Source organism: Entelurus aequoreus, linkage group LG15, assembly GCF_033978785.1.
Source record: "Entelurus aequoreus isolate RoL-2023_Sb linkage group LG15, RoL_Eaeq_v1.1, whole genome shotgun sequence".
In the NCBI taxonomy this organism is placed as follows: Eukaryota; Metazoa; Chordata; class Actinopteri; order Syngnathiformes; family Syngnathidae; genus Entelurus; species Entelurus aequoreus.
In genome coordinates, this window is record NC_084745.1 from 51,259,219 (window position 1) to 51,330,974 (window position 71,756).

Sequence of the window (71,756 nt, forward strand, 5' to 3'; positions counted from 1 at the left end):
GAGGTGACGGCCGAGGTGGAGGGCAAGTACGAATGTGTGTTCCAGCTGTCTGGCGTCAAGGAGGACCTGGTCACCAAGCTGGAGAGAAGAAGCATCCTGAGCAACGCAAGCCATGAAGGTGAGAAAGACACATTTAGTTGGAGATGTTTCCCATCACAAGTCCACCTGTCACCATTATTGATCCATGTCACCATGACAACGCTTGACGTCTGCATGCAAAGTAGTCATGAAGGTTTCCTCTTCATGCTTTGTCACTCCACTTGTGCTTTTTTGCTCTCCACAGACAACTTGAGCGTCGCCCTCGCTGCCACGGCGGCGGTCGTCGCTGTGGCGGCCGTCCTGGCGGCCATCATCATGGTCATGGTCAGGCGTCACAGAAACAGACAAGGTGAGGGACACCAATGTCCTCCGTCTTCTTCTTCTTCTTCTTCTCGGTCCAGGCCGTGAGTTGATGCTTTCATCCGGGCTGCATGTTTTAGTTGCCTTCCAGCCAAACACTCAAAGATCCACAGAGACAGAGCGCACACTCTCACATAGAAACACGTGAGGAAAAAGTCCATTTCACCTTGTTTCCCTTTCATTTCAGCCCAGTACGATCCAGCTCGTAAGTAAAACATCTTTTCTTTGAGCCGCAAGAAACAAAGCCGTGGTGAAGCGTCACTCACATGGAGGTCTGATGTGGACCTTTGTTACAAGTTTAGCCTGAAAATCCCAACTTGGGCTGACTCCTTCACAATAAAAGAGCCTCCTGTGAGCACACGCAATACAAAGTGTGGCATATCTCACGTTTGACATGAGTCCTCATGATGAGGATCAGCCAAATGAGACCTCAAGTGTGCTGACTCATCAAGAAGGTATCCTAGTCAGGAAGTAGAAGAGCAGCACTCTGCTTCTTCATGTTTCCAAGTCACACCTCAAAGATCTGATGTGAGTGACGAGGCACCTTCTGGATGTTCTTCCTTCACCGTTTGCGTTTGTCCCGCAGCTCGCCACGGCGGCGTGGAGCTCTCCGAGAGGGTGGCGGCTGAAGGCTGAGTAAGTCTGCACCTCCAAATGTTCTTGTGTGAAGATGATGTTCAACTTGGTTCTGTTGGGAATGTGCTGAGTCATCTTCTTCCTCCAGGATGCTTTGTGCACTGGAACACAGAGAGATGTCTCCATCGCTGAGGGACGTCATGGAGATGTGCTTTGTTCTTCATCCCACTGCTCCTCACGCTATTCCATCTATTCTTCTTTGGCCGTTAAAATACTTTCAACATCAAACGTTGGTGGCTATAAAATCATTCGGGGCTCACGTTTCATGGCCTTGACATCATGACGAGGATTTCTTCTTTCTTTGAATGGCCGCTGCTTATGATCAATATCACATTGTGTCACATCTCTGTCAATAAATCCGTTTGTTCTCCACTCGCCTCGCACTGCTTTCTTGGGGACCAGGAAGGGTCTCGCTCATAACAATGGTAGAAATAGCTCATTTTTATTTATCTTGTATTTTTTCATTCAACACTTAAATCCCTAGATCAATTTCAGGTTTATCTGTCCATATCATATTCTTTTTTTAATATTTTATGCCCTTTTTGTCAAAACCCTGTTTTGTTATGGCAGGGGTCGGCAACCCGCGGCTCTAGAGCCGCATGCGGCTCTTTAGCGCCGCCCTAGTGGCTCTCTGAAGCTTTTTAAAAAATGTATGAAAAATGGAAATAGATGAGGGGAAAAAAAAATTTTTTTTTGTTTTAATATGGTTTTTGTAGGAGGACAAACATGACACAAACCTCCCTAATTGTTTGTTATAAAGCACACTGTATATTAAACATGCTTCACTGATTCGAGTATTTGGCCAGCGCCGTTTTGTCCTACTAATTTTGGCGGTCCTTGAACTCACCTTAGTTTGTTTACATATATAACTTTCTCCGACTTTCTAGGACGTCTTCTTTTTCTGTCTCATTTTCTCCACCAAACTTTTAACGTTGTGCGCGAATGCACAAAGGTGAGTTTTGTTGATGTTATTGACTTGTGTGGAGTGCTAATCAGACATATTTGGTCACTGCATGACTGCAAGCTAATCGATGCTAACATGCTATTTAGGCTAGCTATATGTACATATTGCACCATTATGCATCATTTGTAGCTATATTTGAGCTCATTTAGTTTCCTGTAAGTCATCTCAATTCAATGTATATCTCAAGACACACTATCTGTATGTAATAGGGCTTTTATTTTGTTGCGGCTCCAGACAAATTTGTTTTTGTATTTTTGCTCCAATATGGCTCTTTCAACATTTTGGGTTGCCGACCCCTGTGTTACGGCAAAACCACTAAATAATAATTTTTACTAAACGTAATTGCAATCTTAAATAGGTCAATAATTCATAATATCATTGATTTTAATTCATTATTTTTTGAGCAATGACTATTAAAAAATGTCATAAAAATGTATTTATTTTTTTACTTTCAACACTTAAGTCTCTGGATAAACTTCAGATCCATCCCTCATTTCTGTGACGACCTGTCAGGTGTCACATGGTCTGTTTGCGTTTGTGTTTATCTCCTAGTCAGCGCTCTTATTTTGGTGCCACTTCCTGTTTGTCTCCCTGAGCGCTTTTCCCACCTCACCTGTCGCTGATTGGCAGACTGGCCACACCTGGTCATGGGGTGAGGGTGATGGGTCAAATGCAGAGGATAATCTCACCACACCTAGTGTGTGTGTGACAATCAATTCCGCCAAAGAATGTTTTCATTGGGTTATCTCCCAAAATGAAAGAGAAAATCTTGATATTGCTTTTACTTCTGCTATCAGGCAATGTGCAACCAAATCCAGGACCCAGCTTCAATAACATCAGTACTGCTGATGAATTTAGAGCCGGGTCAGGCCTCCATTTAAATAATAGGAGTCTCCTGCCAAAATGAAACTTAGTCAAAATCTGGATTCCAGCAAGAAAATGCAGACTTCCTTATCTTATCTTAAGGTGGCTAAGTAAAGCAGTCTCTGACAAGGACGTTGCTATTAATGCATATAATGTCTTCCCATGCCATCGTCCTGGAAAAGGTGGAGGAGTGGCCATATATTGAAATAAGAAATTTCTTGTTATCTTATTGTCAATCACTAAACAATTTGAACTTGACGTGTATTTCTGGTCTTGTCATCCTGGTCCGGACAGAAGGGCAACACGGCAGTGCGGCTGGATCAAAAATGAGGTCAGAGACGCTTGACTGAACAAAAAGTTGCTTTATTACAAGCAAGCGTGGTCATATTCTAATTTCCCTGAAATGGCTTTGCTATCAAGCACATCATCAAACTGTGTGATCACGCATGTCAAATCTATATTTGCTAGACATGGTATACCGCATACTGTGGTGAGTGACAATGGACCATGTTTCAACAGCAAAGAGTGGCAGCAATTTGCAAAACACTATGATTTCAGACACGTGATGTCAAGCCCTCTGTACGCACAGTCAAATGGAAAGGCTGAGAAAGGAGTAAATATTCTTAAACAACTTTTGAAGAAAGCAGTGGATAGTAACTCTGATCCATACCTAGCACTACTTAGCTACAGAGCAACACCTCTTGAGTGTGGCTTGTCACCCTCTGAACTACTGATGAACAGAAAGCTTCGTACGACACTACCAAGTATGTCTACACCAACGCAGAGTCAAAAAGTACAACGGAAGCTAAAGCAACAAAAGCTAAAGCAGAAGTCGTTTTATGACAAAGCAGCCAAATCGCTCCCACCACTATCACTAAGTGACACAGTGAGAATTGAAAGTCCTGATGGTTGGAAAACCAAAGCTACTGTTCTCCAAGAAACATCACCACGATCATATACTGTGAGGAGTGAAGAAGGACAGATACTACGTCGCAATCGTGGCAGTTTGCTGAAGGTTCCAGAGACTGTTTCAAACCAAGCAACAGCTGAGTCCGAGGTTTCATCTACACCGACTGACTTTGAAACAATGCCAAAGCAGCACAGGAATGAAGATGTGACTGACGATCCTGAACCTGTGCTGAGAAGATCCACAAGGCAGGTCAAGAAACCTGTGGATGATGACTATGTGTATTATTGAACTCTTATAATATCAAACTGATTGACAAGCTAAAGAGTTAATGTTTTCTAAAATATTTTAAATGTTTTCTAATACTGTGGTGCATGGATAGTTTTTGAAAAGATTGCATATTCATGTGGTCAAGAAAGAAAAACAAGTTATTTGTTTAATACAGACATTGTATTAGCAATGGGTGCTTAGTTTAGAAAGGGGGATGTAATGATAGTGTTTGACCACATGGTGGTAGTAAGAGTCTACAAATGACTAGGAACCAATATATAGTATGTGTCAGGTAGGACTCTTTAGAGAGGAACACACCTTGTGTGCACGAGTGTTGAAGTGGCGTTGGTAATATGTGATCGTGATTAAAAGACAGTTCTACAAGTCATCCAACGATGTGTTATTTAAAACAAGAACATAACACGGGGGGCCAACATTAAATTGCAGTAGCTCGTCGCATTGGCGGTGGAGATTGAGAATCGCCTCATTGACTGGGAGAGAGAGAGATTCCGACGGCAAGGACTTCGCACCTCCACGTATAGTGGGCGTGGCCATGGAGCTCGTCAAACAACGTCCGCACCGATACCCGTTGTCGATGCCTCGCCGATATCACGGGAGGAGGAAGCCATGCAGCTTGGAGGGAATCGTCTCTCTCAAGCAGAGAGAGATCGTCGCCTTCGTCTTCTGCTTTGTCTATATTGCGGAAAAGCTGAGCATCGCATCTACCACTGTCCTCATCGTCCTGCACGCCGTCGCACTCAAGCGTCACCTCCTATAAATGTACTTCCATTTTGTTTGATATCAATGTTTTCTAGCTAGCAACGTTAGCTATGGTTATGGTGTTAGTTTATTTCCAGGATTTGTTGCCACTATCTTAATAATTCCAGCAGGGGTCACTGTAGGCCCTCTTTTACTTCCTGTTGTGTTTGTTTCTTCAACTGCCTTCTGGACATTGGATTTATGGCTCTTTTTTAACCCTTTTTCTTTTTTTTCAGCAACAAAATAATTGCTTGTAGCTGTCATTAGATGAGGATCAGAATCATTTCAATGTACACAAACAAATAGTGTATTGGTAAGAATGACTCTAAAATATTGGAAATAATTGTATAAGTATGTTTTTACTGTAAATCCTCCTTAAGGTGGTCACATATCCCCATGCTGTAACTGTGAAATCTATATTTATTATTTGTTCCCTAATTTAAAGAATTTAGCCGAATTGTAATAATATAGATACCAATACACTGAACAAGTAAGAATAAAATGTGTTTATATGTGCATGAACGTGTGAATAAAAGTTAGGACAGAATAAAAAGAAGGCAGAGATTAATTCATTGATTAATATACTAAGTCATTAATGTCTCACATAGAATGGTTTTACAATGTCTATAACTTTATTTTTGTATCGAAAAATACGTTTTCTCTCTGTTTTTGAAGGGCTGAATAAAGTCTTGTCAACATCAGAATCACAATTTTTTTTAGATGACATTTTTTAGTTAGATTATATTTATCTTCATTTTTGTGAAGAATTGTTGTACATTTTTGCTTAGTTTTCTTTGTACATCATTTTGACTGTTTGAAAAAGCACCAAATCATTGAATTGCAATATTCTATATTCAAATGGATTGTTTGGATGTTCTCTATATCCAATATTATGTAAAAAAAAAAAAAAAAAAAGGGCCAAATTAAGAACCTGGAAAAAAACAGATTTTAATCTGAAAAAGATGCGAAATTTGGAAAAAATAAATGAAACTGTAAAAAATACAAATTTAATCTGAAAAAGCTTTAATATTAAAATATATATAAATATATATAAATGAAAATAAATAATTAATAAAAACATATTTTTGTGTGAAAATTATATTCAACCTGAAAAATATTTTTTATTTTGAATACACTGAGGTATTTTTCAACATCAAAATCTGAACTTTTAGTTTCAGAGTACATTTTTTCCCCCCAAGTACAAAACTGTTGTCCCTAATTGACCTCCATATAAATGAATGATGCATCCAAACAAGCAAGTAAACAACAATTTACTCATATAGAGTCTGACGTTCTTAGATCCAATGTTTTCCTTTCTCTAGTATCAATAAAATAGGGATGGATCCCCTATTTGTTCCCACTATAAGTTGGAGTCCTTCATCTCGTTATATGCAAATATAATGACAATAAAGTCCATTCTATTCTATTCTTTTCTTTGATTCAATGAATAAGTTGGTGAGAAGTAGAAAAACAGCTGATGAGGAAGTTTGGCGGCAAACTTGTCACACCTGTTGTGCTTGTCAGGTCAGGTGATTTCCCAGAAAAGCCACGCAGGCATTTACCTGACGTGGCCACAAGGGGCGCTTGTAGAAGACTTCTTGTCAGTTGACTGCTGCCACTTTTCAGCAATAGCGCCACCAGGGGGTGCACTGCAAAAACTGAAATCTAAGTAAGATTAAATATCTCAAATAAGGGTGATATTTGCTTATTTGCTGTCTGATAAGATCATTCTTCTCACTAAGCAGATTTGATGTTAGAGTGTTTTACTTGTTTTAAGTGTTTTGGTCCTAAATGATCTCAGTAAGATATTACAGTTTGTTGCTGAGATTTGATGAGCTATATTGAGTAAAACATGCTTGAAACTAGAATATCAACTGTTGCAAAGCTGTGTCATCAACACTCACAAGTATAAAACTACTTTTTTAAAGTAATCATTTCTTATTTCAAGCATGAAATAAAAAATCACGACTTTGACACAATTGTGTCTCATAATTAAAACAGATGACAGCCAAATGGACTTTGCTGTTTTATTTTAAATGAAACAATAGAAAACACGTACTCATATAGTAGTACAGTTGGCACAGTACAGTAAACTGACAGTTAATATTTAAACATGTGACATTTCTAACAATTTTGAGCATGCACATTCAGATAAATTCTTCAAAATGACAATTAAAAACATTTTGGCCGGGGGCCGGGCTGTATATATGCGCACTAATTGACTGAAAGAGCACGCACTTGGCGCGATGATGTCATGTTGTCGATGGAAAAATGCATTTTTAGACCATATGATTTGCCTGAGCGGCTAGGAGACCCCGAGAGTAACAAGCGCTTGCCTTGTTGCCTTTCCATTAAGAACAATAAACTAGTTTTTAGTATAAGTTTGCTGGTTTCAAGAAATGTAATGCTGAGCGCATATCATTATGTCAAGATAATGGCACTAGCATTTACTTCATTTAAGAATATTTTTCAACATATTGAGCAAAAAGGTCTCATATTTGTTTTTTCTACCAAGAAAAGTGCACTTGTTATTAGTGAGAATATACTTATTTTAAGCTATTTTTGGGTTCATTGAGGTTAGCTAATTTTACTTGTTTTGGAATGTCTTGACAAGCCACATTTTATTGCTCTATTGGCAGATAAGTTTGCTTAGTTCAAATAAAATACCCAAAATGTTTGTATTTTAAAAAAAAGACAAGCTGCAAAAAAAGATGACTATGTCTAGAGTGTAGGCAGTGCTGTTAAGTTTCTCTGTGTGTGAATAAGTGGAGAATGCGGAAACTTTGAGGCATGATGCAGCTGACTTGTTGATAAACTAGTTTGAGAAGAATGTTTTTGTTTTGTTCATAAGTGGACTGTACTTTTCACTTTTGTAAATATTGACTATTGTGTGTGAAGTCCTACTAAAGGTGAACATTCAGTTGAAGAATTAAGCCATCAAGTTAAGATAAATGGCTTGAAAAATGTGGATCAAGGATACTTTATTGAATTGATTTCACTTTTATATTTGAGATCGTCACCTTATTGTGGTTAAGAGCTACCAGCAGGAGGTTAGTCTTCAGGTGGCACACCCAAGTTGCACAGGTGTGACAAAGTACAATCCTCTTCTCCAGGATGCCAGCACTATTTAGCTTTTATTTAGTAAGTGTGCACACTGACACTTCCACACACGGCTGCAGGATCAGTGCTTGTGCTCCACACACACACATTTTACACATATCCTCTTTTCAGCAACATCATTTTATAGCTGCTAAACCGCTTAAGGGGCTAATTAAAACACATTTGATTGATGCATTTTTGTGGACTTTATTATTTTTTAATGTTCTGTTTTTTCAATACACAAACCCCAAAAGCAGTGAAGTTGTCTCGTTGTGTGAATGGTAAATAAAAAGAGAATACAACAAATCCTTTTCAACTTATATTCAATTGAATAGACTGCAAAGACAAGATACTTAACGTTCAAACTGGAAAACTTTGTTATTTTTTTGCAAATATTAGCTCATTTGGAATTTGATGCCTGCAACATGTTTCAAAAAAGCTGGCACAAGTGGCAAAAAAGACTGAGAAAGTTGAGGAATGCTCATCAAAGACTTATTTGGAACATCCCACAGGTGAACAGGCTAATTGGGAACAGGTGGGTGCCATGATTGGGTACAAAAGCAGCTTCCATGAAATGTTCAGTCATTCACAAACAAGGACGGGGCGAGGGTCACCACTTTGTCAACAAATGTGTGATTAAAATGTTTAAGAACAACATTTGTCAACCAGCTATTGCAAGGAATTTAGGGATTTCACCATCTACGGTCTGTAATATCATCAAAAGGTTCAGAGAATCTGGGGAAATCACTGCACGTAAGCAGCAAGGCTGAAAACCAACATTGAATCCCCGTGACCTTCGATCCCTCAGGTGGTACTGCATCAAAAAGCCACATCAGTGTGTAAAAGATATCACCACATGGGCTCAGGAACACTTCAGAAAACCACTGTCAGTAACTACAGTTGGTCGCTACATCTGTAAGTGCAAGTTAAAACTCTCCTATGCAAGGCGAAAACCGTTTATCAACAACACCCAGAAACGCCGTCGACTTCGCTGGGCCTGAGCTCATCTAAGATGGACTGATGCAAAGTGGAAAAGTGTTCTTTGGTCTGACGAGTCCACATTTCAAATTGTTTTTGGAAACTGTGGATGTCGTGTCCTCCGGACCAAAGAGGAAAAGAACCATCCGGATTGTTCTAGGCGCAAAGTGTAAAAGCCAGCATGTGTGATGGTATGGGGGTGTATTAGTGCCCAAGGCATGGGTAACTTACACATCTGTGAAAGCACCATTAATGCTGAAAGGTACATACAGGTTTTGGAGCAACACATGTTGCCATCCAAGCAACGTTATAATGGACGCCCCTGCTTATTTCAGCAAGACAATGCCAAGCCACGTGTTACAACAGCGTGGTTTCATAGTAAAAGAGTGCGGGTACTAGACTGGCCTGCCTGTAGTCCAGACCTGTCTCCCATTGAAAATGTGTGGTGCATTATGAAGCCTAAAATAGCACAACGGAGACCCCCGGACTGTTGAACAACTTAAGCTGTACATCAAGCAAGAATGGGAAAGAATTCCACTTCAAAAATGTGTCTCCTCAGTTCCCAAACGTTTACTGAGTGTTGTTAAAAGGAAAGGCCATGTAACACAGTGGTAAAAATGCCCCTGTGACAACTGTTTTGCAATGTGTTGCTGCCATTAAATTCTAAGTTTATAAATATTTGGTGGAAAAAAAATAGCTTCTCAGTGTGAACAGGAAATATCTTGTCTTTGCAGTCTATTCAATTGAATATAAGTTGAACAGGATTTGCAAATTATTGTATTCTCTTTTTATTTAGGAATTACACAACGTGACAACTTCCCTGGTTTGGGGTTTTGGATATTAATTATGAAATGCTGTTCCTAGATGACATACATGCTAATAAAAAAAAAACTCAGCAATGGTGTATTTTACAGACAAAAAGTGACACACTTTATCCCATGCTTGTGCAACAACACACATCTCATTGTGAAAAATGTGAATGTTTGAAGGGGAACAAAATGTGATCTCTGAAAGGGTTACATGTCTCACATTCTACACCAGGGGTCTCAAACATGCGGCCCGCGAGCCAATTGCGGCCCGCGAGACGTTATTGTTTGAACGAACGAATCTTTTGAGTGAACGTACTGAACCGAATAACTTCATGAACTGATTTGTTCCTTTCTCAATTCAGTTGAGCTCCGCCGCGACCATGCCAGTATGAGTGGAACTGGCGCATTTTGTGACTCACTGAACCCTCGACGTCGGCGAACGACGCAGCCAGCTACTCATCATGGTGGCGGGGGGAGGGACTGAGCGAACGATTCGTTCACCGCGGATTAACGACATGAATCACTCAGTGAACGACAACGCTCTCGCTCTCTGCTCTGCTTGCCCCAATGCCGCGAGTGATTCTCCTCCCGTCGCGGGGATATGTTTCATGCCATTGGCATCCGTTCTCCATTCATTCTCCAAGCTAACGGCTAACGTTGACTCAAGCCACATGAAAACAAACACACACACGCGCCCCGTCCCCATTATCTCAACACATAAAGTTATGAGAGTAGAGGACACAGAAAGAAACTCAGTGCAGGCAAGGCAAGGCTGAGCAGCAGCGACGCGAGGGGGAGGGGCGGTAGTGTTGTGTCGTTCGTGAACGTGATTCAGGTTCGCGAACGTGATTCAGGTTCGCGAACGTGATTCAATCAATCAATCAATCAATGTTTATTTATATAGCCCTAAATCACAAGTGTCTCAAAGGGCTGTACAAGCCACAACGACATCCTCGGTACAGAGCCCTCATACGGGCAAGGAAAAACTCACCCCAGTGGGACGTCGGTGAATGACTATGAGAAACCTTGGAGAGGACTGCATATGTGGGTAACCCCCCCCCCCCCCCCCCTCTAGGGGAGACCGAAAGCAATGGATGTCGAGTGGGTCTGACATAACATTGTGAAAGTCCAGTCCACAGTGGATCCGACACATCAGCGGGAGTCCAGTCCACAGCGGGGCCAACAGGAAACCATCCCGAGCGGAGACGGGTCAGCAGCGCAGAGATGTCCCCAACCGATGCACAGGCTAGTGGTCCACCCGGGGTCCCGACTCTGGACAGCCAGCACTTCATCCATGGCCACCGGACCTATGCAACTCCCCCTCGCAAGGGACAGGGGAGAAGAGGAGAGAAGAAAAAAAACGGCAGATCAACTGGTCTAAAAAAAGGGGGGTCTATTTAAAGGCTAGATTATACAAATGAGTTTTAAGATGGGACTTAAATGCTTCTACTGAGGTAGCATCTCTAACTGTTACCGGGAGGGCATTCCAGAGTACTGGAGCCCGAATCGAAAACGCTCTATAGCCCGCAGACTTTTTTTGGGCTCTGGGAATCACTAATAAGCCGGAGTTCTTTGAACGCAGATTTCTTGTCGGGACATATGGTACAATACAATCGGCGAGATAGGCTGGAGCTAAACCGTGTAGTATTTTATACGTAAGTAGTAAAACCTTAAAGTCGCATCTTAAGATTCAGGTTCGTGCTGCACTCAGTCACTCATTCAGAATCAGGACTCGCTTTTTTGGGGGGGGGGGGTTCGGTGAACAAAATTTTTGAACGACTCAATTTAAGGAACTGATTCTAGTGATTCAGTACAGTCAAAAGAACTGCCGATTCCATCACTAGTGCAACCCACGAGTTTTAAATGAATGGCGCTTGACAGCGCTGTGTGCAGAGCTGAAGTATTCTTGCCAACTCTCCCGATTTTCACCCTTCAGCAATACTGAGGACAACAATATTGAGTCAACAATACTGAGGACAATAATGTTGAGGGCACGAGGTTTAGTGTCCACTTTTTCTACATACTAACAATGTGCCTGCACAGTCACATGTTATATGAGGCTGCAACAGACACACGTAAGCGACTGCAACGCATACTTAGTCAACAGCCATACATGTCACACTGAGGGTGGCCGTATAAAAAAAACTTGATCAATGTTACAAATATGCGCCACAATGTGAACCCACACCAAACAAGAATGACAAACACATTTTGGGAGAACATCCACACGTAACACAACATAAACACAACAGAACAACTACCCAGAATTCATTGTAGCCCTAACTCTTCCGGGCTACAAGGAATCTACCAATCATGGTGTGGTATATGACTCTCGAGAGCCGAACATTGACGTCACTTGCGTGATGCAAGCAGAGAAACGTTTTGCTGCTTTTCCACGAGACCCACACGCGCTCTCCCTCCCTCCCTCTCTCGCTCTCTCTCGCTCTCTGTCACTGGAACGACACACATTGCGGAAATAACATTATCCTTTGTGCGTCGGTTAAATACAAATATATTCCACAACCCCAAACATGTCTTTTTCAAAGCGTGCAGTGAAGAGAAAGGTTAGTGATGAGCAAAGACAATTCCAGGAAAAGTGGGAGATGCAATATTTCATTGTTGAGCACAGGGGCACCCCGACGTGTCTTATTTGCACAGAGAAAGTTGCGGTGCACAAGAAATACAATTTAAAACGTCATTATATAACTAGACATGCTGAGGAGTATGCAAATCACCAGGGAGATGAGAGAGTGAACCGGGTTGCACATTATGTGTATGTGTATACATTGTTGCTGACTGGAGAAATCAAATTATTATTGTTAGTATAGAATAGAATAGAATAGAATAGAAAGTACTTTACTGATCCCTGGGGGAAATTCAGCACCACAGTTCGCTCACAATAGACAAGAATAACAATAAATAATATAATATATATATTATTTATATAATATATAAATAATATAAATATATTCTACATATACTACATATACTCTACATTTAAGTGCAGTCAAGGAACATATGCATTATAGAGTCTGATGGCTGTCGGTATGAAGGACCTCCTGTGTCGTTCCGTGTTGCATTTTGGGAGTCTGAGCCTTCCACCGAACGTGCTCATTCTCCCCGCAAGGCCGAGTGTAGTGGGTGGGAGGTGTTGTCCATAATGGCTAGGAGTTTTGCTAGACTTCTCCTCTCTTGTTATTACTTATGACTGATTTATTTACTTAATTATCATTTTGTTCATTTATATTTTGATTTTATTTTGTGTTGAAAATAAAAATAAAGATATTTAAAAATATTTTTTTTAAGAAATCTTTTCTTGCGGCCCAGCCTCACCCAGACTCTGCATCCAGTGGCCCCCAGGCAAATTGAGTTTGAGACCCCTGTTCTACACAGTAGGACACCCACCCAGACATACCACATACAGAATCACAATCAGAAATACTTGAATAATCCCCGAGGGGAAATACAGATTTTCAGCACAATCCCATTCAAGATCAGACAAACATTACAAGGGAGACAGAACAGGATCACTGATGGGTCTGCCAACTTCCGGCGCCCCTTAAAAAAAAGGTGAGAAACAGGTAAACACTGGGGGGTGAGAAAAAAAAATTCAGTGTAAACCTGGGCCCCTAGAGAGGGGGTCCAGACTGAGGACAAGGGAAAAAAAACTCATAGCCATAGCACCCATAAACATGTGTGTAAGAGGGAAACATCAAAGACCACAAAGGACATTAAAGACATTAAAAGAGCAGAGCTGATGCAACCAGCCACTTCTACACATACTTGTTCATACAATAATGTGTGTGAAATGAGCTTTGACAGGGCGCAGGCTGGACTCTGGAGCCTACGTTAGCTGTCACCTGGCTGTGCTACACTCTGGACAAGTCACTAGTTCATTACAAAAAACAGTCGCCAGTTGATTGTAGAGCAAGGATGTGACTGTGCATGTGTGTTACACACATATCACTGTCGGACAAACATGTGCGCCCATTAGAGGCTGCATTGAATTGTATTGTGACACATTCAACTTCTACTCAGTAAGAAACATTGTTCTTAATAATTACTGAATAATGACCTTAGTTACCTTATCATGATGTGTTTCATGTGCTCTTGTAAAATGTGTCATTGAATAATAATACAGCATTTACATAATAATACTCTGACTTGTTAAGTCATCGTTCCAGTTCCCAAAAAGAACTGCCCCAGTGAGCTGAAGGACTACAGACCAGTGGCGCTCACCTCTCATATAATGAAGACAGTGGAGCGGCTCTTTCTCAGCCTCCTCAGACCACAGGTGCAACATGCCCAGGACAGCCTGCAGTTTGCGTACCAGGCAGGCGTTGGTGTGGAGGATGCTATCCTTTACCTGCTGCACCGAGCCCACTCACACCTGGATAAGGGAAATGGCGCTGTGAGGATCCTGTTCCTGGACTTCTCGAGTGCCTTTATTACTATCCAGCCCCGCCTTCTCCAGGACAAGCTGGACAGAATGCGAGTGGACCCCTGCCTTGTTGCCTGGATTTCAGACTACCTCACCGACAGGCCACAGTACGTCAGTCTGAAGGACTTCACATCTGACACTGTGATCAGCAGCACCGGAGCACCGCAGGGAACGGTGCTGGCCCCTCTTGTCTTCACCCTGTACACCGCTGACTTCTGCTACAACTCAGAGCTGTGTCACATCCAGAAGTACGCGGATGACACAGCCATCGTCGGGTGCATCAGGGACGGCAGAGAGGAGGAGTTTCGGAGGCTGGTGAGGGACTTTGCTGTCTGGTGCCACAGGAAACTTGCAGCTCAATCCGTCAAAGACCAAGAAGCTGGTCATTGACTTTGGGAGGTCGAGTCCAAGGTCACAACCTATTGTGATTGAGGGAGTCGAGGTACAGACCGTGGACTCATTCAAGTACCTCGGGGTGTGGGTGGACAATAAGCTGGACTGGACTGTTAACACGGACCACTTGTACAGGAGAGGACAGAGCCGGCTGTACTTCCTGAGGAGGCTGCACTCCTTCAACATCTGTAAAAAACTCTTGTGGATGTACTACCAGTCTGTGGTTGCCAGTGTTCTGTTCTACATCGTAGTGTGCTGGGGGGGCAGCATATCTAAGAAGGACAGCTCCAGACTGGAGAAACTGATCAGGCGGGCCGGTTCTACGATCGGAATAAAGCTGGACTCACTGGTGACGGTGGCAGAGAAGAGGACTGTGGAAAAACTAGTGAGCATCCTGGATGATGCCAGTCACCCTCTGCATACCGTTGTCAGTAGCCAGAGGAGCCTGTTCAGTGCTAGACTGCTTCATCCCAAGTGCAGGACTAATGGACTAAAAAACTCCTTTGTCCCACACGCCATTAGACTGTACAACTCCTCTCTGGGAGGGAGGGGTGGAGGGGGGGGGGGGGGGTACTAGGATGACAGGGGATGCAAAACAATAACAGTGCAATACTTTTTCATAACATGGTCACTACTGTCTAGTTTCTCTTGTTATATTCTTATTTCACTGTTATATTTTTATTCTCATTGTTGCTTTTTATTTTTATTCTATTGTAAAAGTTTTCTATTTTGTTTCCATTTATACCCCCATTATTTACTTTTTACTTTTTAAATTCGATCTCAATTTTGTACACTGCTGCTGGAATTTTAATTTTCCTGAGGGAACTCTCCTGAAGGAATCAATAAAGTACTATCTATCTATCTATCTATCTATCTATCTATCTATCTATCTATCTATCTATCTATCTATCTATCTATCTATCTATCTATCTATCTATCTATCTATCTATCTATCTATCTATCTATCTATCTATCTATCTATCTATCTATCTATCTATCTATCTATCTATCTATCTATCTAAGTGATTCATCATGAAACAAAATGAAACAAATTGGGTGCATGACGCCAAGCACTAGGGGTGTGGGGAAAAATCAATTCAAATTCGAATCGCGATTCTCACATTTTGCGATTCTGAATCGATTCTCATTTTAAAATAAATCGATTTATTTATTTTTGTATTTTATTTTTTTCCTTTTTTTTATTTTTTTAATGAATCAATCCAACACAGCAATACCATAACAATGCAATCCAATTCCAAAACCAAACCCAGCAACAATTGAGAGGAGTTTTTTTGATTGATTGAGACTTTTATTAGTAGGTTGCACAGTGAAGTACATATTCCGTACAATTGACCACTAAATGGTAACACCCGGATAAGTTTTTCAACTTGTTTAAGTCGGGGTCCACTTAAATTGATTCATGATACAGATATATACTATCATCATAATACAGTCATCACACAAGATAGTCATCAGAGTATATACATTTAATTATTTACATTATTTACAGACACAAACATGACACAGAACAAACCAAAAGTAGTGAAACAAAAATGAATATTATCAACAACAGTATCAATATTAGTTACAATTTCAACATAGCAGTGATTAGAAATCCCTCATTGACATTATCATTAGACATTTATAAAAAATAAAAAAAGAACAATAGTGTCACAGTGGCTTACACTTGCATCACATCTCATAAGCTTGACAACACACTGTGTCCAATATTTTCACAAAGATAAAATAAGTCATATTTTTGGTTCATTTAATAGTTAAAACAAATTTACATTATTGCAATCAGTTGATAAAACATTGTCCTTTACAATTATAAAAGCTTTTTACAAAAATCTACTACTCTGCTTGCATGTCAGCAGACTGGGGTAGATCCTGCTGAAATCTATGTATTGAATGAATAGACAATCCTTTTGAATCGGGAAAATATCGTTTTTGAATCGAGAATCGCGTTGAATCGAAAAAAATCGATTTAGAATCGAACCGTGACCCCAAGAATCGATATTGAATCGAATCGTGGAGCACCCAAAGATTCGCAGCCCTACCAGGCACTGTCAAGAAGAGTAAAAAAGACAAAGATTGAAGGTGGCAATGAATGGGGTAGAGGGGCCCACAAAGATACTCTTTCAGAGGGACCACAATTCCCAGCAAGGGCCTTGACAAGCAATATTAAATAGATGATAAATAACTATGATATCAATAAATGTAACAATGTTATATAGCAAAGTAAAAGTTGTGTTTCTTATCTAAGTAAATGTAACTGGTTACTACTCACCTATGTGGATAAGTGTGTTCACTTTTGACAGCTACGACAAAATAAAAGTAAAAACATAATAAAAATGATTTATTTGTCTTAAGAAACCATCTTTATCTTTCGTGACGGTCGCTGCGTTTAGAAACAAGCATCCAGTCAATGTTTGGCTTCACCGTGTCTAATTTCACTTTCACTTTCTTTGATATTGTGCCAGCAGAAGCGTCTGCCTCACACTTTTCCCCCACGTTCAGCACTTTGGCCACAGCCAGTCAATGGCATTAAAATCTCTGCGGGATTAAAAGTGACAAACATCTTTTTGTTTCGTGCTGACATCATGGACTTGTTTTTATTCTTTCTTCTGGTCGTGCAAATGCACAGCGTGACGCCTGGTAAGTCCTTTTTATAACTTTATAAATGATTATTCATCAATCCTCTTTGTGCCTTCACTTATTTGACTTCTGAGAGTCTCTATTACTTATTCATTATATTCATTCTTATATTATTCAAGCTCTTTACTACTTAAACATGATTCTTTTTAAACATATTTTATTGTTTTCCCTTTTTCTTTATCACTCAACAAAATATTCAAAGTGTTCCAAGAAAGTTCCAGAAGCAGAGAAATCCGTAATTTGTTTTGGCTTCAGTTTTTTCTTGTTGAAAGACTTATTTGTCCAAGGCTTGTAAGAAGGAACACTGACTTCCTGAAATCTTCAACCACGGAAGTGTCAGAAAGTAATCAAGTGTAGTAACATCATCCCGCCACAAGGTGTCAGTAAGAGTCGACATCAAATGGGCAGAACAGCTTGTGTTCATATTCAGCCTCCATTGGAGAAAAGATATGTTTATTTTCAAAATGTTGAAAGTGTCAACAGATGTCCAATAATAAAATATATTATTCATGTGTTGTACTTGTCATAGAACACCATGTGAGTCTTGACTGTGATATCTAGCAGTGTTTGATGTTGACTTTAAGACCCCACTGAAGACTGAATGAGCTCAAATATTCACAGTGCAAGATTGTTGAACATGAAACTAAATAATAAAAAGTCATCTTGTTGTTGTGTTCTTCTTTCAGTGATTCACACGCTGCAGTATTTCACCACTGCATCCTCTCAAGTTCCAAACTTCCCAGAGTTTGTGAGTGTTGGTTATGTTGATGGAGTTGAGATTAGTTACTATGACAGCAACATCAGGAAAGCAGAATCCAAACAGGACTGGATGAACAAAATCACAGCAGAGGATCCAAAATACTGGCAGATAGAAACAGAGATGAGTGTTGTTAATGAGTTTACTGACAAACACAACCTTGAAGTTCGTAAGAAGCGTTTCAACCAAACTGGAGGTTTGTTTATGTTGAACTTTCTACTACTTAAATATATTTGATGTACTCTTGTTATACTGTAGTAAAACACACATTACTGCACTGATATACCTTGTCTCTGTCCATCCCATAATAACCTACACTAATACTGTGTGTGTCTGTGTGTGTGTGTGTGTGTGTGTGTGTGTGTGTGTGTGTGTGTGTGTGTGTGTTTGTCTGTGTTTGTGTGTGTGTTTGTGTGTGTGTGTGTGTGTGTTTGTGTGTTTGTGTGTTTGTGTGTGTGTGTGTTTGTGTGTGTTTGTGTGTGTGTGTGTGTTTGTGTGTGTGTGTGTGTGTTTGTGTGTTTGTGTGTGTGTGTGTTTGTGTGTGTGTGTTTGTCTGTGTGTTTTTTTGTGTGTGTGTGTTTGTGTGTGTTTGTATGTGTGTGTGTGTGTGTTTGTGTGTGTGTGTGTTTGTGTGTGTGTGTGTGTGTTTGTGTGTGTGTGTGTTTGTGTGTGTGTGTTTGTCTCTGTGTGTGTGTGTGTGTGTTTGTGTGTGTGTGTTTGTGTGTGTTTGTGTGTGTTTGTGTGTGTGTGTTTGTGTGTGTGTGTGTTTGTGTGTGTGTGTGTGTTTCTCTGTGTGTGTGTGTTTGTGTGTTTGTGTTTGTGTGTGTGTTTGTCTTTGTGTGTGTGTGTTTGTGTGTGTGTTTGTGTGTGTGTGTTTGTGTGTGTGTGTGTTTGTCTGTGTGTGTGTGTGTTTGTGTGTGTGTGTGTGTGTGTGTTTGTGTGTGTGTCTGTGTTTGTGTGTGTGTGTGTGTGTGTGTGTGTGTGTGTGTGTGTGTGTGTGTGTGTGTGTGTGTGTGTGTGTGTGTGTGTGTGTGTGTGTGTGTGTGTGTGTGTGTGTGTGTGTGTGTGTGTGTGTGTGACTGCTTTACAACACTTTGTGTGTCTCAGGTGTTCACATTGTCCAGTGGATGTTTGGATGTGAATGGAATGATGAGACTGATGAGGTTACAGGTTGGGAGCAGGCAGGTTATGATGGAGAAGATTACATATCGTTGGACATGAAGACATGGACATGGACTGCAGCAAAACCACAAGCTTTCCCCTCCAAACTCCAGTGGGACCAGAACATATTTATACTAGACAACCAAAAGTATTATTACACTGAGCGTTGTCCTACTTACTTGAAGAAGTATGTAAAGTATGGGAAGAAGGTCCTAATGAGAACAGGTAGAAGCACACCTTGTACTTTCACCTTTTAACATGTTAGCACTCCCCCTATAGGAACATTGCTGACATTACACTCTGTCTCTTTATACTCTTTTCTCTTTCTCTCACCTTCTCTCCATCTTTACCTCCATCCACACCTTCTCTCCATCTTTACCTCCATCCACACCTTCTCTGCATCTTTACCTCCATCCACACCTTCTCTCCATCTTTACCTCCACCCACACCTTCTCTCCATCTTTACCTCCATCCACACCTTCTCTGCATCTTTACCTCCATCCACACCTTCTCTCCATCTTTACCTCCATCCACACCTTCTCTCCATCTTTACCTCCATCCACACCTTCTCTGCATCTTTACCTCCACCCACACCTTCTCTCCATCTTTACCTCCATCCACACCTTCTCTCCATTTTTACCTCCATCCACACCTTCTCTGCATCTTTACCTCCATCCACACCTTCTCTCCATCTTTACCTTCGTCCACACCTTCTCTCCATCTTTACCTCCATCCACACCTTCTCTCCATCTTTACCTCCACCCACACCTTCTCTCCATCTTTACCTCCATCCACACCTTCTCTCCATCTTTACCTCCATCCACACCTCCTCTCCTTCTTTACCTCCATCCACACCTTCTCTCCATCTTTACCTCCATCCACACCTTCTTTCCATCTTTACCTCCATCCACACCTTCTCTCCATCTTTACCTCCATTCACACCTCTCCATCTTTACTTCCGTCCACACCTTCTCTCGATCTTTACCTCCATCCACACCTTCTCTCCATCTTTACCTCCATCCACACCTTCTCTCCATCTTTACCTCCATCCACCCCTCCTCTCCATCTTTACCTCCATCCACACCTTCTCTCCATCTTTACCTCCATCCACACCTTCTCTCGATCTTTACCTCCATCCACACCATCTCTCCATCTTTACCTCCATCCACACCTTCTCTCCACCTTTACCTCCATCCACACCTCCTCTCCATCTTTACCTCCATCCACACCTCCTCTCCATCTATACCTCCATCCACACCTTCTCTCCATCTTTACCTCCATCCACCCCTTCTCTCCATCTTTACCTCCACCCACACCTTCTCTGCATCTTTACCTCCATCCACACCTTCTCTCGATCTTTACCTCCATCCACACCATCTCTCCATCTTTACCTCCATCCACACCTCCTCTCCATCTTTACCTCCATCCACACCTTCTCTCCATCTTTACCTCCATCCACACCTTCTCTGCATCTTTACCTCCACCCACCCCTTCTCTCCATCTTTACCTCCACCCACACCTTCTCTGCATCTTTACCTCCATCCACACCTTCTCTCGATCTTTACCTCCATCCACACCATCTCTCCATCTTTACCTCCATCCACACCTCCTCTCCATCTTTACCTCCATCCACACCTCCTCTCCATCTTTACCTCCATCCACACCTTCTCTCCATCTTTACCTCCATCCACACCTTCTCTGCATATTTACCTCCACCCACCCCTTCTCTCCATCTTTACCTCCATCCACACCTTCTCTCCATCTTTACCTCCATCCACACCTTCTCCCCACGTTGTCTTCTGTTCACACGTGACATCACTTCCTGTGCAGAGCTTCCAGAGGTGTTCCTCCTCCAGAAGACGCCATCCTCTCCAGTCACCTGCATGGCGACAGGTTTCTACCCCGACCTCGCCGACCTGTTTTGGAGGAAAGACGGCGAGCAGATGTTGGAGGACGTGGAGCACGGAGAGCTGCTCCCCAACCACGACGGAACCTTCCAGATGTCGGTGGAGCTGAAAGTGGAGGTGACGGCCGAGGTGGAGGGCAAGTACGAATGTGTGTTCCAGCTGTCTGGCGTCAAGGAGGACCTGGTCACCAAGCTGGAGAGAAGAAGCATCCTGAGCAACGCAAGCCATGAAGGTGAGAAAGACACATTTAGTTGGAGATGTTTCCCATCACAAGTCCACCTGTCACCATTATTGATCCATGTCACCATGACAACGCTTGACGTCTGCATGCAAAGTAGTCATGAAGGTTTCCTCTTCATGCTTTGTCACTCCACTTGTGCTTTTTTGCTCTCCACAGACAACTTGAGCGTCGCCCTCGCTGCCACGGCGGCGGTCGTCGCTGTGGCGGCCGTCCTGGCGGCCATCATCATGGTCATGGTCAGGCGTCACAGAAACAGACAAGGTGAGGGACACCAATGTCCTCCGTCTTCTTCTTCTTCTTCTTCTTCTCGGTCCAGGCCGTGAGTTGATGCTTTCATCCGGGCTGCATGTTTTAGTTGCCTTCCAGCCAAACACTCAAAGATCCACAGAGACAGAGCGCACACTCTCACATAGAAACACGTGAGGAAAAAGTCCATTTCACCTTGTTTCCCTTTCATTTCAGCCCAGTACGATCCAGCTCGTAAGTAAAACATCTTTTCTTTGAGCCGCAAGAAACAAAGCCGTGGTGAAGCGTCACTCACATGGAGGTCTGATGTGGACCTTTGTTACAAGTTTAGCCTGAAAATCCCAACTTGGGCTGACTCCTTCACAATAAAAGAGCCTCCTGTGAGCACACGCAATACAAAGTGTGGCATATCTCACGTTTGACATGAGTCCTCATGATGAGGATCAGCCAAATGAGACCTCAAGTGTGCTGACTCATCAAGAAGGTATCCTAGTCAGGAAGTAGAAGAGCAGCACTCTGCTTCTTCATGTTTCCAAGTCACACCTCAAAGATCTGATGTGAGTGACGAGGCACCTTCTGGATGTTCTTCCTTCACCGTTTGCGTTTGTCCCGCAGCTCGCCACGGCGGCGTGGAGCTCTCCGAGAGGGTGGCGGCTGAAGGCTGAGTAAGTCTGCACCTCCAAATGTTCTTGTGTGAAGATGATGTTCAACTTGGTTCTGTTGGGAATGTGCTGAGTCATCTTCTTCCTCCAGGATGCTTTGTGCACTGGAACACAGAGAGATGTCTCCATCGCTGAGGGACGTCATGGAGATGTGCTTTGTTCTTCATCCCACTGCTCCTCACGCTATTCCATCTATTCTTCTTTGGCCGTTAAAATACTTTCAACATCAAACGTTGGTGGCTATAAAATCATTCGGGGCTCACGTTTCATGGCCTTGACATCATGACGAGGATTTCTTCTTTCTTTGAATGGCCGCTGCTTATGATCAATATCACATTGTGTCACATCTCTGTCAATAAATCCGTTTGTTCTCCACTCGCCTCGCACTGCTTTGTTGGGGACCAGGAAGGGTCTCGCTCATAACAATGGTAGAAATAGGTCATTTTTATTTATCTTGTATTTTTTCATTCAACACTTAAACCTGAAATTGATCAAGGGATTTATCCGTCCATATCATATTCTTTTTTTAGTATTTTATGCCCTTTTTTGTCAAAACCCTGTTTTGTGAGGGCAAAACCACTAAATAATTTTTACTAAACGTAATTGCAATCTTAAATAGGTCAATAATTCATAACATCATTGATTTTAATTCATTATTTTTTGAGCAATGACAATTAAAAAATGTCATAACAATGTTAAAAATGCATTTATTTTTTTACTTTCAACACTTAAGTCTCTCGATAAACTTCAGATCCATCCCTCGTTTCTGTGACGACCTGTCAGGTGTCACATGGTCTGTTTGCGTTTGTGTTTATTTCCTAGTCAGCGCTCTTATTTTGGTCCCACTTCCTGTTTGTCTCCCTGAGCGCTTTTCCCTCCTCACCTGTCGCTGATTGGCAGCCTGGCCACACCTGGTCATGGGGTGAGGGTGATGGGTCAAATGCAGAGGATAATCTCACCACACCTAGTGTGTGTGTGACAATCAATTCCGCCAAAGAATGTTTTCATTGGGTTATCTCCCAAAATGAAAGAGAAAATCTTGATATTGCTTTTACTTCTGCTATCAGGCAATGTGCAACCAAATCCAGGACCCAGCTTCAATAACATCAGTACTGCTGATGAATTTAGAGCCGGGTCAGGCCTCCATTTAAATAATAGGAGTCTCCTGCCAAAATGAGACTTAGTCAAAATCTGGATTCCAGCAAGAAAAGGCAGACTTCCTTATCTTATCTTAAGGTGGCTAAGTAAAGCAGTCTCTGACAAAGACGTTGCTATTAATGCATATAATGTCTTCCCATGCCATCGTCCTGGAAAAGGTGGAGGAGTGGCCATATATTTAAAAAAGACATTTCTTGTTATCTTATTGTCAATCACTAAACAATTTGAACTTGACGTGTATTTCTGGTCTTGTCATCCTGGTCTGGACAGAAGGGCGACACGGCAGTGCGGCTGGATCAAAAATGAGGTCAGAGACGCTTGACTGAACAAAAAGTTGCTTTATTACAAGCGAGCGTGGTCATACAGAACTGCAGTTCCTGGAGGAGGTCAAGTCCAAAAAATGTGGCACTCCTAACTTGGAGAAGCCGAAGCAGTTTTATATTCCTCCTTCCTGTCACATACCAACATCCCATCTTATTGCCCATGTATTGCCTGAACTACTCCAGTCTACATGCAAATGTCAAACTAACTATTTAATGATGTGCTCAAACTGAAATACTACTATTTACTTCAAGTGATGGTGTGCTTTCTCCAAGATATTCACCATATGAGTTCATTAAGGCACTTCAAACTCCTTGCCCTGCAGCTTGAATTCTGCCATGGCCAAGCTCTCTTCATTGTAGGCTGTTAGAGACCTCCCTCTGTATCATTTATTATCCTTGATTTTTTATTTTTTTGTCATAAAAAAATACAATTATGTGTGCTTACGGACTGTATCCCTGCAGACTGTATTGATATATATTGATATATAATGTAGGAACCAGAATATTAATAACAGAAAGAAACAACCCTTTTGTGTGAATGAGTGTAAATGGGGGAGGGAGTTCTTTTTGGGTTGGTGCACTAATTGTAAGTGTATCTTGTGTTTTTTATGTTGATTTAATAAAAAAATAAAAATACATTTTCTAAAAATGTTTTTATTTTATTTTTTTAATTTCTTGTGCGGCCCGGTACCCATCGATCCACGGACCGGTGGTTGGGGACCACTGATGTAGAGCACGGCTGTCAAAGCCATGACCCGGGTGTAATGATAGTGTTTGGCCACATGGTGGTAGTAAGAGTCTACAAATGACTAGGAACCAATATATAGTATGTGTCAGGTAGGACTCTTTAGAGAGGAACACACCTTGTATGCACGAGTGTTGAAGTAGCGTTGGTGATATGTGATCGTGATTAAAAGACACTTCTACAAGTCATCCAACGATGTGTTATTTAAAACAATAACACAACATAACATGGTACCAGGAGTAAATGAAGAGTGAAGTGGTGTATTGTGGAAAGCGACATGGATTTGAAGCCACCTGAAAAGCTGAAGCTGAGTGGAAATGTCGACAGCAATTGGCGCACCTTCAAGCAGCAGTTCCAACTGTACATGGCGGCTATGGGACTGCTACACTGCTACTTTGCTACACTGAAGGACTCTATGATAAGGTACCAGATTGTATGTGGCATAGAAGACAAACAAGTCAGAGAAAGACTGTTGAGAGACAGAATTGTCGTTCACTGTAAAAACTGTTGCCTAGATCTAACTCAATAAAAATAAGGCAACATTTTCCAAGCAATTTTTGTTAGTTTAGTCAACTAATTGGTATTTTGAGTAAGTAGAACTTAATAATATGCATTTCGATTTATGCAAAAAGATTAAGTTGCGTTTACAGAAAAAGCCAACAAATTGAGTAAAATCAATGTAAAAAAAACATCAGCATAATAAACACACAAGACTTAATTAAAATAAGTAACATTTAAATGAAAAAATAATTGTACTCAATTTTATTAATTTTGACCAACTTACCCTTTCTTTGTTTTGAAAATGGAAACTGCTTAAAATAATTACTTAGAATAATAATAAAAAAATCAAGACAAATCAAATTCCAACCTTTATTAAATCATTACCATATAAAAACAGTGGCAATGAGCTGGACAGTATGAACAGTCAACATCCATATTTAGTGCATAGAATGCATGACCTCAACTTTTTAAAGTGCTGTATAGAACACCTTCACAGTAGTTTTCTTTTTTTAACCGTATACATATTATTAAAACATTTTCACAAGCCATATCCAAACCGTGTCAATAAGCTGGAGAGTATTAACAGTCAAGAACATCAGTATATGGTATAGCTCGGTCGGTAGAGCGGCCGTGCCAGCAACTTGAGGGTTGCAGGTTCGATCCCCGCTTCCGCCATCCCAGTCACTGCCGTTGTGTCCTTGGGCAAGACACTTTACCCACCTGCTCCCAGTGCCACCCACACTGGTTTAAAATGTAACTTAGATATTGGCTTTCACTATGTAAAGCGCTTTGAGTCACTTGAGAAAAAGCGCTATATAAATGTAATTCACTTCACTTATTTAGTGCATAAAAGAATGCATGACCTCAGCATCTCAAGTTTTACTTTGAACATTCACAGTACAGTTTCTTGCTAAAACAATTTAACATTAAGATTATCTGTACTTCTGTAACAATTCACAAGCAGAACACCTTCACCATAGTGTCTTTCAGTGTGTATATTTTGAAACATTTTAACTGAAACAACTCACAGATCCCTCCTTCTGACCAGCTGGAGCTTCACAGTGGGGCAATTTAGTGTGTATAAAACATTTAAAAAAACTTAATTTACACACACCAGAAACGATGACCTGTAGCTTTGTATAAAACCTGAACAGGACAAACCGTTACAACATTCTGAAGAATTCCACTCAATGAACAATGTATAATGATTTTAAACAGACACAAGAAAATAGCTGTTCAAAAGTGCAAGCTGACAGTCATGGCTCACTGCCTAAGCTAGAAGCTTGTTTTTGAGAGTCATGAATTTGGGGGTTGGTTTTGGGCGCAGTGTGTCGAGTAGGGATGATGTTTGATAAGGAATTATCGAGTTCGAGCCTATTATCGAATCCTCTTATCGAACCGATTCCTTATCGATTCTCTTATCGAGTCCAGATAGGTTGTTGTATATGGAAAAAACCACACAATATTTGGTTTAACAAAAGCTCACTTTTATTGTATAATAAAAAATTTAAATCTAATAAATAAATAAATATTGACTGTTACCCACCTAAAAAAATAAAATAAAATAAATAAATATTGACTGTTGTTACCCAAAGTATATTAAGTGGGATTTTTCAGAAAACAAATATATACAGTAACACAAAAACAACCTGTCTCTGTGATCACTATAGGTGTATAAATAATAATATAGTGTTAAATAAAATCAGTCCCTTGGGCACAAAACTGAAAATACAGCTCTCCAAAAAGTGCACTTCTGCTGCTATTTGACATAACCGTTTGTTATGATGCTTTGACATTTTTGCACTTTATTTCTTTATTGAAAGACAATTCTATGAAGAGAAAAGTTGTTTGCAAATGTGGTTACAATGCTAAAAAATGAAAAGTTAAAGCTAAAAAAAGAAATACACTCTATTGAGTTAACATTATTTCTTTATAGGGGGAAAAATGTTATGAGCTAGAGAATATAACAACTACACTACCCAGCATGCAACGGGAGTTACGAGCATGCGCGGTAGCCCCGAAAAGTGTTGCATGTTGCCACGCTGTGAAAGTAAACGTCAAGAACTCAGCCAACACGGCTCGTCTGCATTATTTATAATTAGACAGACAACACATCTACAGTGTGATTTTGTTTAGTTTACAAGGAAAGAAAAACAAAAGTTAAAAAAGGGAGATATGTTGTATATATATGTATGTGCTGCGGTTGTTTTAAGAACGTTGCGACAGCTGCCGTAAAGGAGGTGCGTTGCTAGCCTGGTTGCTATGTTTCCGGTTGGTTGTAAAAGTGTTCGTCATGTGTTTTACCCTGCTAAAATCTCTCAGTAAAGTTATTCGATGGATTATAGCTTTTGTTTTGAACTTTATTACACCTTGGAGCGCTTTTTCCCGTCCATTGTTTTCCTGCTTTCGCTATCTGCTCCTAATGACTGAGCTACGTGACGTCATTTCTTGTGATGTCCCACGGAGCATTTCTGGTCGGGACGGGATTCGAATAAAGAATCAACTCTTTTCCTTTACTATAGTGGTCTCGATAACCGGTACCGGTTCTCAAAAAGGGATTGGAGTCCGAGGACTCGGTTCTTTTCTTATCAAACAACCGGGAAAACCGGTTTCGAGTATCATCCCTGGTGTCGAGTCCCACAAAAAGTCTTTGAAACACCTCAAATGTTTTGGAAAGTTTGGATGGATACTCCAGATTAAGTGCATACGTCAACCCCAGAAGTAGGCAGCATGCTTTGGCCAGGTTTCCAAGATGAGTAAGGACTGGTACTCCCTCAATGATGATTCCTACTGCATTTGGCTCACGACAGATGTAGATGCTCATATTCTTCATTTCCAGGTCCTCATGAACAGTGGTCTCTGCAGTTCCCTTTCAGATACAAAAACAGTAATTTAAAAAAACAAACATGTAATTTTATATTTAATATAACTTGTGTGATTTAATCCAGATAATGATTACTTTTGTGAAGACCATTTTGAAAACTTTTGAATTCTAATTTGAGATCTTGTACATTAAACTTGGTACAATAGATGCATTTCCAGCCACATGCTTTTTATTGGCATATAAAAAACCTGAATAGAACCACCAAGCTTGTACATCAGACTGATCCAAAGCTGCTTTTAAACAATACTTACACAGTAGTCAGAGATTAGCTCCTGTCCACTCTCTCCCGTGTACTCTATGAGGCATCTCAGAGTCACATCTCTTTTCATCACTGCAGAGGCACTTGGGTCCTAGAGTTAATAGAAGAATAATAAATAAATGAATTTTGTTGGCAATTTTACTCCAAATCTGTGATATCGTTATTAGAGCATGATTACAGATTCAGTTTTAAACTTTTAAACCACTTTTAACCCACCTGTATCAGTTCCATCAACAAGTTCTTGATGCGCTGACCAGTCACTCCTCCTTTTGCACTGAAGAGCTCCAGGAGTTTCGGAGTGTACCTGTCCAGCTGGGACATAAATGTTGATTCCAGTGGAACAGCAGTGCACCTTCGCAACTCTTCATTAATCTGTAAGACAGCAAATGTTGACCGTTACTGATATTAAGGGTTTTAGTATACATTTTCAGGCAAAAAGTGAGTCTAGTATGTCATGTCCAAGTCACAATGGAAACTTGGTCAGGAAAAATAGAATGACAAATCATTTACCTGGAATGGTTCGAAGAGGGCAGGCCATCTTTCCTTAAATTCTGCCACCCCAGCAGGAGACTTGGCAACAACTTCCTGTCTTCTCCAACTGTATACGTTCTGGCCATCATATCATTGATGCTCCTGGCACAGTCCTTTTACACAGAGGGCAGGTGAATGAAGGACTTACTTGAGGTGAGTTGAGGAATTTGACTTCTGGGTGGTATCTTGACAGATGAGAGTGAAGGGAACTCCAGCATTTAAAAGAGCATGCATGGGCAACGTATATGAAAGCAAGGGAAGGCATGGCTGTGTCCAAAGGTCCCATGGTGCAGTCTGTAATGCTTTAAAAAATCACTCTTGGTTGGTACTACAGTGCTGCACAACTTACAGGGCCATCCCATCTGTCATTGTAGAGAGAGAGAAAAAAAAGACAAGTTATGGTTCATGTCTAACCTCATGGATATATAAGCCTAATGAGAGCCCTTTATATCGTTTTTTTTTACACCCTAATATACTCAATTGCAGTGTTTCCTCTGGATTTTTTTGTAGCCGCGGTGGTCTAAGTTGGTAACCTAGCAACAGTAGGGTGGTCCGGGGACATGCCCCCACGGAAGAAATTTTGAAAAATGACCCTTTAAATGGTGACTACTGGTGACATTTTTTTGGGGGGGGTGGAATGTTGAGATTGAGACTTACACAATGAGTGTTATTCTTACAAGAGTAGCGTTTTGCCTAAGAGTGTGCATGGACAACAGGTCTGAGGGGGCTTCAGATAGCTCTGTCAAGTGTACCTAGCTCATACTTGCCAACCCTCCCGTTTTTAGCGGGAGAATCCCGTTATTCAGCGCCTCTCCCGACAACCTCCCGGCAGAGATTTTCTCCCGACAAACTCCCGGTATTCAGCCGGAGCTGGAGGCCACGCCCCCTCCAGCTCAATGCGGACCTGAGACTGAGTGGGGACAGCCTATTCTCACATCCGCTTTCCCACAATATAAATACGCTTGCAAGTTCCAAAACGAATGGAAACAAGAATTTCAGTTCATCCAGGACAGTTCGAAGGGGAAGGTGTATGTTGCCTGTAAATATGTAGAACAGACTTCTCCATTGAACACGGTGGCCGAAATGATTTCTCAGTCATGAACGGAGAAGTTAAACAGGACAATACTGCCATCTAATGGATAGATAATTCAAATATTTATTTTATGTAAATAAAATAAATATATATATATATAGCTAGAATTCACTGAAAGTCAACTATTTCATATATATATATATATATATATATATATATATATATATATATATATATATATATATATATATATATATATATATATATATATATATATATATATACATATACATACAGTGCCCTCCAAAAGTATTGGAACAGTGAGGCCAATTCCTTTATTTTTGTTGTAGACTAAAAATATTTGGGTTTAACATCAAAAGATGAATATGAGACAAGAGATCAACATTTCAGCTTTTATTTCCAGGTATTTACATCTGGATCTGATACACAACTTAGAAGATAGCATTAATTGTAATGGAACACAACATTTTTAGGTGAGCAAAAGTATTGGAACATATAAACTTAAAATAGATTAAAGTGAATAAGACTTAATATTTAGTTGCAAATCCTTTGCTTTCAATAAGTGCATCAAGCCTGTGAGACATTGACATCACCAAACTGTTGCATTCTTCTTTTGTGATGCTTTTCCATGCTTTCACCTCAGCCTCTTTCAGTTGTTTTTTGTTTTGGGGGTTTACTCCCTCCAGTCTCCTCTTCAGCAGGTAAAATGCATGCTCTATTGGGTTTAAGTCTGGAGACTGACTTGGTCAGTCCAAAACCTTCCACTTCTTGCCCACGATGAACTCCTTTGTTGTTTTGGCAGTGTGTTTTGGGTCGTTATCTTGCTGCATGACAAAGGATCTCCCAATCAGTTTGGTTGCATCTTTCTTTAAATTAGCAGACCAAATGTTTCTGTAGACTTCTGAGTTCATGTTGCTGCTGCCATCATGTGTTACATCATCAATGAAGATGACGTCCCAGAAGAAGCCATGCAAGCCCAAGCCATGACATTATGTTTCACAGATGAGCTTGTATGTTTGGGATCATGAGCAGATCCTTTCTTTCTCTAAACTTTCGTCTTTCCATCACTTTGGAAGAAGTCAATCTTTGTCTCATCAGTCCATAAAACTTTTTCCCAGAATTTTTGAGGCTCATCTCTGTACCTTTTGGCAAATTCCAGCCTGGCCTTCATATTCTTCTTACTCATGAGTGGTTTGCATCTTCTGGTGTAGCCTCTGTACTTCTGTTCATGAAGTCTTCTGCGAACAGTAGATTGGGATACCTTCACTCCTGCCCTCCGGAGGTTGTTGCTGATGTCACGAACGGTTGTTTTAGGGTCTTTCTTTATAGCTCTCACAATGTCTCTGTCATCAACTGCTGATGTTTTCCTTGGTCTACCTGTTCGACGTCTGTTGCTTAGTACACCAGTGGTTTTTTTCTTCTTCAGGACATTCCAAATGGTTGTACTGGCTATGGCCAATGTTTGTGCAATTGCTCTGATTGATTGTTCATCTTCTCTCAGATTCACAATTGCTTCTTTTTCACCCATAGACAGCTCTCTGGTTTTCATGTTGGTTCTACCTCTAAATGCAGTCTGCATAGGCAAAACCTATCCTACCCAATGTGAAACTGAGCTCAGACATTCAGTGCTATTTATTGTTTGAATAATCAATGTAATTGGGAGACATCTGGGCAACAAAACACACCTGTCAGTCACATGTTCCAATACTTTTGCTCTGATGAAAAATGGGTAGTTTCAAACAAAATGTGCTATCTTCTAAGTTGTGTATCAGATCCAGATACCTGGAAATAAAAGCTGAAATGTTGATCTCTTGTCCCATTTTCATCTTTTGATGTCAAACCCAAATGTTTTCAGTCTACAACAAAAATAAACAAATTGGACTCACTGTTCCAATACTTTTGGAGGGCACTGTATATATATATATGAAATACTCGAGTTGGTGAATTCTAGCGGTAAATAACCACGCCCCCCGCCCCCCTAACCCCCACCTCCGAATATTGGAGGTCTCAAGGTTGGCAAGTATACCTAGCTAGCTGCTAGCAACTTTTAATGCAAGCTAGTGAAGCAGCTTTAATGTGGCTGCATATAAACTGAAGAATAAAATATTAAACTACCACGCAAAGAAAACGCTAATTATAAACTGCACAGCTATAAACAATGTTTGGTTGAAGTTAATGAGCTGTTGGAGGTAAGGGCACATTCGAAATGGCGGTCGGCGGGAAAAGTAGCAAACTAAATATAACGCTGAGCCATGCTTTTGAAAATGTATACATTTCAATCCTGGCAAATACTGACTTTTAACAATATAAATTGTTACTTACATGAGTCCGGTAAAGTGTTTCCTTGGGCTCCGTGAAGAGACGTGTCTGGGCTTGTTCTTCCACAGCTGCATGCAGGTGGGCGGGGCCTGACGTTTTAGGTCTGATATAAACCTTTCAACTGAGTTTTGCTAAATCAATTTATGTTGGAAGTCCAATAAAATAAATTTTATCACATAAAAAAGTAAGTTACGAAAATATTCACACTTTTTACTTACAGATAACTCAAAAACTATAAAAATAAAAATACATTGATTTATTGGAATAAATATACTTTTAACAATAAAGTATATTGGACAATACCACTGAAAGAGTTTTTACAGTGTTGGCTGTTGTTATGCTGTTTGGACTTATGCGTGCCCTGAACCTCAGCTACACTTTTGAGGTCATCCAAAACATTTGCATGGAGCTGCTTTGATCATTAGTGAGGTCTTAGAACATGCTACTTGGAAGCTTCAACGTGTTGAGCTTGTGTAAAGATGGAAAAGCACAGATGTAGGACAACATACATTTTCATACATTGTATACATTGCATTGTCCATTGCAAAACACTAAATGTTCTAATAACTCCTTTTGTTACTCAAGCAGAAATGTGCAAATAAACAATATACATTGTACAGTACTATCATAGGTATTACACCTTTCATTAATCAGGTGACAATTGGCGAGGCTTCATTAAAGACTTGGCGTGAACTTTACTCTTAATCATTAATGAAACCTTTACAAAGAAAAATACCTTTAATTGTTATTATTTGTTACTCAAATTGCGTTTGCAATGATTTGGAGTAAGGTTTACTAATGACAATTTCCAGTGTCAGTCTCTGAGGTACACGGTGCACTAAAGAGCCTGGACACAAGTAAAGCAGCAGGACCTGACCAAATTCTACCTTTTCTCTTCAGATTGGCTGCACATTTTGTTGCTGAGCCTCTCTCATGTATTTTCCAATGAATGAATGAATGTATTTATTCCGTCAGACAGACATATATAGCAACACTTCATCACTCTTTGTAGTTTGACAGACATGCAACGGCACCCACCCAAAAGGGATACGGGAAAAAAGCAGGAATGCTTATCCATGTCCCGCCCCTAATTTACAATCAACATATATGTTGGTTATATATGTTGGTTATATATGTTGCTTATATATGTTGGTTATATAGTCCAAGTTTCAACAGCAGATTTGATGGATACATGACAATTTCAGAACAAGTATAACATCTGATAATGACAAGTCAGTATACATACACCAATATGGATATAATAGCATTGAGTGAGCATGAGATTAGCTCCATCTTGCCTGGGTATCTTTCGTCTTCTGAAGCCTTGTCTGGTGTGTTATGTCCCTTATTCCACGGTGACTTCTTTTGCACCTGTGTCCCACAGTTGAGATAGTCCAAACAACTAGTCATGTTTTTGATAGTTTTTCCCAACAACACATTTTTTACCGCAAGGTTGAACACTCTTAGGCTAGAAGACAGATGAATTTCTCCGCTCACATTGTCCCACAGTTTCACCCCCGCTATACATCACGTTTGAGCCTTGAATGTGGAATTGACTATGTTATGTTTGAATTTCAGAATTGTGGACCATCTCTGAGTGAAAACAGACTCTGTATATTTGCAGGTGGAGCCCTTTGTGTGGCCATAAACATAACTTGAAGGCTCCTGTATTGGATTATATCATGTAGTAGAAGAAAATGAGTCATTATGAACAGATCATTGGTATGAGCTCTATATGGGGCATAATGTATCATTCTAATTGCCTTTTTCTTTTACACTTTTTATGCCTTTTAACCTGAGTCTTACAAGTAAAAGCCTTCCAAAAATCAGAAAATGGGCCTTTCTTCTTCCCCTGTTAAAAGGAGGTGAATCCACAAATATAAATAACTACAGAGCCATTTCCAAATTGGGTTAATGTTGTAAGAGTTAGTGAGAAGTGCTTTCTGATGACTTCACAGCCCTGAAACACTATCCCCTATTTGTTCCCACTACCGCACCTTAAGTTGGAGTCCTTCTTCTCGTTATATGCAAATATAATGACAATAAAGTCCATTCTATTCTATTCTTTTCTTTGATTCAATGAATAAGTTGGTGAGCAGTAGAAAAACAGCCGATGAGGAAGTTTGGCGGCAAACTTGTCACACCTGTTGTGCTTGTCAGGTCAGGTGATTTCCCAGAAAAGCCACGCAGGCATTTACCTGATGTGGCCACAAGGGGCGCTTGTAGAAGACTTCTTGTCAGTTGACTGCTGCCACTTTTCAGCAATAGCGCCACCAGGGGGTGCACTGCAAAAACTGAAATCTAAATAAGATGAAATATCTCAAATAAGGGTGATATTTGCTTATTTTTACTGATAAGATAATTCCTCTCACTAAGCAGATTTTATGTTAGAGTGTTTTACTTGTTTGAAGTGTTTTGCTCCTAAATGATCTCAGTAAGATATTACAGCTTGTTGCTGAGATTTGATGACCTGTATTGAGTAAAACATGCTTGAAACTAGAATATCAAGTGTTGCAAAGCTGTGTCATCAACACTCACAAGTATAAAACTACTTTTTTAAAGTAATAATTTCTTATTTCAAGCATGAAATAAAAAATCACGACTTTGACACAATTGTGTCTCATAATTAAAACAGATGACAGCCAAATGGACTTTGCTGTTTTATTTTCAATGAAACAATAGAAAACACGTACTCATATAGTAGTACAGTTGGCACAGTACAGTAAACTGACAGTTAATATTTAAACATTTCACATTTCTAACAATTTTGAACAGAAATAGTTCATGCACATTCAGATAAATTCTTCAAAATGACAATTAAAAACATTTTGGCCGGGGGCCGGGCTGTATATATGCGCACTAATTGACTGAAAGAGCACGCACTTGGCGCGATGATGTCATGTTGTGGATGGAAAAATGCATTTTTAGACCATATGATTTGCCTGAGCGGCTAGGAGACCCCGAGAGTAACAAGCGCTTGCCTTGTTGCCTTTCCATTAAGAACAATAAACTAGTTTTTAGTATAAGTTTGCTGGTTTCAAGAAATGTAATGCCGAGCGCATATCATTATGTCAAGATAATGGCACTAGCATTTACTTCATTTAAGAATATTTTTCAACATATTGAGCAAAAAGGTCTCTTTTTTTTCTACCAAGAAAAGTGCACTTGTTATTAGTGAGAATATACTTATTTTAAGCTATTTTTGGGTACATTGAGGTTAGCTAATTTTACTTGTTTTTGAAAGTCTTGACAAGCCAAATTGTATTGTTCTATTGGCAGATAATTTTGTTTAGTTCAAATAAAATACCCCTCATTTTTGTATTTTTAAAAAAAGACAAGCTGCAAAAAAAGATGACTATGTCTAGAGTGTAGGCAGTGCTGTTAAGTTTCTCTGTGTGTGAATAAGTGGAGAATGCGGAAACTTTGAGGCATGATGCAGCTGACTTGTTGATAAACTAGTTTGAGAAGAATGTTTTTGTTTTGTTCATAAGTGGACTGTACTTTTCACTTTTGTAAATATTGACTATTGTGTGTGAAGTCCTACTAAAGGTGAACATTCAGTTGAAGAATTAGGCCATCAAGTTAAGATAAATGGCTTGAAAAATGTGGATCAAGGATACTTTATTGAATTGATTTGACTTTTATATTTGAGATTGTCACCTTATTGTGGTTAAGAGCTACCAGCAGGAGCTTAGTCTTCAGGTGGCACGCCCAAGTTGCACAGGTGTGACAAAGTACAATCCTCTTCTCCAGGATGCCAGCACTATTTAGCTTTTATTTAGTAAGTGTGCACACTGACACTTCCACACACGGCTGCAGGATCAGTGCTTGTGCTCCACACACACACATTTTACACATATCCTCTTTTAAGCAACATCATTTTATAGCTGCTAAACCACTTAAGGGGCTAATCAAAACACATTAGATTGATGCATTTTTGTGGACTTTATTATTTTTTAATGTTCTTTTTTTTCAATACACAAACCCCAAAAGCAGTGAAGTTGTCTCGTTGTGTGAATGGTAAATATAAAGAGAATACAACAAATCCTTTTCAACTTATATTCAATTGAACTGCAAAGACAAAATACTAAACGTTCAAACTGGAAAACTTTATTTTTGGCAAATATTAGCTCATTTAGAATTTCAAAAAAGCTGGCACAGGTGGCAAAAAAGAGTGAGAAAGTTGAGGAATGCTCATCAAAGACTCATTTGGAACATTCCACAGGTGAACAGGCTAATTGGGAACAGGTGGGTGCCATGATTGGGTATAAAAGCAGCTTCCATGAAATGTTCAGTCATTCACAAACAAGGACGGGGCGAGGGTCACCACTTTGTCAACAAATGTGTGAGCAAATTGTTTAAGAACAACATTTCTCAACCAGCTATTGCAAGGAATTTAGGGATTTCACCATCTACGGTCTGTAATATCATCAAAAGACTCAGAGAATCTGGGGAAATCACTGCACGTAAGCAGCAAGGCCGAAAACCAACATTGAATCCCTGTGACCTTCGATCCCTCAGGTGGTACTGCATCAAAAAGCCACATCAGTGTGTAAAGGATATCACCACATGGGCTCAGGAACATTTCAGAAAACCACTGTCAGTAACTACAGTTGGTCGCTACATCTGTAAGTGCAAGTTAAAACTCTATAATGCAAAGCAAAAGCCATTTATCAACAACACCCAGAAACGCCACCAGCTTCGCTGGGCCCGAGCTCATCTAAAATGGACTGATGCAAAGTGGAAAAGTGTTCTGTGGTCTGACGAGTCCACACTTCAAATTGTTTTTGGAAACTGTGGACGTCGTGTCCTCCGGAACAAAGAGGAAAAGAACCATTCGAATTGTTCTAGGTGCAAAGTTGAAAAGCCAGCATGTGTGATGGTATGGGGGTGTATTAGTGCCCAAGGCATGGGTAACTTACACATCTGTGAAGCCACCATTAATGCTGAAAGGTACATACAGGTTTTGGAGCAACACATGTTGCCATCCAAGCAACATTATAATGGACGCCCCTGCTTATTTCAGCAAGACAATGCCAAGCCACGTGTTACAACAGCGTGGTTTCATAGTAAAAGAGTGCGGGTACTAGACTGGCCTGCCTGTAGTCCAGACCTGTCTCCCATTGAAAATGTGTGGTGCATTATGAAGCCTAAAATAGCACAACGGACTGTTGAACAACTTAAGCTGTACATCAAGCAAGAATGGGAAATAATTCCACCTGAGAAGCTTCAAAAATGTGTCTCCTCAGTTCCCAAACGTTTACTGAGTGTTGTTAAAAGGAAAGGCCATGTAACACAGTGGTAAAAATGCCCCTGTGACAACTGTTTTGCAATGTGTTGCTGCCATTAAATTCTAAGTTTATAAATATTTGGTGGAAAAAAAATAGCTTCTCAGTGTGAACATGAAATATCTTGTCTTTGCAGTCTATTCAATTGAATATAAGTTGAACAGGATTTGCAAATTATTGTATTCTGTTTTTATTTAGGAATTACACAACGTGACAACTTCACTGGTTTGGGGTTTTGGAGATTAATTATGAAATGCTGTTCCTAGATTACATACATGCTAATAAATAAAACTCAGCAATGATGTATTTTACAGACAAAAAGTGACACACTTTATCCCATGCTTGTGCAACAGCACACATCTCATTGTGAAAAATGTGAATGTTTGAAGGGAACAAAATGTGATCTCTGAAAGGGTTACATGTCTCACATTCTACACCAGGGGTCTCAAACATGCGGCCAGCGAGCCAATTGCGGCCCGCGAGACGTTATTGTTTGAACGAACGAATCTTTTGAGTGAACGTACTGAACCGAATCACTTCATGAACTGATTTGTTCCTTTCTCAGTTCAGTTGAGCTCCGCCGCGACCATGTGACTCACTGAACCCTCGACGTCGGCGAACGACGCAGCCAGCTACTCATCATGGGGGCGGGGGAGGGACTGAGCGAACGATTCGTTCACCGCGGATTAACGACATGAATCACTCAGTGAACGACAACGCTCTCGCTCTCTGCTCTGCTTGGCCCAATGCCGCGAGTGATTCTCCTCCCGTCGCGGGATATGTTTCATGCCATTGGCATCCGTTCTCCATTCATTCTCCAAGCTAACGGCTAACGTTGACTCAAGCCACATGAAAACAAACACACCACACGCGCCCCGTCCCCATTATCTCAACACATAAAGTTATGAGAGTAGAGGAGACAGAAAGAAAGTCAGTGCAGGCAAGGCAAGGCTGAGCAGCAGCGACGCGAGGGGGAGGGGCGGTAGTGTTGTGTCGTTCGCGAACGTGATTCAGGTTCGCGCTGCACTCAGTCACTCATTCAGAATCAGGACTCGCTATTTTTTGGGGGGGTTTGGTGAACAAAATTTTTGAACGACTCAATTTAAGGAACTGATTCTAGTGATTCAGTACAGTCAAAAGAACTGCCGATTCCATCACTAGTGCAACCCGCGAGTTTTATATGAATGGCGCTTGACAGCGCTGTGTGCAGAGCTGAAGTATTCTTGCCAACCCTCCCGATTTTCACCCTTCAACAATACTGAGGACAACAATATTGAGTCAACAATACTGAGGACAATAATGTTGAGGGCACGAGGTTTAGTGTCCACTTTTTCTACATACTAACAATGTGCCTGCACAGTCACATGTTATATGAGGCTGCAACAGACACACGTAAGCGACTGCAACGCATACTTAGTCAACAGCCATACATGTCACACTGAGGGTGGCCGTATAAAAAAACTTGATCAATGTTACAAATATGCGCCACAATGTGAACCCACACCAAACAAGAATGACAAACACATTTTGGGAGAACATCCACACGTAACACAACATATACACAACAGAACAAATACCCAGAATTCATTGTAGCCCTAACTCTTCCGGGCTACAAGGAATCTACCAATCATGGTGTGGTATATGGCTCTCGAGAGCCGAACATTGACGTCACTTGCGTGATGCAAGCAGAGAAACGTTTTGCTGCTTTTCCACGAGACCCACACGCGCTCTCCCTCCCTCCCTCTCTCGCTCTCTCTCGCTCTCTGTCACTGGAACGACACACATTGCGGAAATAACATCATCCTTTGTGCGTCGGTTAAATACAAATATATTCCACAACCCCAAACATGTCTTTTTCAAAGCGTGCAGTGAAGAGAAAGGTTAGTGATGAGCAGAGACAATTCCAGGAAAAGTGGGAGATGCAATATTTCATTGTTGAGCACAGGGGCACCCCGACGTGTCTTATTTGCACAGAGAAAGTTGCGGTGCACAAGAAATACCATTTAAAACGTCATTATATAACTAGACATGCTGAGGAGTATGCAAAATACCAGGGAGATGAGAGAGTGAACCGGGTTGCACATTATGTGTATGTGTGTACATTGTTGCTGACTGGAGAAATCAAATTATTATTGTTAGAATAGAATAGAATAGAATAGAATACAAAGTACTTTACTGATCCCTGGGGGAAATTCAGCACCACAGTTCGCTCACAATAGACAAGAATAACAATAAATAATATTATATATATATTATATATATAAAATATAAATAATATAAATATATTCTACATATACTACATATACTGTAAATTTAAGTGCAGTCAAGGAACATATGCATTATAGAGTCTGATGGCTGTCGGTATGAAGGACCTCCTGTGTCGTTCCGTGTTGCATTTTGGGAGTCTGAGCCTTCCACCGAACGTGCTCATTCTCCCCGCAAGGCCGAGTGTAGCGGGTGGGAGGTGTTGTCCATAATGGCTAGGAGTTTTGCTAGACTTCTCCTCTCTTGTTATTACTTATGACTGATTTATTTACTTAATTATCATTTTGTTCATTTACATTTTGATTTTATTTTGTGTTGAAAATAAAAATAAAGACATTTAAAAATATTTTTTTTAAGAAATCTTTTCTTGCGGCCCAGCCTCACCCAGACTCTGCATCCAGTGGCCCCCAGGCAAATTGAGTTTGAGACCCCTGTTCTACACAGTAGGACACCCACCCAGACATACCACATACAGAATCACAATCAGAAATACTTGAATAATCCCAGAGGGGAAATACAGATTTTCAGCACAATCCCATTCAAGATCAGACAAACATTACAAGGAAGACAGAACAGGATCACTGATGGGTCTGCCAACTTCCGGCGCCCCTTAAAAAAAAGGTGAGAAACAGGTAAACACTGGGGGGTGAGAAAAAAAAATTCAGTGTAAACCTGGGCCCCTAGAGAGGGGGTCCAGACTGAGGACAAGGGAAAAAAACTCATAGCCATAGCACCCATAAACATGTGTGTAAGAGGGAAACATCAAAGACCACAAAGGACATTAAAGACATTAAATAGCAGAGCTGATGCAACCAGCCACTTCTACACATACTTGTTCATACAATAATGTGTGTCAAATGAGCTTTGACAGGGCGCAGGCTGGACTCTGGAGCCTACGTTAGCTGTCACCTGGCTGTGCTACACTCTGGACAAGTCACTAGTTCATTACAAAAAACAGTCGCCAGTTGATTGTAGAGCAAGGATGTGACTGTGCATGTGTGTTACACACATATCACTGTCGGACAAACATGTGCGCCCATTAGAGGCTGCATTGAATTGTATTGTGACACATTCAACTTCTACTCAGTAAGAAACGTTGTTCTTAATAATTACTGAATAATGACCTTAGTTACCTTATCATGATGTGTTTCATGTGCTCTTGTAAAATGTGTCATTGAATAATAATACAGCATTTACATAATAATACTCTGACTTGTTAAGTGGTTCATCATGAAAGAAAATGAAACAAATTGGGTGCATGACGCCAGGCACTGTCAAGAAGAGTAAAAAAGACAAAGATTGAAGGTGGCAATGAATGGGGTAGAGGGGCCCACAAAGATACTCTTTCAGAGGGACCACAATTCCCAGCAAGGGCCTTGACAAGCAATATTAAATAGATGATAAATAACTATGATATCAATAAATGTAACAATGTTATATAGCAAAGTAAAAGTTGTGTTTCTTATCTAAGTAAATGTAACTGGTTACTACTCACCTATGTGGATAAGTGTGTTCACTTTTGACAGCTACCACAAAATAAAAGTCAAAACATAATAAAAATGATTTATTTGTCATAAGAAACCATCTTTATCTTTCATGACGGTCGCTGCGTTTAGAAACAAGCATCCAGTCAATGTTTGGCTTCACCGTGTCTAATTTCACTTTCACTTTCTTTGATATTGTGCCAGCAGAAGCGTCTGCCTCACACTTTTCCCCCACGTTCAGCACTTTGGCCACAGCCAGTCAATGGCATTAAAAGTGACAAACATCTTTTTGTTTCGTGCTGACATCATGGACTTGTTTTTATTCTTTCTTCTGGTCGTGCAAATGCACAGCGTGACGCCTGGTAAGTCCTTTTTATAACTTTATAAATGATTATTCATCAATCCTCTTTGTGCCTTCACTTATTTGACTTCTGAGAGTTTCTATTACTTATTAATTATATTTATTGTTATATTATTCAAGCCTTTTATTACTTAAACCTGGTTCTTTTTAAACATATTTGATTGTTTTCCCTTTTTCTTTATCATTCAACAAAATATTCAAAGTGTTCCAAGAAAGTTCCAGAAGCAGAGAAATCCGTAATTTGTTTTGGCTTCAGTTTTTTCTTGTTGAAAGACTTATTTGTCCAAGGCTTGTAAGAAGGAACACTGACTTCCTGAAATCTTCAACCACGGAAGTGTCAGAAAGTAATCAAGTGTAGTAACATCATCCCGCCACAAGGTGTCAGTAAGAGTCGACATCAAATGGGCAGAACAGCTTGTGTTCATATTCAGCCTCCATTGGAGAAAAGATATGTTTATTTTCAAAATGTTGAAAGTGTCAACAGATGTCCAATAATAAAATATATTATTCATGTGTTGTACTTGTCATAGAACACCATGTGAGTCTTGACTGTGATATCTAGCAGTGTTTGATGTTGACTTTAAGACCCCACTGAAGACTGAATGAGCTCAAATATTCACAGTGCAAGATTGTTGAACATGAAACTAAATAATAAAAAGTCATCTTGTTGTTGTGTTCTTCTTTCAGTGATTCACACGCTGCAGTATTTCCACACTGCATCCTCTCAAGTTCCAAACTTCCCAGAGTATGTGAGTGTTGGTTATGTTGATGGAGTTGAGATTAGTTACTATGACAGCAACATCAGGAAAGCAGAATCCAAACAGGACTGGATGAACAAAATCACAGCAGAGGATCCAAAATACTGGCAGATGGTAACAGAGATCAGTGTTGTTAATGAGTTTAGTGCCAAACACAACCTTGAAGTTCGTAAGAAGCGTTTCAACCAAACTGGAGGTTTGTTTATGTTGAACTTTCTACTACTTAAATATATTTGATGTACTCTTGTTATACTGTAGTAAAACACACATTACTGCACTGATATACCTTGTCTCTGTCCATCCCATAATAACCTACACTAATACTGTGTGTGTGTGTTTGTGTGTGTGTGTGTGTGTGTGTTTGTGTGTGTGTGTGTGTGTGTGAGTTTGTGTGTGTGTATGTGTGTTTGTCTGTGTATATGTGTGTGTTTGTGTGTGTGTGTGTGTGTGTGTTTGTGTGTGTGTGTGTGTGTTTGTGTGTTTGTCTGTGTGTGTGTGTGTGTGTGTGTGTGTTTGTGTGTTTGTCTGTGTGTGTGTGTGTGTGTGTGTTTGTGTGTGTGTGTGTGTGTGTTTGTTTGTGTATATGTGTGTGTTTGTGTGTGTGTGTGTGTGTTTGTGTGTTTGTCTGTGTGTGTGTGTGTGTGTGTGTGTGTGTGTGTGTGTGTGTGTGTGTGTGTGTGTGTGTGTGTGTGTGTGTGTGTGTGTGTGTGTGTGTGTGTGTGTGTGTGTGTGTGTGTGAATGCTTTACAACACTTTGTGTGTCTCAGGTGTTCACATTGTCCAGAGGATGTCAGGATGTGAATGGAATGATGAGACTGATGAGGTTACAGGTTGGCAGCAGCAAGGTTATGATGGAGAAGATTACATATCGTTGGACATGAAGACATGGACATGGACTGCAGCAAAACCACAAGCTTTCCCCGACAAACTCAAGTGGGACCAGAACATACTTCTACTAGACTACGAAAAGTATTATTTCACTGAGGAATGTCCTTCTTACTTGAAGAAGTATGTGAACAATGGGAAGAAGGTCCTAATGAGAACAGGTAGAAGCACACCTTGTACTTTCACCTTTTAACATGTTAGCACTCCCCCTATAGGAACATTACTGATATTACACTCTGTCTCTTTCTACTCTTTTCTCTTTCTCTCACCTCCTCTCCATCTTTACCTCCATCCACACCTTCTCTCCATCTTTACCTCCATCCACCCCTTCTCTCCATCTTTACCTCCATCCACACTTTCTCTCCATCTTTACCTCCATCCACACCTTCTCTCCATCTTTACCTCCATCCACACCTTCTCCCCATCTTTACCTCCATCCACACCTTCTCTCCATCTTTACCTCCATCCACACCTTCTCCCCATCTTTACCTCCATCCACACCTTCCCTCCATCTTTACCTCCATCCACACCTTCTCTCCATCTTTACCTCCATCCACACCTTCTCTCCATCTTTACCTCCATCCACACCTTTTCTCTATCTTTACCTCCATCCACACCTTCTCTGCATCTTTACCTCCATCCACACCTTCTCTCCATCTTTACCTCCATCCACACCTTCTCTCTATCTTTACCTCCATCCACACCTTCTCTCCATCTTTACCTCCATCCACACCTTCTCTCCATCTTTACCTCCACCCACACCTTCTCTCCATCTTTACCTCCATCCACACCTTCTCTCCATCTTTACCTCCACCCACACCTTCTCTCCATCTTTACCTCCATCCATACCTCCTCTCCATCTTTACCTCCATCCACACCTTCTCCCCACGTTGTCTTCTGTTCACACGTGACATCACTTCCTGTGCAGAGCTTCCAGAGGTGTTCCTCCTCCAGAAGACGCCATCCTCTCCAGTCACCTGCATGGCGACAGGTTTCTACCCCGACCTCGCCGACCTGTTTTGGAGGAAAGACGGCGAGCAGATGTTGGAGGACGTGGAGCACGGAGAGCTGCTCCCCAACCACGACGGAACCTTCCAGATGTCGGTGGAGCTGAAAGTGGAGGTGACGGCCGAGGTGGAGGGCAAGTACGAATGTGTGTTCCAGCTGTCTGGCGTCAAGGAGGACCTGGTCACCAAGCTGGAGAGAAGAAGCATCCTGAGCAACGCAAGCCATGAAGGTGAGAAAGACACATTTAGTTGGAGATGTTTCCCATCACAAGTCCACCTGTCACCATTATTGATCCATGTCACCATGACAACGCTTGACGTCTGCATGCAAAGTAGTCATGAAGGGTTCCTCTTCATGCTTTGTCACTCCACTTGTGCTTTTTTGCTCTCCACAGACAACTTGAGCGTCGCCCTCGCTGCCACGGCGGCGGTCGTCGCTGTGGCGGCCGTCCTGGCGGCCATCATCATGGTCATGGTCAGGCGTCACAGAAACAGACAAGGTGAGGGACACCAATGTCCTCCGTCTTCTTCTTCTTCTTCTTCTCGGTCCAGGCCGTGAGTTGATGCTTTCATCCGGGCTGCATGTTTTAGTTGCCTTCCAGCCAAACACTCAAAGATCCACAGAGACAGAGCGCACACTCTCACATAGAAACACGTGAGGAAAAAGTCCATTTCACCTTGTTTCCCTTTCATTTCAGCCCAGTACGATCCAGCTCGTAAGTAAAACATCTTTTCTTTGAGCCGCAAGAAACAAAGCCGTGGTGAAGCGTCACTCACATGGAGGTCTGATGTGGACCTTTGTTACAAGTTTAGCCTGAAAATCCCAACTTGGGCTGACTCCTTCACAATAAAAGAGCCTCCTGTGAGCACACGCAATACAAAGTGTGGCATATCTCACGTTTGACATGAGTCCTCATGATGAGGATCAGCCAAATGAGACCTCAAGTGTGCTGACTCATCAAGAAGGTATCCTAGTCAGGAAGTAGAAGAGCAGCACTCTGCTTCTTCGTGTTTCCAAGTCACACCTCAAAGATCTGATGTGAGTGACGAGGCACCTTCTGGATGTTCTTCCTTCACCGTTTGAGTTTGTCCCGCAGCTCGCCACGGCGGCGTGGAGCTCTCCGAGAGGGTGGCGGCTGAAGGCTGAGTAAGTCTGCACCTCCAAATGTTCTTGTGTGAAGATGATGTTCAACTTGGTTCTGTTGGGAATGTGCTGAGTCATCTTCTTCCTCCAGGATGCTTTGTGCACTGGAACACAGAGAGATGTCTCCATCGCTGAGGGACGTCATGGAGATGTGCTTTGTTCTTCATCCCACTGCTCCTCACGCTATTCCATCTATTCTTCTTTGGCCGTTAAAATACTTTCAACATCAAACGTTGGTGGCTATAAAATCATTCGGGGCTCACGTTTCATGGCCTTGACATCATGACGAGGATTTCTTCTTTCTTTGAATGGCCGCTGCTTATGATCAATATCACATTGTGTCACATCTCTGTCAATAAATCCGTTTGTTCTCCACTCGCCTCGCACTGCTTTCTTGGGGACCAGGAAGGGTCTCGCTCATAACAATGGTAGAAATAGGTCATTTTTATTCATGTTGTATTTTTTCATTCAACACTTAAATCCCTAGATCAGTTTCAGGTTTATCTGTCCATATCATATTATTTTTTTAATATTTTATGCCCTTTTTGTCAAAACCCTGTTTTGTTATGGCAAAACCACTAAATAATGATGTTTACTAAACTTAATTGCAATCTTAAATAGGTCAATAATTCATAACATCATTGATTTTAATTCATTATTTTTTGAGCAATGACAATTAAAAAATGTCATAAAAACGTTAAAATGAATTTACTTCTTTACTTTCAACACTTAAGTCTCTCGATAAACTTCAGATCCATCCCTCGTTTCTGTGACGACCTGTCGGGTGTCACATGGTCTGTTTGCGTTTGTGTTTATCTCCTAGTCAGCGCTCTTATTTTGGTCCCACTTCCTGTTTGTCTCCCTGAGCGGTTTTCCCTCCTCACCTGTCGCTGATTGGCAGCCTGGCCACACCTGGTCATGGGGTGAGGGTGATGGGTCAAATGCAGAGGATAATCTCACCACACCTAGTGTGTGTGTGACAATCAATTCCGCCAAAGAATGTTTTTATTAGGTCATCTCACAAAATGAAAGAGAAAATCTTGATATTGCTTTTACTTCTGCTATCAGGCAATGTGCAACCAAATCCAGGACCCAGCTTCAATAACATCAGTACTGCTGATGAATTTAGAGCCGGGTCAGGCCTCCATTTAAATAATAGGAGTCTCCTGCCAAAATGAGACTTAGTCAAAATCTGGATTCCAGCAAGAAAATGCAGACTTCCTTATCTTATCTTAAGGTGGCTAAGTAAAGCAGTCTCTGACAAGGACGTTGCTATTAATGCATATAATGTCTTCCCATGCCATCGTCCTGGAAAAGGTGGAGGAGTGGCCATATATTTAAAAAAGACATTTCTTGTTATCTTATTGTCAATCACTAAACAATTTGAACTTGACGTGTATTTCTGGTCTTGTCATCCTGGTCCGGACAGAAGGGCGACACGGCAGTGCGGCTGGATCAAAAATGAGGTCAGAGACGCTTGACTGAACAAAAAGTTGCTTTATTACAAGCGAGCGTGGTCATACAGAACTGCAGTTCCTGGAGGAGGTCAAGTCCAAAAAATGTGGCACTCCTAACTTGGAGAAGCCGAAGCAGTTTTATATTCCTCCTTCCTGTCACATACCAACATCCCATCTTATTGCCCATGTATTGCCTGAACTACTCCAGTCTACATGCAAATGTCAAACTAACTATTTAATGATGTGCTCAAACTGAAATACTACTATTTACTTCAAGTGATGGTGTGCTTTCTCCAAGATATTCACCATATGAGTTCATTAAGGCACTTCAAACTCCTTACCCTGCAGCTTGAATTCTGCCATGGCCAAGCTCTCTTCATTGTAGGCTGTTAGAGACCTCCCTCTGTATCATTTATCATCCTTGATTTTTTATTTTATTTTATTATTATTTTTTGTCATTGCCTGGTCACCTCTCGCCTGGACTACTGCAACTCTCTCCTGTTTGGTCTCCCTCACAAGTCACTTCACAAACTTCAGCTTCTCCAGAACTCTGCAGCCCGGATAATCAGCAGAACCCCTTCAATCCAGCACATCACCCCTGTTGTGCAGCAACTCCACTGGCTACCCATCAAACATCGTATCTACTTTAAAATAATTCTCCTCACTTTCAAAGCCATCCATAACCTCTCTCCATCTTATCTCTCTGACCTGATCCATGTCGCCACGCCCTCACGTTCCCTAAGATCCTCTTCATCCATCCATCTCACTGTCCCTTTATTTCAAGTGTCCACCATGGGTGGCCGAGCTTTCAGCCGCTCTGCCCCACATCTTTGGATTTCTTTACCACCAGACCTTCGTAACCTAGATTCAATATCCGTCTTCAAATCAAGACTCAAAACACACCTATTCCTGACTGCTTATTCATTGTAATCATCTTTTCTTCTCTATCTTTGTTGTTGTTATTATTGTTGTTTTTATCCAATTTTTCATTCATTCATTCATTTTTATTTATCTCCTTCATCTATGCGCATCTTTGATCGATAGACAATTGTACCACAATTATTCAATTATACAATTACACACCAATGCCTGAGAAGGAGCAGGATGAAGAAAAGTCTTATATTTTCCTGCCCCCTTCAACATAATACGTAGTGTCAGGTTCAAACACTGATGACATCTATTAAACAAGACAAAAGGCAAGGAATCAAACAGAGACAGAATTAAATTTGGACTCAATTGAGGAGAGACATGGCCACTGTACTCTCTGTACAGTCCTGCACCACGCTCTGACGAAGAAGGTTTTCGTCTTCTCTTTTATTATAGATGTTCAATTATTACGCAACAACACATTTCTCAACAGGAATGGGGAGTATGTAAACAGTCCTTGTTTTCGGTCACATTGAAGACAAAAGAAGAAGATCCCTCGGGCTTGGGCTTGTCCTGGATTCAGCTTGATCAGGTTTTCGAGGACAATGGATGACCCCTCCCGTCTGTTTCTATCGTACACAGCGGAATCTTCCAAGCGTTTGGCTTGGTGCAACAGAGACAGCTTCTTGTCTGTTCATTGAGAACTCAGAACGGAAAGTTTTTTTGATAATTTAAATACAATTTTTCTGACATTTCCCTCCTGTTTTTCAAACAACTTCCCCAGATTCTCCTCATCCCCAATAACTTCTTCTTGCGATTTTCAGTTAATGGTTCATTTTCCTAGGGCCAAGTTATGTTTACACTCAGAGTTCAACATCAATTTTTCTCTCATCGTCATTATTATAATGATGATGATAGCTACTAAACAACAACAACAACAACAGTTGCAGTAGAATGGATAATAATAATAATAATAATATGAATCAGAATTGATCCCCAAGGAGAAATTTATTTTTGTTACAATAACTGTGTAAATAATAGCCTATGTATGTGTACATACATTAGTTATTATTTTTATTTTAAATCTTCTCAAAACAGCCTGCCCTACACGTTACCCTCCGCCCCTCCCCCTCGCGTCGCTGCTGCTCAGCCTGCACGGATTTTCTTTAACTTTATGTGTTGAGATAATGTGTTTGTTTCCATGTGGCTTGAGTCAACATTAGCCGTTAGCTTGGAGAATGAATGGAGAACGGATGCCAATGGCATGAAACATATCCCCGTGATGGGGGGAGAATCACTCACGGCATTGGGGCAAGCAGAGCAGAGAGCGAGAGCGTTGTCGTTCACTGAGTGATTCATGTCGTTATTCCGCGGTGAACGAATCGTTCACTCAGTCCCTCCCCCCGCCCTCTCATTGGCTGCGTCGTTCGCCAACGTCGAGGGTTCAGTGAGTCACAGAATGCGCCAGTTCCACTCATACCGGCATGGTCGCGGCGGAGCTCAACTGAACTGAGAAAGGAACGATCCAGTTCAGGAAATGATTCGGTTCAGTACGTCCACTCAAAAGATTTGTTCTTTCGAACGAATCGTTCGCGAACGACACAACACTACACCACTGCACTAATTGTAAGTGTATCTTGTGTTTTTATGTTGATTTAAAAAAGAAAAAGAAATCATGGGGACCACTGCTGTAGGGGTTTTTTAAAGATAAAACTTCAATAACAACATATATAATTCAGAATCTGTGGTAATTTTTTTACTGTTAAAGATTTTCTGAGCAACATCAACTCGGTAATGTATGATCATTTTCCCTCAAGATACAATTTTCAGGTTGTGGTACGATAATTTGTCATTTGCCACCGGGCAACGCCGACATAGTTGAGTGATGTTAGCTTGAAGCTCATTTAGCCTCGCAGCGAAGTGACATGGCCTTCAAACTCCGTGCAAGGCCTCATTTTCCTATCTTTACCCATTGAATATACAATTTAAACCTCTTCAAAAACATTGAATGTTTTTTATACTAATTGTCTTGGTGCTTTTTTCACTTGTTTGGAAGTAACCAAACGGAAGAAAGTAGCTGTCGACAGGTAAGAACTACAACCTTAACACGTGCATTAACATGTCAATATTTTCTCGACTATCTTATATTCATAAATATCTACATTGTGTTGTTTATATGGTTACATTGTTGTTTGTGTATATAGTTATATCGTTTTAAAATGATATGTCGTCTTTAACTGAGAATGCAGTGTACAGAAAGGTTGTACTGCCACCTACTGGTAACACTTGCAGTTTGCACTTTAGCATTACAAGCAAAGTTCAAACTAAGATATTACGGCGACTAGCTATGCTTGTGTTGTTTTAAAATACTATTAATACATTATATGCATTTTATTTTAATGAATTTCACTACGCGTCAGTTACTATAACGCTTATCATGTGACAAATGTTTTTATGTGTTGGCTTCATGTCCAGTTTAAAGTGGTGTAGTTACCACTCCACGTCACTTGGTAGCGCCAGCGTTAGTCTCCGTGGCTCAGCAAGAAAACCGGAAGTAGTTTGTTGACAAGGCGGGCTCGACGATTGGATTGATCAAATGTTGACCGAACGGCTTGTTTGCTTTTAGTAATAATGATCTACCACCGACCAACGTTTATGTATTTTATATTGAAGACTATGCATTGTTTTATTTGGTTAAATGACACCGCTATGCTGCGAGTGTATGAAATATTTGTTTCGCCGCTTACTATTGGACCGACGTGAACCACGTGACCATTTGGGGCGAGATATGTGAGTAACCCCTGGCTGCAGCCCGCAGATCGAGGAGGAGCTTATTTTCCCTCAATGTGGGCGGGTCTCAACGTTCACCCCCGCGGGCTCCATCTGGTGGCGGAGATCCGGCACAGCACAATGACTTAGTATGGAAAAAGGTTCATGTATTTAATAGACTTAGACATTCCTACTTTTAACTTGTCAAATGTATTTTTTTACAATGAAAAAAATAAAATAAATAATAATAATATATATATATATAACTGAACAAGGAAGAGGTTGGAACTTCAAATAAAAAAGTTTTGGCTCTATTTTGCACATCATTCAAATGAGAAATGTGACATTTCACACTTAATTTTATTTTTCGGTTGTTGCTTTCTAGACTAGTAAATGATGACAGTGAGCAGAGACCTCATGGAGACTTCCCTAGTCTCCACAAGTTTTCAGCACACAGAGCATACTGGGGACAGAAACTCCAAGACAGACAAGTTTTTTTTTTTTTTTTGCAAATATTTTTATTGAATTTTACAGTTAAAATCACATTTAACAGTCATACTTTGGTCACGCAAAACCTTCATACAATCACACATCCACTCATACCCACTCACATGCACACTTGAGGAGAGAGGTGCACTTAAACTTTAACAATTCAAGGTTTACAGTATAAACATTATTAGAAAAGATACCCAGATATTGTGTATATATATATATATATATATATATATATATATATATATATATATATATATATATATATATATATATATATATATATATATATATATATATATATATATATATCCCGCTCTGGCTCAGGATCAGCAGGCTATCCAGACCATGGATGAACATTCCTCGGCATCAAGGATCCTCAGGAAGTGATCCCAAGATCACCTCTCGAGAACCTCTCCACCGTTCACACTTAAAAAAGAAAAGGAAAGTCACAGAAGTTGATCAGATGTAAAACAATACAAAATAAAAAGACACAAAAAATAAATAAATAAATAAGCAAGTAAACCGTGGCAAGGCCATATCAGAAGTAACAAAAAAAACACAATAATAGTGTAGGATCAATACAGAAAATAATAAAGATAATAAAAAAGGAATAAAAATACAAAAAAAAAAGGCAGATACATTTGACAAGTTAAAAGTAGCTTTATTGACGTTTGAGAATGTGCTGCCGGATCTCCGCCACCAGATGGAGCTCCCGTGGTAAAAAAAAAAATACATTTGACAAGTTAAAAGTAGTATTAAAGAACTATATGTTTAAACTGATGTTGTTGTTGTTGTGCTGGGACTCTTCACCCGTGAGCGTACTCCGGTTAGGGAATAAGGACACCGTTTTACTTTTGAACTTCTTCTTTATATATTGCTTTGTAGCAGCAGCAGCTAAGCACACTCTCACATACACACACTGTTCAACACATTGCCCGAAGGACCCCGGAAAAGTAAACATAGCTGCCCGGTAAACTGCCTGACTCAAAACAGACGTAACTTAAAGGTGCATGACTACAATAATAGCTTGTTTACGTCAACAATAATATAGTCAATTATATTCAACAATTATCATATTAAATAGGGAACTTTCTCTTAATCTTCTGACAAAGGGAATTTATAACAAGTAGGAATGTCTAAGTCTATCAAATACATTAACCTTTTTCCATACTATGGTTTATATATACATATATATATATATATATATATATATATATATATATATATATATATATATATATATATATATATATATATATATATATATATATATATATATATATATATATATATATATATATATATATATATATATATATATATATATATATATATATATATATATTATATTATTTATTTTTTTTAAATTGTTTTTTCATGGTAAAAAAAAATACATTTGACAAGTTAAAAGTAGCTTTATTGACGTTTGAGAATGTGTGCTGCCGGATCTCCGCCACCAGATGGAGCCCGCGGGCTCAACCTTGAGACCCGCCCACATTGAGGGAAAATAAGCCCCTCCTCGATCTGCGGGCTGCAGCCAGGAGTTTTTTAGATAAGTCGGCAACAATTCCATTCATAAAAAGTATTAACGCCATTCAAAACAATGCAATCATTCAAAAATGTCACGGTTGTTGTTTGGTGTGTTGATATGTGACGTCATCGTTATTTAGTGTGTGTAACCGTCACTTTAGCTAGTTGTGTCCGGAATGACATCCTCCCTTCTGACTGTCCAGCAGCATCGCTTCTCGGCCTTTTGGCTAAGATCAAGTGTAGCATCTGTTTTTGTCAGTTTAATATCTGATACGTCCCCTATCCAGGGACCTTATATTAAATTGATTTTTGGAACTGGGAGGTGGAACAGGGGCTTGCTCCGCCCACTCCACGCATCGACCTGGTATTGCAGTACCTCCAGGAACGGTGCACCTCCTCTCTTGTTGAAAATCATTATCAAGTAACTGGATCAGACCTGGGCATTTTGCGGCCCATGGGCCGCATCCGGCCCTTTGTGCGTCCCTGTCCGGCCCGAGTGAGGCCAATTATAAATTACAAAATATATTTTAAAAAGTATCTATGTCGAGTGTGCAATACAACGGTGCTGCTTTTGTTTTGAAAATTGTTATTTGTATTACTTCCGTGTGGACGTGTGCGTGATTGTGAGTGAATGTGAACAGCTGCAATCACAAATTACAAAATAAAGTTGAAAAAACATCTATGTCGTGCGCGCAATACAACTGTGCTGCTTTTATTTTGAAAAGGATTATTTATGGGCGTGTGTCCGTGTGTAACCTGCGAGTGAAGGTGCACATGCAGCGACAAGTGATGCACGGTTTACACCCGAGACGCTAAAAAGAGAAAAGTTGATGAAGAATGGCGTGTTTTCAACAAGACAGGGACTGCAAAGCAACGTTCCCTCTAAGGTGCACGCCTGCGCAATTGCGCACTGCTCAAGCGTCTGCTGCGCGCAGCAAATATATGCCGCGCACCAAATCAAATCCCATCTGAATTCTAAACAAAATAAACATATTTATTCTGTGTAATTTTGCAATGCAACTTTGAGTGACAGTGACAACAAGCGGCCCTAACGGTGTTCGTCAACACCGTTCAATTGAACACCGTTCAATTATTGTAACGTCTATCGAGATGCTTCGAGGACAGGAATTAAATCGATCACTTTATTGAGCAAAACTGTTTATATTCGGACATAACCACACCAAAAACATGAGTAAAACAATTCTATCTTGACAAAACTAGTCATTTTCTGCCGTACAAACCAGGCCAAAACCAACTTGTCATCTGTCACCAACACGCATAGCACTAAACCACTGGTGCGTTTATGGCCACACAAAAAGTCGGACAACTCAAACACCACACAAAGTTACACTATGACTCCTCAGTCATACGTGTGCTTATTTTACTGTCATTTATTATTCATGTTAATTTATTTATATTAGTCATGGAATGCTGTTACACGCACTATGTTGAAGTATTACTATTATTATTAATTATTATTATTATTATTATTATTATTATTATTTATCTTACAGTATATATCAAAAATAATATTGAGCAAAATTTAATTGAAATATTGTCGATGTGGCCCTCCAGCAGTGCTCAGGTTGCTCATGCGGCCCCCGGTAAAAATTAATTGCCCACCCCTGATATATAATGTAGGAACCAGAATATTAATAACAGAAAGAAACTACCCTTTTGTGTGAATGAGTGTAAATGGGGGAGGGAGGTTTTTTAGGTTGGTGCACTAATTGTAAGTGTATCTTGTGTTTTTTATGTTGATTTAATAAAAAAAATAAAAATACATTTTTAAAATGTTTTTTATTTTATTTTTTTTATTTCTTGTGCGGCCCGGTACCAATCGATGGTTGGGGACCACTGATGTAGAGCACGGCTGTCAAAGCCAAGACCCGGGTGTAATGATAGTGTTTGACCACATGGTGGTAGTAAGAGTCTACAAATGACTAGGAACCAATATATAGTATGTGTCAGGTAGGACTCTTTAGAGAGGAACACACCTTGTATGCACGAGTGTTAAAGTAGCGTTGGTGATATGTGATCGTGATTAAAAGACACTTCTACAAGTCATCCAACGATGTGTTATTTAAAACAAGAACATAACATGGTACCAGGAGTAAACGAAGAGTGAAGTGGTGTATTGTGGAAAGCGACATGGATTTGAAGCCACCTAAATTAGGCTGACCATATTCTGAAATCCCAAAAAGAGGACACATATATGCGTGCCAAGGCCGGGGCTAGGGGAAAATTTGCCAATGATACTTGAACTTGCTTTATAAATAATATATTTATTTAAATGAAGCATTTTTTCTCCTCTGTTGACAATATAACAAAATAAGTCACACTTATATTCTGTAACATTCACAGTTTTTGAAAAAGTACAGAGGTAGCAATATTCAAAATAACCTCTTGTATATAATATAAACATAAATAATGCCTCAAAACAGGTTAATTATATATTTTTTTTAAAAACAGGTAACAGCCCATTCTTTAAAATGTCTCTTCTCAGTCTAGTGTATCATTCTAATGTAAAAAATATAAATAATGCCTCAAAACATTTTAAACAAAAACAAATGTTTTCAGAGAATACACCATAGGTGAAGAGTATTTCACAAATCAGTTAAAACAACAAAAACAGAGGTAGCATTTCTGAGCCAATTATTTTAGGCTTCTGTAAAAAAAATTAAAAAAATAATGCAGAGTCAACATTTAAAACAAAAAAAAGGAGAAGTAGTGTATTGCGTTTCTTCTTATTTAGTCGTCTTGGCCTTATCTCCTTGGTTTTCCTCCTCATCTCCCGGGTCTTCATCCTCGTCTCCCTGGCCTTCCTTGTTTGCCCATGCATATTTAGCTGTAGAGCTTATTTTCCCCAGCAGTTTCCGGTTGCTCATCAAATAAGCCTGGAAGTCCGTGCAGGATGTTTCTTTGAAGTTGTATTGTACAAACAGAAGCCCTTTCAATGACTCAACAGACAACCTGCTCTTTTCCTTGGTCCACTGGCTCTGCATCAGTGAGAAAACCCTCTCAACATTTGCATTGTGAGAAGGAAGGGCAAAGACAAACTGTGCAATCTTCAGCAGCTCTGAGTAACATGCAATGCTTTTGGCCTTCTCACAATATTTGCACCACTTCTGGTGCACTTGCAGGCCATTGAACTCTCCATCACTGTTGCTACTCTCAGTGAATTTCTTGAGATTGGTGACCTGATCAAAACACTTGGCATCATCAATTGGCACCCCCTTTTCTCCAAGGTACTTGATGCAGGCTTCCACATCATTCCAACTAGGTGTCTGACTCAGATCCATCCACATGAATGGGGTGAATTCTTCCATGGGTGTCATCCACTTCTGGAGATACTGCAGGCATGCACTGTAGAGACCCTGCACATCAGCATAGAACTGTTCACATTCTTTTCCATGCCCATCTGTGCGCTTCTGTGCCAGGAGTCCCTTAACTTTCAGGGACATGAAGTTGTTTCTCTGCCGTTCCTCAAGTGTTGTGTGGACTCTCTGCAAGATGTTACGCACTTCAACAATGGAATTATTTTCCTTTTGCATTTCTTTAATGGGTGAGTGGAACACACACATGAGTGAATGCATGTGCCAGAGGTAAATTTCACTGAATTCATTTTCAAAAAACCTCTTGATCATTACAGGTGTTTTTTCCTGTGACATAAAATATCCCTTTAATGCTGGAAACATCTGCAGCAGCCTCTCGATTCCAGGGAATAATGACAGCCATCGTGTCTTGCTGTGGGAAAGGAGCTTTCTGTATTCAACATCTACAAAGTCACAGTACTCCTTCAAACTCTCAGTGCGCACAGTGTAAATGTGGAAGTACTGGTAGATTTTGAACATGATATTCTCAATTTCAATATCAAGTGTGTCTGCACCATGATGGACACAATTGTTCATTATGTGTGCTGGGCAACCCAACCCATCAGCGTCTTATTCTGGAGCAGCTTTTTCAAATTTGCATACACATTCTTCCCCCCTTCATCACGTCTGATTCCTCCGAAGTTTGTGTTGCAGTTGTCACCAGTAAATGCTATACATTTTTCTGACAAATTATTTTTTCTCAGTGTTTCAATCAACAAGTTTGCAATGGTGTCCGCTGTCTCATTAGGTGTGTGTTTGACCTCAAGCAATGTTGATTGTACACCACCTTTCTTCCAGTCAAAATACTGGATTATGATTGGGAATATATTCACTGCACCATGGTTACTCCCATCTGTAGCGATGCCACAGTACTTTATTTCTTTGAGCGCCTCTAGCGCAATGTCGATGCTGTGGGGCGCTATAACACTGTTGACAATCGCCTCTGTTTTGGTGCGTGCACTTGAAAACTTTTTTTGCCGTGTCTGAGTCTGGGAATGCTTTTTTCAGCAAAGCACTGGTGCAATCCATCGACTCGTAACTGTTATGGTGTTTGACTGTGTGGAATGCTAAAACACCCTCTGCTGCGTTTACAACGTCTTCTCCTTTTCCAGGTCGCACAAAGTACTCTGTCAATTTAGTAGACGAGCTCTCGCCCCGCACAGCTGTTTTGTGCTTTTTAGTGTCAATATGGGCTTGTAGATCTTTAGCCCCTTTATTTGCCACAGATACGTACGTTCCTGCTTTGCACACGCTGCATTCTGCTTCCCATGTGTCACGGCCAGTACAAAAACACAAATACTTTTTTCGCAAATCCTCCGTGAAATTGCATTTACGTTTCGGCGTGTTTGTCTGTCTCTTGTCTGCCGGGAGGTTATCGGGAGAGGCGCTGAATACCGGGAGTCTTCCGCTAAAAACGGGAAGGTTGGCAAGTATGGTCTCTGAATTCACTCACTAGCTCTCTCGCTCTGTGTCTCTGCCCCTCCCTCACAAATTGTTCTGCGTGTGCACACCTTCAGTTTGTTTTGTTTAAGTTACCCTGTTGTAGTTGGACTAAGGGAGGTGACGGCTCAGACACCAGAGGGCATTATATACAAATATTTATTATGTAGGCAGCTCCTTCCTTACAGGCAAGTGTGCCGATTGCCGGTAAATGATTGCAGCTGGTGGCAGCTGCAGGGCGGAGACGCGCGTCCCTGGATGTGCGCCGCGGCCGTGGGCGTGTTCCGAGGTGCGTTCGTCAGGACGAACAGATGAGGGCGCATTCCTGGCCGTGACAAACCCTGGACGTACAATGAAAAGACACGCAACCCTAATTCAAAATGCCGGACATTTGAGGCATTTAAAAAAAAACGCTCGGACACGCCCTCAAAAGAGGACATGTCCGGGGAAAAGAGGACGTATGGTCAGCCTACCTGAATAGCTGAAGCTGAGTGGAAATGTATGGGTGAGGGCCGACATCCGGGCAACTGAGCTACATACGGGTTCTTCGAGCCATAGCAACGAGACTGGCGTTGAAAACATACCGTTGCCATTACTCTTTAACCTGTCGACCTACGCTGGTTAAACCCGTCATTCTGCCTCCAAAATGCCGAAAAACTGTGTTGTTTTTGGTTGTGCTAACCACAACTGGAAACAGGGAAAACAAAGGTTGTATTTTGTTCTGCCAAAGCGTGATAAAAGCCCACAGAGACGAGACAAATGGCTCGCAGCTTTACACTGGGAAAACGAGGACGGTTCTCACTGGAGTCCCCCAAAGTCCCGGGTCGTGTGTTCGGATCACTTCGTTTCTGATAAATATAAGGAACAAAAATCCACCTTCTTAACCACAACTTGGCTATACCGTCCGTGCTAATGTTGTACTTGTTGAATTTGTACCTTATAATGTTTGACAGCTGAAGTTGTTGTTGTACAAAAATAACATGCGGTATATAGTCTATAGCCTAGCTAGCTATTTTCGAAAACCAGACAACGAGAGGATACCAAAGGCAGCGTTAAGATGGACACCACCGGGAAAACGTAAGCCAGGGCGGCCAAAGAACACCTGGCGAAGAACAGTTGAAGGGGAGCTGAAAGAGATGAAGCTTACATGGGGCGAGGCACAGAGACGAGCACAGCAGCGAGATGAATGGCGTCGAGTCGTCCAAGCCTTATTTCCCATCCAGGAAGAAGAGGATTAAGTTAAGTAAGTAATATACTATATAGTCTATAGCCTAGCTAGCTATTTTCGAAAACCGGACAACGAGAGGATACCAAAGGCAGCGTTAAGATGGACACCACCGGGAAAACGTAAGCCAGGGCGGCCAAAGAACACCTGGCGAAGAACAGTTGAAGGGGAGCTGAAAGAGATGAAGCTTACATGGGGCGAGGCACAGAGACGAGCACAGCAGCGAGATGAATGGCGTCGAGTCGTCGAAGCCTTATTTCCCATCCGGGAAGAAGAGGATTAAGTTAAGTAAGTAATATACTATATAGTCTATAGCCTAGCTAGCTATTTTCGAAAACCGGTTACGTTTAAATTTGCACTTAACAGTTGGGTTTTTAAAAACCAATAAACCCTATAATTTTCATGTTGCCATTCAATACATGTAGCCCTCAAATCTCTCAATATTTTATACACTAACACTTGATCTTGTTGTTGATAACTTCCGCGTCTCTTTCTTAGTAGCGCGCAGGCTAAGCTAACTAGCAAGCTAAGCTAAGCCTGAGAAGCTTTAAAGTTCACTGAGACGAGTCTGACGCAAATAATACATTTTCGTTTTTTCACACGATATGCGAATAAGTAAAAATGCGTAAATGAAGGATTTAACGCCGACTTCCAAGCCACAACGCTCGTTAAATGCTTTTTCTGTCAATGCTGTGTTCGCTGTGAGCTGGTTTGTTTTCAACGAATTCCCGGTTGCTAGGGGATTGGTAAGCGGAAGTGACGTAGGTCCGCCCTCACCCATTGGCGCACCTTCAAGCAGCAGTTCCAACTGTACATGGCGGCTATGGGACTGCAGGATGAGCCGGATGCAAGGAAGGTTGCGTTACTGCTTACAATAGCAGGCCCACATGCCATTGAAGTTTGCAACACTTTTGTGTTTGACAATCCAGATGACAAAAACAAGTTGGATGTTGTCATTGAGAAGTTTGATGCTCATTGCTCTCCCAAGAACAATGAGAGATATGAGAGATATGTGTTTCCTTCAAGAGTGCAAGCTCATGGAGAAAGTTTTGACAGTTTTGTGACTGATTTGAGGCTGAAAGCACAAACATGCAACTTTGCTACACTGAAGGACTCTATGATAAGGGACCAGATTGTATGTGGCATAGAAGACAAACAAGTCAGAGAAAGACTGTTGAGAGAGACAGAATTGTCGTTCACTGTAAAAACTGTTGCCTAAATCTAACTCAATAAAAATAAGGCAACATTTTCCAAGCAATTGTTGTTAGTTTAGTCAACTAATTGGTATTTTGAGTAAGTAGAACTTAATAATATGCATTTCAATTTATGCAAAAAGATTAAGTTGCGTTTACAGAAAAAGCCAACAAATTGAGTAAAATCAATGTAAAAAACATCAGCATATTAAACACACAAGACTTAATTAAAATAAGTAACATTTAAATGAAAAAATAATTGTACTCAATTTTATTAATTTTGACCAACTTACCCTTTCTTTGTTTTGAAAATGGAAACTGCTTAAAATAATTACTTAGAATAATAATAAAAAAATCAAGACAAATCAAATTCCAACCTTTATTAAATCATTACCATATAAAAACAGTGGCAATGAGCTGGACAGTATGAACAGTCAACATCCATATTTAGTGCATAGAATGCATGACCTCAACTTTTTAAAGTGCTGTATAGAACACCTTCACAGTAGTTTTCTTTTTTTAACCGTATACATATTATTAAAACATTTTCACAAGCCATATCCAAACCGTGTCAATAAGCTGGAGAGTATTAACAGTCAAGAACATCAGTATATGGTATAGCTCGGTTGGTAGAGCGGCCGTGCCAGCAACTTGAGGGTTGCAGGTTCGATCCCCGCTTCCGCCATCCCAGTCACTGCCGTTGTGTCCTTGGGCAAGACACTTTACCCACCTGCTCCCAGTGCCACCCACACTGGTTTAAAATGTAACTTAGATATTGGCTTTCACTATGTAAAGCGCTTTGAGTCACTTGAGAAAAAGCGCTATATAAATGTAATTCACTTCACTTATTTAGTGCATAAAAGAATGCATGACCTCAGCATCTCAAGTTTTACTTTGAACAGTCACAGTAGTTTCTTGCTAAAACAATTTAACATTAAGATTATCTGTACTTCTGTAACAATTCACAAGCAGAACACCTTCACCATAGTGTCTTTCAGTGTGTATATTTTGAAACATTTTAACTTAAACAACTCACAGATCCCTCCTTCTGACCAGCTGGAGCTTCACAGTGGGGCAATTTAGTGTGTATAAAACATTAAAAAAAACTTAATTTACACACACCAGAAACGATGACCTGTAGCTTTGTATAAAACCTGAACAGGACAAACCGTTACAACATTGTGAAGAATTCCACTCAATGAACAATGTATAATGATTTTGAACAGACACAAGAAAATAGCTGTTCAAAAGTGCAAGCTGACAGTCATGGCTCACTGCCTAAGCTAGAAGCTTGTTTTTGAGAGTCATGAATTTGGGGGTTGGTTTTGGGCGCAGTGTGTCGAGTAGGGATGATGTTTGATAAGGAATTATCGAGTTCGAGCCTATTATCGAATCCTCTTATCGAACCGATTCCTTATCGATTCTCTTATCGAGTCCAGATAGGTTGCTGTATATGGAAAAAACCACACAATATTTGGTTTAACAAAAGCTCACTTTTATTGTATAATAAAAAAATAAAATCTAATAAATAAATATTGACTGTTACCCACCTAAAAAAATAAAATAAAATAAATAAATATTGACTGTTACCCAAAGTATATTAAGTGGGATTTTTCAGAAAAACAAATACATACAGTAACACAAAAACAACCTGTCTCTGTGATCACTATAGGTGTATAAATAATAATATAGTGTTAAATAAAATCAGTCCCTTGGGCACAAAACTGAAAATACAGCTCTCCAAAAAGTGCACTTCTGCTGCTATTTGACATAACCGTTTGTTATGATGCTTTGACATTTTTGCACTTTATTTCTTTATTGAAAGACAATTCTATGAAGAGAAAAGTTGTTTGCAAATGTGGTTACAATGCTAAAAAATGAAAAGTTAAAGCTAAAAAAAGAAATACACTCTATTGAGTTAACATTATTTCTTTATAGGGGGAAAAATGTTATGAGCTAGAGAATATAACAACTACACTACCCAGCATGCAACGGGAGTTACGAGCATGCGCGGTAGCCCCGAAAAGTGTTGCATGTTGCCACGCTGTGAAAGTAAACGTCAAGAACTCAGCCAACACGGCTCGTCTGCATTATTTATAATTAGACAGACAACACATCTACAGTGTGATTTTGTTTAGTTTACAAGGAAAGAAAAACAAAAGTTAAAAAAGGGAGATATGTTGTATATATATGTATGTGCTGCGGTTGTTTTAAGAACGTTGCGACAGCTGCCGTAAAGGAGGTGCGTTGCTAGCCTGGTTGCTATGTTTCCGGTTGGTCGTAAAAGTGTTCGTCATGTGTTTTACCCTGCTAAAATCTCTCAGTAAAGTTATTCGATGGATTATAGCTTTTGTTTTGAACTTTATTACACCTTGGAGCGCTTTTTCCCGTCCATTGTTTTCCTGCTTTCGCTATCTGCTCCTAATGACTGAGCTACGTGACGTCATTTCTTGTGATGTCCCACGAAGCATTTCTGGTCAGGACGGGATTCGAATAAAGAATCAACTCTTTTCCTTTACTATAGTGGTCTCGATAACGGGTACCGGTTCTCAAAAAGGGATTGGAGTCCGAGGACTCGGTTCTTTTCTTATCAAACAACCGGGAAAACCGGTTTCGAGTATCATCCCTGGTGTCGAGTCCCACAAAAAGTCTTTGAAACACCTCAAATGTTTTGGAAAGTTTGGATGGATACTCCAGATTAAGTGCATACGTCAACCCCAGAAGTAGGCAGCATGCTTTGGCCAGGTTTCCAAGATGAGTAAGGACTGGTACTCCCTCAATGATGATTCCTACTGCATTTGGCTCACGACAGATGTAGATGCTCATATTCTTCATTTCCAGGTCCTCATGAACAGTGGTCTCTGCAGTTCCCTTTCAGATACAAAAACAGTAATTTAAAAAAACAGACATGTAATTTTATATTTAATATAACTTGTGTGATTTAATCCAGATAATGATTACTTTTGTGAAGACCATTTTGAAAACTTTTGAATTCGAATTTGAGATCTTGTACATTAAACTTGGTACGATAGATGCATTTCCAGCCACATGCTTTTTATTGGCATATAAAAAACCTGAATAGAACCACCAAGCTTGTACATCAGACTGATCCAAAGCTGCTTTTAAACAATACTTACACAGTAGTCAGAGATTAGCTCCTGTCCACTCTCTCCCGTGTACTCTATGAGGCATCTCAGAGTCACATCTCTCTTCATCACTGCAGAGGCACTTGGGTCCTAGAGTTAATAGAAGAATAATAAATAAATTAATTTTGTTGGCAATTTTACTCCAAATCTGTGATATCGTTATTAGAGCATGATTACAGATTCAGTTGTAAACTTTTAAACCACTTTTAACCCACCTGTATCAGTTCCATCAACAAGTTCTTGATGCGCTGACCAGTCACTCCTCCTTTTGCACTGAAGAGCTCCAGGAGTTTCGGAGTGTACCTGTCCAGCTGGGACATAAATGTTGATTCCAGTGGAACAGCAGTGCACCTTCGGAACTCTTCATTAATCTGTAAGACAGCAAATGTTGACCGTTACTGATATTAAGGGTTTAAGTATGCATTTTCAGGCAAAAAGTGAGTTGAGTATTTCCTGTCCAAGTCACAATGGAAACTTGGTCAGGAAAAATAGAATGATAAATCATTTACCTGGAATGGTTCGAAGAGGGCAGGCCATCTTTCCTTAAATTCTGCCACCCCAGCAGGAGACTTGGCAACAACTTCCTGTCTTCTCCAACTGTATACGTTCTGGCCATCATATCATTGATGCTCCTGGCACAGTCCTTTTACACAGAGGGCAGGTGAATGAAGGACTCACCTGAGGTGAGTTGAGGAATTTGACTTCTGGGTGGTATCTTGACAGATGAGAGTGAAGGGAACTCCAGCATTTAAAAGGGCATGCATGGGCAACCTATATGAAAGCAAGGGAAGGCATGGCTGTGTCCAAAGGTCCCATGGTGCAGTCTGTAATGCTTTAAAAATCACTCTTGGTTGGTACTACAGTGCTGCACAACTTACAGGGCCATCCCATCTGTCATTGGAGAGAGAGAGAAAAAAAAGACAAGTTATGGTTCATGTCTAACCTCTTGGATATATAAGCCTAATGAGAGCCCTTTATATATGTTTTTTTTTTACACCCTAATATACTCAATTGCAGTGTTTCCTCTAGATTTTTTTGTAGCCGCGGGGGTCTAAATTGGTAACCTAGCAACAGTAGGGGGGTCCGGGGACATGCCCCCACGGAAGAACATTTTGAAAAATGACCCTTTAAATGGTGACTACTGGTGACATTTTTTTTGGGGGGGGGTAATGTTGAGATTGAGACTTACACAATGAGTGTTATTCTTACAAGAGTAGCGTTTTGCCTAAGAGTGTGCATGGACAACAGGTCTGAGGGGGCTTCAGATAGCTCTGTCAAGTATACCTAGCTAGCTGCTAGCAACTTTTAATGCAAGCTAGTGAAGCAGCTTTAATGTGGCTGCTTATAAAATGAAGAATAAAATATTAAACTACCACGCAAAGAAAACGCTAGTTATAAACTGCACAGCTATAAACAATGTTTGGTTGAAGTTAATGAGCTGTTGGAGGTAAGAGCACATTCGAAATGGCGGTCGGCGGGAAAAGTAGCAAACTAAATATAACGTTGAGCCATGCTTTTGAAAATGTATACATTTCAATCCTGGCAAATACTGACTTTTAACAATATAAATTGTTACTTACATGAGTCCGGTAAAGTGTTTCCTTGGGCTCCGTGAAGAGACGTGTCTGGGCTTGTTCTTCCACAGCTGCATGCAGGTGGGCGGGGCCTGACGTTTTAGGTCTGATATAAACCTTTCAACTGAGTTTTGCTAAATCAATTTATGTTGGAAGTCCAATAAAATAAATTTTATCACATAAAAAAGTAAGTTACGAAAATATTCACACTTTTTACTTATAGATAACTCAAAAACTATAAAAATAAAAATACATTGATTTATTGGAATGAATATACTTTTAACAATAAAGTATATTGGACAATACCACTGAAAGAGTTTTTACAGTGTTGGCTGTTGTTATGCTGTTTGGACTTATGCGTGCCCTGAACCTCAGCTACACTTTTGAGGTCATCCAAAACATTTGCATGGAGCTGCTTTGATCATTAGTGAGGTCTTAGAACATGCTACTTGGAAGCTTCAACGTGTTGAGCTTGTGTAAAGATGGAAAAGCACAGCTGTAGGACAACATACATTTTCATACATTGTATACATTGCATTGTCCATTGCAAAACACTAAATGTTCTAATAACTCCTTTTGTTACTCAAGCAGAAATGTGCAAATAAACAATATACATTGTACAGTACTATCATAGGTATTACACCTTTCATTAATCAGGTGACAATTGGCGAGGCTTCATTAAAGACTTGGCGTGAACTTTACTCTTAATCATTAATGAAACCTTTACAAAGAAAACTAGCTTTAATTGTTATTATTTGTTACTGAAATTGCGTTTGCAATGATTTGGAGTAAGGTTTACTAATGACAATTTCCAGTGTCAGTCTCTGAGGTACACGGTGCACTAAAGAGCCTGGACACAAGTAAAGCAGCAGGACCTGACCAAATTCTACCTTTTCTCTTCAGATTGGCTGCACATTTTGTTGCTGAGCCTCTCTCATGTATTTTCCAATGAATGAATGAATGTATTTATTCCGTCAGACAGACATATATAGCAACACTTCATCACTCTTTGTAGTTTGACAGACATGCAACGGCACCCACCCAAAAGGGATACGGGAAAAAAGCAGGAATGCTTATCCATGTCCCGCCCCTAATTTACAATCAACTTATATGTTGGTTATATATGTTGCTTATATATGTTGCTTATATATGTTGGTTATATAGTCCAAGTTTCAACAGCAGATTTGATGGATACATGACAATATCAGAACAAGTATAACATATGATAATGACAAGTCAGTATACATACACCAATATGGATATAATAGCATTGAGTGACCATGAGATTAGCTCCATCTTGCCTGGGTATCTTTCGTCTTCTGCAGCCTTGTCTGGTGTGTTATGTCCCTTACTCCACAATGACTTCTTTTGCACCTGCGTCCCACAGTTGAGATAGTCCAAACAACTAGTCATGTTTTTGATAGTTTTTCCCAACAACACATTTTTGAGGTTGAACACTCTTAGGCTAGAAGACAGATGAATTCCTCCGCTCACATTGTCCCACAGTTTCACCCCCGCTATACATCACGTTTGAGCCTTGAATGTGGAATTGACTATGTTATGTTTGAATTTCAGAATTGTGGACCATCTCTGAGTGAAAACAGACTCTGTATATTTGCAGGTGGAGCCCTTTGTGTGGCCATAAACATAACTTGAAGGCTCCTGTATTGGATTATATCATGTAGTATAAGAAAATGACTCATTATGAACAGATCATTGGTATGAGCTCTATATGGGGCATAATGTATCATTCTAATTGTCTTTTTCTTTTACACTTTTTATGCCTTTTAACCTGAGTCTTACAAGTAAAAGCCTTCCAAAAATCAGGAAATGGGCCTTTCTTCTTCCCCTGTTAAAAGGAGGTGAATCCACAAATATAAATAACTACAGAGCCATTTCCAAATTGGGTTAATGTTGTAAGAGTTAGTGAGAAGTGCTTTCTGATGACTTCACAGCCCTGAAACACTATCCCCTATTTGTTCCCACTACCGCACCTTAAGTTGGAGTCCTTCATCTCGTTATATGCAAATATAATGACAATAAAGTCCATTCTATTCTATTCTTTTCTTTGATCCAATGAATAAGTTGGTGAGCAGTAGAAAAACAGCTGATGAGGAAGTTTGGCGGCAAACTTGTCACACCTGTTGTGCTTGTCAGGTCAGGTGATTTCCCAGAAAAGCCACGCAGGCATTTACCTGACGTGGCCACAAGGGGCGCTTGTAGAAGACTTCTTGTCAGTTGACTGCTGCCACTTTTCAGCAATAGCGCCACCAGGGGGTGCACTGCAAAAACTGAAATCTAAGTAAGATGAAATATCTCAAATAAGGGTGATATTTGCTTATTTTTACTGATAAGATAATTCCTCTCACTAAGCAGATTTGATGTTAGAGTGTTTTACTTGTTTTAACTGTTTTGCTCCTAAATGATCTCAGTAAGATATTACAGCTTGTTGCTGAGATTTGATGACCTATATTGAGTAAAACATGCTTGAAACTAGAATATCAACTGTTGCAAAGCTGTGTCATCAACACTCACAAGTATAAAACTACTTTTTTTTAAAGTAATCATTTCTTATTTCAAGCATGAAATAAAAAATCACGACTTTGACACAATTGTGTCTTATAATTAAAACAGATGACAGCCAAATGGACTTTGCTGTTTTATTTTCAATGAAACAATAGAAAACACGTACTCATATAGTAGTACAGCTGGCACAGTACAGTAAACTGACCGTTAATATTTAAACATTTCACATTTCTAACAATTGTGAACAGAAATAGTTCATGCACATTCAGATAAATTCTTCAAAATGACAATTAAAAACATTTTGGCCGGGGGCCGGGCTGTATATATGCGCACTAATTGACTGAAAGAGCACGCACTTGGCGCGATGATGTCATGTTGTGGATGGAAAAATGCATTTTTAGACAATATGATTTGCTTGAGCGGCTAGGAGACCCCGAGAGTAACAAGCGCTTGCCTTGTTGCCTTTCCATTAAGAACAATAAACTAGTTTTTAGTATAAGTTTGCTGGTTTCAAGAAATGTAATGCTGAGCGCATATCATTATGTCAAGATAATGGCACTAGCATTTACTTCATTTAAGAATATTTTTCAACATATTGAGCAAAAAGGTCTCTTTTTTTTCTACCAAGAAAAGTGCACTTGTTATTAGTGAGAATATACTTATTTTAAGCTATTTTTGGGTTCATTGAGGTTAGCTAATTTTACTTGTTTTGGAAAGTCTTGACAAGCCAAATTTTGTTGTTCTATTGGCAGATAATTTTGCTTAGTTCAAATAAAATACACCTCATTTTTGTATTTTTAAAAAAAGACAAGCTGCAAAAAAAGATGACTATGTCTAGAGTGTAGGCAGTGCTGTTAAGTTTCTCTGTGTGTGAATAAGTGGAGAATGCGGAAACTTTGAGGCATGATGCAGCTGACTTGTTGATAAACTAGTTTGAGAAGAATGTTTTTGTTTTGTTCATAAGTGGACTGTACTTTTCACTTTTGTAAATATTGACTATTGTGTGTGAAGTCCTACTAAAGGTGAACATTCAGTTGAAGAATTAGGCCATCAAGTTAAGAGAAATGGCTTGAAAAATGTGGATCAAGGATACTTTATTGAATTGATTTGACTTTTATATTTGAGATTGTCGTCACCTTATTGTGGTTAAGAGCTACCAGCAGGAGGTTAGTCTTCAGGTGGCACACCCAAGTTGCACAGGTGTGACAAAGTACAATCCTCTTCTCCAGGATGCCAGCACTATTTAGCTTTTATTTAGTAAGTGTGCACACTGACACTTCCACACACGGCTGCAGGATCAGTGCTTGTGCTCCACACACACACATTTTACACATATCCTCTTTTCAGCAACATCATTTTATAGCTGCTAAACCACTTAAGGGGCTAATCAAAACACATTTGATGGATGCATTTTTGTGGACTTTATTATTTTTTAATGTTCTTTTTTTCATTATACAAACCACAAAAGCAGTGAAGTTGTCACGTTGTGTAAATGGTAAATAAAAAGAGAATACAACAAATCCTTTTCAACTTATATTCAATTGAATAGACTGCAAAGACAACATACTAAACGTTCAAACTGGAAAACTTTGTTATTTTTTTGCAAATATTAGCTCATTTGGAATTTCATGCCTGCAACATGTTTCAAAAAAGCTGGCACAAGTGGCAAAAAAGACTGAGAAAGTTGAGGAATGCTCATCAAAGACTCATTTGGAACATCCCACAGGTGAACAGGCTAATTGGGAACAGGTGGGTGCCATGATTGGGTATAAAAGCAGCTTCCATGAAATGTTCAGTCGTTCACAAACAAGGATTGTCACCACTTTGTCAACAAATGCCTGAGCAAATTGTTTAAGAACAACATTTCTCAACCAGCTTTTGCAAGGAATTTAGAGATTTCACCATCTACGCTCCGTAATATCATCAAAAGGTTCAGAGAATCTGGGGAAATCACTGCACATAAGCAGCAAGGCTGAAAACCAACATTGAATCCCCGTGACCTTCGATCCCTCAGGTGGTACTGCATCGAAAAGTGGCATCAGTGTGTAAAGGATATCACCGCATGGGCTCAGGAACATTTCAGAAAACCACAGTCTGTAATTACAGCTGGTCGCTACATCTGTAAGTGCAAGTTAAAACTCTATAATGCAAAGCAAAAGCCATTTATCAACAACACCCAGAAACGCCACCGGCTTCGCTGGGCCCGAGCTCATCTAAGATGGACTGATGCAAAGTGGAAAAGTGTTCTGTGGTCTGACGAGTCCACATTTCAAATTGTTTTTGGAAACTGTGGACGTCGTGTCCTCCGGAACAAAGAGGAAAATAACCATTCGGATTGTTCTAGGCGCAAAGTTGAAAAGCCAGCATGTGTGATGGTATGGGGGTGTATTAGTGCCCAAAGCATGGGTAACTTACACATCTGTGAAGGCATCATACAGGTTTTGGAGCAACACATGTTGCCATCCAAGCAACGTCATCATGGACGCCCCTGCTTATTTCAGCAAGACAATGCCAAGCCACGTGTTACAACAGCGTGGCTTCATAGTAAAAGAGTGCAGGTACTAGACTGGCCTGCCTGTAGTCCAGACCTGTCTCCCATTGAAAATCTGTTTGAAAGTCTATTCAATTGAATATAAGTTGAACAAGATTTGCAAATTATTGTATTCTGTTTTTATTTAGGAATTACACAACGTGACAACTTCACTGGTTTGGGGTTTTGGATATTAATTATGAAATGCTGTTCCTAGATTACATACATGCTAATAATAAAAAAACTCAGCAATGATGTATTTTACATACAAAAAGTGACACACTTTATCCCATGCTTGTGCAACAGCACACATCTCATTGTGAAAAATGTGAATGTTTGAAGGGGAACAAAATGTGATCTCTGAAAGGGTTACATGTCTCACATTCTACACCAGGGGTCTCAAACATGCGGCCCGCGAGCCAATCGCGACCCGCGAGACGTTATTGTTTGAACGAACGAATCTTTTGAGTGAACGTACTGAACCGAATCACTTCATGAACTGATTTGTTCCTTTCTCAGTTCAGTTGAGCTCCGCCGCGACCATGCCGGTATGAGTGGAACTGGCGCATTTTGTGACTCACTGAACCCTCGACGTCGGCGAACGACGCAGCCAATGAGAGGGCGGGGGGAGGGACTGAGCGAACGATTCGTTCACCGCGGATTAACGACATGAATCACTCAGTGAATGACAACGCTCTCGCTCTCTGCTCTGCTTGGCCCAATGCCGCGAGTGACTCTCCTCCCGTCGCGGGGATATGTTTCATGCCATTGGCATCCGTTCTCCATTCATTCTCCAAGCTAACGGCTAACGTTGACTCGAGCCACATGAAAACAAACACACACACGCGCCCCGTCCCCATTATCTCAACACATAAAGTTATGAGAGTAGAGGAGACAGAAAGAAAGTCAGTGCAGGCAAGGCAAGGCTGAGCAGCAGCGACGCGAGGGGGAGGGGCGGTAGTGTTGTGTCGTTCGCGAACGTGATTCAGGTTCGCGAACGTGATTCAGGTTCGGTGAACACATTTTTTGAACGACTCAATTTAAGGAACTGATTCTAGTGATTCAGTACAGTCAAAAGAAGTGCCGATTCCATCACTAGTGCAACCCGCGAGTTTTAAATGAATGGCGCTTGACAGCGCTGTGTGCAGAGCTGAAGTATTCTTGCCAACCCTCCCGATTTTCACCCTTCAACAATACTGAGGACAACAATATTGAGTCAACAATACTGAGGACAATAATGTTGAGGGCACGAGGTTTAGCGTCCACTTTTTCTACATACTAACAATGTGCCTGCACAGTCACATGTTATATGAGGCTGCAACAGACACACGTAAGCGACTGCAACGCATATTTAGTCAACAGCCATACATGTCACACTGAGGGTGGCCGTATAAAAAAAACTTGATCAATGTTACAAATATGCGCCACAATGTGAACCCACACCAAACAAGAATGACAAACACATTTTGGGAGAACATCCACACGTAACACAACATAAACACAACAGAACAACTACCCAGAATTCATTGTAGCCCTAACTCTTCCGGGCTACAAGGAATCTACCAATCATGGTGTGGTATTAGGCTCTCGAGAGCCGAACATTGACGTCACTTGCGTGATGCAAGCAGAGAAACGTTTTGCTGCTTTTCCACGAGACCCACACGCGCTCTCCCTCCCTCCCTCTCTCGCTCTCTCTCGCTCTCTGTCACTGGACCGACACACATTGCGGAAATAACATTATCCTTTGTGCGTCGGTTAAATACAAATATATTCCACAACCCCAAACATGTCTTTTTCAAAGCGTGCAGTGAAGAGAAAGGTTAGTGATGAGCAAAGACAATTCCAGGAAAAGTGGGAGATGCAATATTTCATTGTTGAGCACAGGGGCACCCCGACGTGTCTTATTTGCACAGAGAAAGTTGCGGTGCACAAGAAATACAATTTAAAACGTCATTATATAACTAGACATGCTGAGGAGTATGCAAAATACCAGGGAGATGAGAGAGTGAACCGGGTTGCACATTATGTGTATGTGTATACATTGTTGCTGACTGGAGAAATCAAATTATTATTGTTAGAATAGAATAGAATAGAATAGAATAGAAAGTACTTTACTGATCCCTGGGGGAAATTCAGCACCACAGTTCGCTCACAATAGACAAGAATAACAATAAATAATATAATATATATATTATATATATAATATATAAATAATATAAATATATTCTACATATACTACATATACTGTAAATTTAAGTGCAGTGAAGGAACATATGCATTATAGAGTCTGATGGCTGTCGGTATGAAGGACCTCCTGTGTCGTTCCGTGTTGCATTTTGGGAGTCTGAGCCTTCCACCGAACGTGCTCATTCTCCCCGCAAGGCCGAGTGTAGCGGGTGGGAGGTGTTGTCCATAATGGCTAGGAGTTTTGCTAGACTTCTCCTCTCTTGTTATTACTTATGACTGATTTATTTACTTAATTATCATTTTGTTCATTTATATTTTGATTTTAT

General features: G+C 40.4%; 5 protein-coding genes and 1 non-coding gene across 6 annotated transcripts in view; 4 read left to right on the forward strand and 2 right to left on the reverse strand.

The window, feature by feature from the left end:
* LOC133630249 (class I histocompatibility antigen, F10 alpha chain-like) overlaps window positions 1-1,407 on the forward strand; it is a 4,086-nt gene extending 2,679 nt beyond the window's left edge. The window contains exon 3 of the mRNA XM_062021720.1: window positions 1-1,407. This exon is cut by the window's left edge and continues 191 nt beyond it. Coding sequence (XP_061877704.1) covers window positions 1-447 — 447 coding nt within the window. The 3' untranslated portion in view covers window positions 448-1,407.
* Window positions 1,408-17,058: 15,651 nt separating this feature from the next.
* On the forward strand, window positions 17,059-22,526 carry LOC133630236 (class I histocompatibility antigen, F10 alpha chain-like). Its single transcript, XM_062021704.1, has 4 exons — window positions 17,059-17,177; window positions 17,864-18,130; window positions 19,042-19,320; window positions 20,926-22,526. Exons 1-4 carry the CDS (start codon window positions 17,123-17,125, stop codon window positions 21,564-21,566), a joined length of 1,242 nt encoding a protein of 413 aa, XP_061877688.1. The 5' UTR covers window positions 17,059-17,122; the 3' UTR covers window positions 21,567-22,526.
* A 1,973-nt stretch (window positions 22,527-24,499) lies between these two features.
* On the forward strand, window positions 24,500-44,697 carry LOC133630331 (major histocompatibility complex class I-related gene protein-like). The gene is made up of 7 exons (XM_062021892.1): window positions 24,500-24,800; window positions 41,167-41,324; window positions 42,011-42,277; window positions 42,849-43,127; window positions 43,895-44,305; window positions 44,369-44,473; window positions 44,672-44,697. The coding sequence occupies exons 1-7, from the start codon at window positions 24,655-24,657 to the stop codon at window positions 44,695-44,697; spliced, it is 1,392 nt and encodes a 463-aa protein (XP_061877876.1). The 5' UTR covers window positions 24,500-24,654.
* Window positions 25,252-31,976, reverse strand: LOC133630500 (uncharacterized). The gene is made up of 6 exons (XM_062022113.1): window positions 31,929-31,976; window positions 28,616-28,665; window positions 28,532-28,580; window positions 28,238-28,393; window positions 28,014-28,112; window positions 25,252-27,747 (listed from the first exon to the last, which is right to left on the reverse strand). The coding sequence occupies exons 2-6, from the start codon at window positions 28,639-28,641 to the stop codon at window positions 27,310-27,312; spliced, it is 768 nt and encodes a 255-aa protein (XP_061878097.1). The 5' UTR covers window positions 28,642-28,665; window positions 31,929-31,976; the 3' UTR covers window positions 25,252-27,309.
* Window positions 44,698-52,442: 7,745 nt separating the features above from the next.
* Window positions 52,443-52,633, forward strand: LOC133630562 (U2 spliceosomal RNA). Its single transcript, XR_009821281.1, has one exon. It is a non-coding gene; the product is annotated as a U2 spliceosomal RNA (small nuclear RNA).
* A 7,212-nt stretch (window positions 52,634-59,845) lies between these two features.
* On the reverse strand, window positions 59,846-64,241 carry LOC133630501 (uncharacterized). The gene is made up of 6 exons (XM_062022114.1): window positions 64,194-64,241; window positions 63,207-63,256; window positions 63,123-63,171; window positions 62,829-62,984; window positions 62,605-62,703; window positions 59,846-62,338 (listed from the first exon to the last, which is right to left on the reverse strand). Exons 2-6 carry the CDS (start codon window positions 63,230-63,232, stop codon window positions 61,901-61,903), a joined length of 768 nt encoding a protein of 255 aa, XP_061878098.1. The 5' UTR covers window positions 63,233-63,256; window positions 64,194-64,241; the 3' UTR covers window positions 59,846-61,900.
* Window positions 64,242-71,756: the final 7,515 nt, after the last annotated feature.

Excerpts from the sequence above, each read along its gene's own strand:
- LOC133630236 (XM_062021704.1), top strand. The coding sequence starts at position 17,123 with ATGGACTTGTTTTTATTCTTTCTTCTGGTCGTGCAAATGCACAGCGTG. Across the intron at positions 18,131-19,041 it reads GCGTTTCAACCAAACTGGAG|GTGTTCACATTGTCCAGTGG; the intron begins GTTTGTTTATGT and ends TGTGTGTCTCAG. Across the intron at positions 19,321-20,925 it reads GAAGGTCCTAATGAGAACAG|AGCTTCCAGAGGTGTTCCTC; the intron begins GTAGAAGCACAC and ends CTTCCTGTGCAG.
- LOC133630331 (XM_062021892.1), top strand. The coding sequence starts at position 24,655 with ATGGATTTGAAGCCACCTGAAAAGCTGAAGCTGAGTGGAAATGTCGAC. Across the intron at positions 43,128-43,894 it reads GAAGGTCCTAATGAGAACAG|AGCTTCCAGAGGTGTTCCTC; the intron begins GTAGAAGCACAC and ends CTTCCTGTGCAG. Across the intron at positions 44,306-44,368 it reads GCTTGACGTCTGCATGCAAA|ACAACTTGAGCGTCGCCCTC; the intron begins GTAGTCATGAAG and ends TGCTCTCCACAG.
- LOC133630500 (XM_062022113.1), bottom strand. The coding sequence starts at position 28,641 with ATGATGGCCAGAACGTATACAGTTGG. Across the intron at positions 28,113-28,237 it reads TGTTGATGGAACTGATACAG|GACCCAAGTGCCTCTGCAGT; the intron begins GTGGGTTAAAAG and ends TATTAACTCTAG. Across the intron at positions 27,748-28,013 it reads AGCTAATCTCTGACTACTGT|GGAACTGCAGAGACCACTGT; the intron begins GTAAGTATTGTT and ends TGTATCTGAAAG.
- LOC133630501 (XM_062022114.1), bottom strand. The coding sequence starts at position 63,232 with ATGATGGCCAGAACGTATACAGTTGG. Across the intron at positions 62,704-62,828 it reads TGTTGATGGAACTGATACAG|GACCCAAGTGCCTCTGCAGT; the intron begins GTGGGTTAAAAG and ends TATTAACTCTAG. Across the intron at positions 62,339-62,604 it reads AGCTAATCTCTGACTACTGT|GGAACTGCAGAGACCACTGT; the intron begins GTAAGTATTGTT and ends TGTATCTGAAAG.